We start from the raw sequence: 69,668 nt of genomic DNA on the forward strand, positions 1-69,668 counted from the left end.
GTATATGTGTGTGTGTGTGTGTGTGTGTGTGTGTGTGTGTGTGTTGGTTTGTTTTGTTGTTCTTCTCCTTACAGTATTGTTTTTCTTTAATTTTTTTAAATGTTTATTTATTTTTTGAGAGAGAGAGACAGAACGTGAGTCAGGGAGGGGCAGAGAGAGAGGGAGACACAGAATTCGAAGCAGGCTCCAGGTTCTGAGCTGTCAGCACAGAGCCTGATGTGGGTGGGGCTTGAACTCATGAACCATGAGATCATGACCTGAGCTGAAGTCGGATGCTTAACCAACTAAGCCACCTAGGTGCCCCTTGAGCATTGTTTTTATGTTGTCTTAGCCTCATCTGTCAAGATAATAATCTTATTCTATTGTTACATATCTGGTATGTGTGTTGGTGTGTAGATTGAATATAGGAAATTAGACTAATTGGCTGGCTGAGCAAATACTTTGATTCAATAATTTGAATGGATTCAGATTCTTAGATTACTTACCAAATCCAGTCAGAAAGATGGGTTATAAGAACATACAAGTTTTTTGAGAGTTAGTAAATATAGTGAAAAAAGTGGGGGGATATTCTGGTTCTTAAGATCTCAGGACCAGAAATCCTTCACTCTGATTCCCAATTGCTGCAAGTAGCATAAACTCTCTGAAACTCAGACACGACTTGCGAATACACGAGAGTGAGGGCGAACCCTAATAGGGGTTGTTGGGTGGGGGTGTCAAGACAAAGACAAATTAAATTATGACAAAATACTGACATTTTGTACATCTGAATTTGTGATCATGGATATTATCTGTAGCCCAAGGAAACACATATACAACAGAATTCCTTCAAAATGATGTATGATCTTTCTGAAGCACGAGGGTGGGAGGGAGGGAGGGTCCCTTGTAAAGAACACAGTGTGTTGAGAATTGGACTGGAAAAGGTATTCCTGTTTCGCTCTGGGACACATTCTTCTTGTCGATCAGATACATCCAGCTTCACCAAGTTAGAATCACAGAACAGAAATGTTGACTAGCCCACCCAGCTTGATTCCAGTAAAATTCACATCATTTTTTTCCTCTCTACTTTTTCTCTCCCTATGTCTAATATACTTAAGCCATTTTCCTGCCTTTCCCCAAGTAACCTTATATTATTACGTATTTGCTTTAACTTGTCTGTGATGATCCATATTAAGGGGGAAGAAACCACAGAAATTTCAATTAGAAATTGAAATTAGGACTTTCTGTGAAATTGCCCTTTAGCTTGGAACCTGCCGCATCCTGTCAGAGAAACTTGCATAGTGTATGAAGCCAGAAGGCCAGTCTCAGCAGAACTCTGTAACCAGCAATGCGGTTTAACTCCATAGACTCAGATTTACTTTACAGGAAGTGAATCTATTAAAGTTAGAATGTAAATCTTTTAATGAAATAAATGTAAATACACTAATCTCACACAGCGTATCTTTAGCTTAATGTACTTTGAAAAGAAAATGAAATCAATACAAATCATGTGGGAAGTTAGTAGCAAATACTCAAGTTTATTCTGGCATCATATTGGACCTATTAGCTTTTCCTGGACGTAAACTGCTGGCTTATAATATCCGCGGTGCATATTTACCTCCCGCTATGGTTGCAATGTACTCAGGAGACAAAGAACAATTACAAGACAGATAGATTGCCGTGTTTCTGCCCATGTTTGCATTTTTCAAAGTGGCTTCCAAAGACCCTTCTGTTCTTGAGGTCCCCGTAGAGTAACAACAGTGCTTTCAGGCACTGCCCACAGGTTTGAGCAGCCCCAGGTATCTTTCCGGTCACAGCTGAGGTAGGTAGGTGTGACTGAAGGGTGTGTCCTCTGCTCTCACAGATCATTGAAAAGGAGCCTTGACACCTTGAGAGCTGGAGGCAAAGGCAGAACACCCAGCCTCTCCTACCTTGAGGATTCATGGAAACGACCTCGCCCAAAGAACACTGCACAACCAGTTTATCCTGAAAGGAAGCAGGTTTCTTTTATGGTGGTCATTGTTGTTTTCCAACGTGGTGAAAAACACTCAAGCTGAGACCTACCTTCAAAGGTTTACCTGCACAGTATAGCATTGTTAACTATAAGCACGAGGCTGCGTTTTCATCTTGCACGACTGAAACTCTATCCCCATTAAACAGCAACTCCCCATTTCCTCCCCACCTCCACCAGCCCAGAGCAACCACCACTGGGCTTGGTGATTAGTGGCTTCGAGGAGCTGAGAGAATGGGGAAACGGGACTGGCAGCTTAAAGGGTTTCCTTTCTGGGAACTGAAGGATGAAAGTGTTCTGGAACTCCTTAATGTCGATGGCTGCACCACATTCTGAATGAATGACACTGAACTCTACACTTCAAAATGGTTCAAGTAGGGGCATGACTCTAAAACAAAATCATTGAAATGCCTTAAGTAGGTGAATTTTATGTTATGTGAATCTTACCATAATTAAAAGAAAAAAAAAAAACAATACGGGGAAAACAAAAGTTCTGAGGCTCAAATTAAATGAAATCAAAATAAGCAAACAGAACAGCTAGACCTGCAGGGCACCTGGGTGGCTCAGTGGTTAAGCGTTCCACTCTTGGTTTCCCCTCAAGTCATGATCTCCTGGTTGGTGAGTTCAAGCCCCGCATCAGGCTCTGCACTGACAGTGTGAAGCCTGCTTGGGATTCTCTCCCTCCCTTTCTCTCTGTACCCCTCCCCTGCTCATGCACTCTCTCCCAAAATAAATAAACTTAAAAAAAAAAAAAAAAAGAACAGCTAAACCTACAAACTTAATCTGGATAGTGTTTGCTTAAATCGCTGCCACCATGTTTTCTGTCCACAAGCCAACCCTAATCCTGACTAACACAAGAGTCATAACAAAGCTGTCTAGAGCTGAGATTAACTCTTTTAAATAAATAAATAAATAAAATATTATCAATGTTCGTTGTAGAAGATGAACACAAAATACAAATCAACCGTAATTCCATTGTCTGGAAAGAATCTATTCAGATCTTTTTTTATATAGAAGCATAAACTTTTCCTTAAAAAGAGATTAAATATTTTAGTAAATTCAACAACATGAATTCATTGCCTGTATACCTAACAGTTGCACATCTTTCACTATGTACAGGCAATGCTCTGTTACCACAAATACTCGGTGCCCAGGAGGAGACGAGTGACACGCACACGGGGAATCAGAAAAGACCGTTTCTTCTGCACCGGTGCTGACCCAGCGGAGTCATCTCCAAAGGCTGAGCCCCGAACCTTGGCATCAGCCTCTTTTTATGGCTGGGATTGTAGGGGCTCAAGGGGAAAAAATGAAAAAGGGGAGGGGGCACTTATCAGTGGTGCTACTCGGGCAGTTGGTAGATGCAGGAGTGCAGGAGGTAAGCAAGATTACCAAAATCAAAACCATTCAAGGGGAGCATCTGGTCTCGGACATCTGGTTGATCCCCTTTTTTTATCTGCCCTTGCCAGATTTCCTTCTCACTTTGCCCACTTCCCTTCTCAGTTCTACATGCTATGAATATAGTAACTCACTCAATCGTCCCATTAACCCCTTGAGGTTGGTATTGTTATATTTCTTTTAAAGATGAGAAAACTCGGGGCACCTGGGTGGCTCAGTCGGTTGAGCGACCGACTTCGGCTCAGGTCATGATCTCATGGTTTGTGAGTTCGAGCCCCGCGTTGGGCTCTGTGCTGACAGCTCAGGGCCTGGAGCCTGCTTCTGATTCTGCATCTCCCTCTCTCTCTGCCCCTCCCCCACTAATGCTCTGTCTCTCTCTGTCTCAGAAATATATAAACATAAAACAATTTTTTAAAAAACATGAGAAAACTCAGACTAAGACTGAGACTGCAAAAAGTCTGACTCTAGAGGTATCCATTCTCAACCACTCTGACCATATCAATTCTGCTGGATGCTTGGCATTTACCAAATGTTTGGATATCAGAAACAAAAATTCGGGCACCTGGGTGGCTCAGTGCATTAAGCAACTGACTTTTGGTTTTGACTCAGGGTTTCGTGGGTTCGAGTGCCATGTTGGGCTCTGTGCTGGCAGCATGGAGTCTGCTTGGGATTCTCTGTCTCCCTCTCTCTCTGCCTCTTCCCCGCTCATTCTGTCTCTGTCTCTCTCAAGATAAACAAATAAACTTAAAAAAAAAGAAAAGAAAAGAAACAAAAAATTCAATGAGCATTCTTAAAGACAAATACTTAGACACGAAAATAATAATCACAATAAAAGTTCCTGAAATTGAAATCATGGCTGGAGTTTACACTACAATTTAAAGCTTTTGATACAACCATTTTTAAAATGGTCAGTCTTACCTTTGTGGGAAAGCAGACACATACACGGCTAGGGAAAAGATTTGCTGTGAGGTACACAGCACCATAATCTGGTTGTGAACAAAGCTTGAAGGTCATCTACTCTGTAGGTGACAGAACAAAGATCGGAATATTGCTTGCTTTTTTTTTTTTTTTTTTTTTTTGAACTCATGATGCTTCCCTTTGACTACACAGCTCCAGGTAAGAATGCTATATCAGCATCTTATTTCTGGAACACCCTACAATTACAACCACCTTCCAATACTTCTTTACCCAAGAAAAATCAGCTAGAGAGATACAGATAGATATCATCTGTAAAGCTATGCCCCAAATAGTGCTCTCCCCCCAAATAACTTAATACGTAAATATATGGACAATTTGATAATGACCCATTCCCTAAAACATTATCCCAGTAATGAATACAATGAACACAATGAAGACACTCTTGAGGATCTATTTTCATGCCAGTCTTAAGCACAATTTTACAACGTGATCACCTTGGAATCATCTTATCTCTAAATACGGCAAAGACAAGATTATCAAGTTAACAGTTTCATTACATTCTATATCTGCAACTATTACTTTACACATTCAATTTTTGCTTATTTTAACCTGCCATGTTCCTTTAAAAGCAAAGCAATTCCTTTTAATAACAAACTTAAAAATTCTGTTAAAAATGCTACAAACCAAACCTCACTGCATTTTAGACAGTTAACTGCTTCCTTACAAAAATATGAAAAAACAATCTGTACATTGACATTAAAAATTCAAGAACATTCACTGGAAAAAAATGAAAGTTATTTTTACACTAAACTAGCATAATTTCCCCCTTACATATATATGGAAAGAAGAATGCCTCATGTTAAAAATGTTTACATTAGACATAAGAAGACCCTTATAAGGAAGAAAGAAAAGTACCCTTTTCAAAGTCTAGGTCTGTAAAATCTGTATTTGGGGGGAAATTAGAAAATGGGAAAAGTGGCAACAAATAAAAATTGAGAATCAAATAAAAATTGAGACACACATTTAATTGAAGACATTGTACCTCAGGGCCCAGAGGGCTACATCAGGAAGAATGTATTCCCCATGAATGCCCCATTTGTTCTGCGCAGCCAGTTTGGGCCCGTTCTGTAAATGCCTGAAGACTTGACATGCAGCCGGCTTTTCCCTTGATTGCACACTCCAAATAAGGTGAGGCATGGAAAAAGGGTTGGTGATATTTCACCAAACTTAAATGGGAGCCACCACTGGCCTGAGAAAAGAAGGCAAAGGGGGAGCCTGGCCTAGAGAACTTTAAGTAGCAACTAATGTTGTCTCTACTACCACTCGGTGTCTCTTTATTGGTCTCTCTCCTCGCCCTCGAAGGCCTGGGTTTTCATGTTGCTGACTGTCCAAATACCCCACGTGGACTTGCACTCCCCCTAAGTTCCCTGTGTTCCCAAGTGACCACTGGGTCTTTTTCTTTCCTGTATTCAAAATTTCTATTTCTTCTATTACTTAAAACATCCTTGTAAGAAAGCAAGCTTATAGAAATTAATTCATACTACAGGGTGATTGACAGCCTGGAGTATTCACCACCTAAGTGTTATTGATCGCATTGGGAGAGAGATTAAAGAAAGGGGATGGATGGGAGAGCTGGATTTCTTTTGAATCACACCAACATCAGTTTAAACCAGGGCAGTGAGGGGCCCCTGGTGGCTCAGTCAGTTAAGCGTCCAACTTCGGCTCAGGTGGTGATCTCACGGTTTGTGGGTTTGAGCCCCGTGTCAGGCTCTGTGCTGACAGCTCAGCCTGGAGCCTGCTTCAGATTGTGTGTCTCCCTCTCTCTCTGCTCTTCCCCTGCTCATGCTCTGTCTCTGTCTCAAAAATAAATAAAATATTTAAGAAAAATTTTTTAAACAAAAACAAACAAAACAAAACAAAAAAACAGGGCAGTGAGTGGGGAAGTGGCATTTTACAATTCCCAGGCTTGAATTAGAACACAGCAGATGGTGATGGGTTTGAGGTCTTGAATCTTAGGATGGTCATGCCCCACTCAGTCCCTTCAGTAAGATTTGTGCCCCCCTCCCAGCTCCCTTTATCCTTTAAAATCTGACCAACACAGCAGGGTTTATCGGCTCTAAATTTTACAAACGTTGATTAATAGAAAAGGGAAGGAAAACGGTGATAGAATCTTTTTACCAGAATTAGGTTTTTAAAAGCGTTCAGTATTAGCTCCAAGAAAAGCATTTCATCTCTGGAGCCTTGCTGGTGGGAGTCAGGGAGCCTGAGCTGGAACAGCCATTTGCCAGCTGGCTCCACATTTGTGCACGCAGAAAGAAACTGTGAAGCAAGGCTACTGTTCCACCTAGTTCCCTCTTCCCTTCCCACTGAAATCAGAGAAGTTTAATTAGAAAATTGTTCTTAAGTTTATTTTTGAGAGAGAGAGCGTGAGTGAGCGTGGGAAAGGGACAGAGAGAGAGGCAGATGGAGAATGTGAAGCAGGCTCCACGCTATCAGCCCAGAGCCCGATGCAGGGCTCAAACTCACCAACCACGAGATCATGACCCGAGCTGAAATCAAGAGTTGGACACTTAACCAACTGAGCCACCCAGGCGCCCCTAGCTGTATACAATTTTAAAGAAATTACCCAAATGTACATGAACAATTTCCTAATATGCTTAGTTAATGCAGCACATAAGAACTAAGTATAAGAGGCTCTCTCTTTTTAGAACTTTAGATTCCTATTGTCAGATACATTCGGCTTTATATCATCATCTTCCCTTTTGGTTTTCATTTTATTTTAAATGTTGCATTAACTAATATATATGTGTGTGTGTGTGTGTGTGTGTGTGTGTGTGTGTGTGTGTTTATCCTTATCCAAAAGTAGAGCATTCCTATGAAAACTTTCATAAACCGAAATGGCATAAAGCAAAGAAGCAATTACCATTCATCCACATGGAAAATTTTTTTAGTGTTCCCAGTCCCAAAATTTAACCTCTCTTAGGCTTCTCTGATACCTTAGGACACATCTTACTAAGTGATGTACAAAATAAATGGAGATAAAGCAGAGATGCTCACAGACACAGTTCAAAGCTGAGGCAGCTTGATACTGAGATGCTGAGTGAAGTTCCCCGGGGGAAGGAGCTTGGCGGGCCCCCCTTCTCTGCTCTGGGTACACGCTGCCTCTATAAGGCTCACTGCAAGGTAAACGCTACATGCTATCCTCTCTTTTTGCATATAAGCAAAATTCTTCTTCAGGTACCTTTAGGTTAGCAAAAACAGGTAGTAATGCAAGGTTTTCATGCAAGTGAACTTTTGAAAAGTGGGGGATATCACTCTCTCTCTCTCTCTCCTATCTATCTATGTATCTATCTCTCTACTCTCTCTATATCTTCAGTAGTCCTGAATCTCAGGGAAAAAGATGTTAATACTTAGGATTACAATCTCAACAGAAGGTCTTTGGTGTTTTTTGTTCAAATACTGACAATAACTCTGTATAGTGAACATAGTTCTCTTTCTTGAGAATAAGGAAACTTAGATATATTCCTCATAATAATCCTTCTCCAAACCATAAAGCACACACTCAAAAGCATAAAAACAACACAATTTTTCAGTCTACAATTTCCTGTTGTAGTTTAACATGGTGGCTATGTATTTTTTAAGACCTTATTAGGGTAACCAAGCAGACAGAACTAACTGCCCTTCATGATCTAGTTGCCAACCAGAAGGAAAATGAAATTCTAGTGGTCTTTGGAGCTACTAACTCAGTGGTACAAAATTTTTAAAGAGCTAAAAATTGCAGTACAGTTTACCATAATGTTTGATATAATCCTATTAACTTAAATCTGGAATAAGAACAGAATTTCTAGCCCAGTAGCTGTTCTATATTCAATCAAGTACAGCATAGTTATCACTGGACTGATATTAACTAAACACATTTGTTGGAAAGCTATCTATAAAGAATAGCAGATCCTTTATAGACCTTAAATCCAATGTTACAGCATGATTTTGCTAGCTGTCTATTTATTTTGCAATAAAGAAGGCAAAATACGTTTTAACATTTCAAACTTCTTGGAAAAGATAAGCAACAAATTGCTATAAAACTACAAATTGGTAAATAGTACAATTAAAAATTTAGAAAACTTCATATCTATTTTTCTAATATATATGTTAAAAACACATATCTATATATATTAGAAATTGAAATTCTAATATATATTTAGCTAAATATATACATATATGTATGTATATATATATATATATACATACATATATGTATATATCAGCAATTGAAATTGAACTTTAAATATCCCTTTTGGAAACTTCCAGAATGTCTGGCAAAAACACATCTCATTGTAGCACATTAACATTATCTCTTTGTGCATGTTTCTGCTAATGTAGTAAATTTGGCTCCCAAATTATTTAAAAAGTCAAGGCCATCTTCTTCCTGTTTTTCGCTGCAGCACCCTACAGAACCAGCTGGAGATCCCTTTCCTTCATAGTTATACGTAAGGACATAATCTTGAGATGGCACGTGGTTTTCATTCTGATTACACAGATGCAATTTCTGTAAAATAAACGAACAAAAAAGAAGGATTGTATTGTTGTATTATTTTAAGTATTCTTAAACATATGAACATAAAATTTATTATTTTATTTACCTTTTATGTCTAATTTTTAACCAGTGTGTCCTCTAATGGAGTCCTACATACAAAAAATGCACATGATTGGTCGATATCACAACCATACCATAAAGTCAGTATATCTTACATTTCTAGTAATCCATACAAACAAAAAAAATTATATATATACAAATGTTATATTTATGTATATTTAAATTATCATTAAGTGCTTAACTCTAAACTTTCTATCTGGAGTTCAGGCTAGTCCACAAAACGGTGACGCTATGCGTGGCGGCCTGGAATTTGACGTTGGATATCTGAACAGTCCGGATTTTGAGTCCCAGCTCTGGCTGTACCAGCTACGTATGTGACTTTGAGCAGGTCACTGAACATCTCTCAATCTCACTTCTCACTCTCTTTACATCTAAATGGGGATGTACACAGTGACTATCTCACGATAACGATGATAATAGCGCATGAAAAATACTCTTCCTTCGCCCAGCACATAGTAAATGTTCAAAAAACGTTAACTAAAACCACTACTACATGCAGTTTTAAAGTAGGCAAGAATTATCACATTGGTTTCAGAATGACGTTTTCCGAGATAGCCAAAACATGACAAAATAGCGAGATGTGCAAGGCATTTTAGTGAAATTAAAAATACTCAACATAACCCGGATTGCAAAAACCAGCCCTTTGCACTGGAGAGGCCAGGCATTCAGCCACATCCACCCTCACAGTCTGTTACTGGCCAACTTGTCTAACCCCCCGGCTCCTCCTCCTCACCTGTGTGCCCCCTGCCTCTCTAACCCAGAGCTTATTTCCTTGGCTTATGTTATCAAGTGTCTTTCTTCATGACCGCTTCAGCCTCGTATCCCATTATGTGATGTGCACATTAAAGAACACCCCTAGGAGTGCTTCTTAAGCTTCACTCCTTCCCAACCTGATCTTACATGAATACTGACTGTCTAGAAACAGAAAAGAGATTAACACTTGAATTTGACGGGAAAAAATATGCTATGGACATGCGATAAGCTATAGCCGAGTCACAGAAAGGTGCCTAGTTGCAATCCATTAAAGGATTAAGGGCTTCTGGTCCACTGTTGGTGTTACAATGGTACTGGCACACTCTGATAAAAAGAAAACTTAGTACCAGGAAGAATATTCAATCCAGCGGTTCTCTACCCAGGTGGCACATGTGAATTGCCTGAGGAGTTTTAAAAACAATAATACTAGGGCCGCCTGGGTGGCTTAGTCAGTTAAGTGTCTGACTTGGGCTCAGGTCATGATCTCCCATCTCATGGGTTCCAGTCCCACATTGGACTCTGTGCTGACAGCTCAGAGCCTGCAGCCTGCTTCAGATTCTGTGTCTCCCTCTCTCTCTGCCCCTCCCCCACCCTCAAAAATAAATACAAATTTAAAATAATAATAATAATAATAATAATAAGCCCAACCAATTAAATCCAAATGCTTCAAGGTGAAGCACAGGCATTAATATCTTTTAAAAGCTCCAGGGGGGGGCGCCTGGGTGGCGCAGTCGGTTAAGCGTCCGACTTCAGCCAGGTCACGATCTCGCGGTCCGTGAGTTCGAGCCCCGCGTCAGGCTCTGGGCTGATGGCTCAGAGCCTGGAGCCTGTTTCCGATTCTGTGTCTCCCTCTCTCTCTGCCCCTCCCCCGTTCATGCTCTGTCTCTCTCTGTCCCAAAAATAAATAAACGTTGAAAAAAAAAATAAAAAAAAAAAAAATAAAAAAAAAATAAAAGCTCCAGGGGGATTTTGATGTGGTCCCAGGACTCAAAAATCATGATTTAATCCCTCCTTTGTTTTACATCCTTGCTGTCCCCTGAATAAAAATGTTTTATATATGAATGGTGCTTTTAACATTTAATATAGTTTACACAGCTCATATTATTTAACGTTCATCCTAGAATTGTGTGCAGATGTTTTATTTTCAGAGAGAGATGTAGATTTGATTGGGGGAGTTTTGTGATTGTAGGGAGTAAGATTTTTTTTTCACATTCTTCTATATGAAAATAATTCGTGAGGTAAACTACATCTAGAAGTGGCATGTGGCTTTAGGTTGGATATTAGAAACTTCCAGATCTCAAGAGATTTTAGAAATTAAAAGAAATATGACAGATGGAATAAAATCTCTTTTATATTAAATAATGTAACAAAATCAAAGGGCATGGGGGTGGGGAGGCGTGGAGGAGGGCAGTGCTGGGAAGGACCAGAGAATGAAAGAGAAAAGATACATTGAAAAGATACATAGGGAAAAGCAACTTCTGCAACTGTATGCTAATTTCAATTTCCTCTTGTTCTACACTTGGATATTTAAACGGTAGAATGGAAACGCTGAGGGAAACTCACTTCACCAAGGCGGGGCTGGGTGAAATTATGCCACTCGGAGTAGGTGTGTCTGCAGTTGTCCGTCTCCACGTGTCCTCCCCTGCAGGAATCCAGGGTGTGATGATGCCCCGTCCCCCGGCACGATTCCAGGGTCTGGTGTCCGCCTTTCACCATTTCAATGGTCTCCTGCCCTCCATTCTTCATTCCTGATCCCATGGTACCGCAAAAGCCTTGGCCAGAGTTATTGACTGTCTGGGTCATAAACCCATTGGCAGAACACTGAAATAAAATAAAATAAGACCATTCGTATCAGGAGGAAATGGATCCCAAGTGATAAGAAGGCAAGGGAGAGAGAATGTTTATTCAACATTTTATTGATTCATCTGTATTTTCTAATTGTGTGCCCGGTCTAGGGATACAAAGATGGGCATGATCCCTCACCAGCTCTAAGAAGCTCTTATTCCAGTGAGGCAGAAAAATCAGATGATCACTTTAAGAATGTATATGTAGGTGAATGCAGAATGCTATAGGAACACTGAGGAACACATTAAAATCCACATCCAGAGAGAGAAAGTGGAGAAGTCTGAGAGTAGGGGCTCCGACTGAGAAATGGGAGGAAAAAACCACCACCTGCAGGAAGGTCTACAGGCAAAGGCAACGGGGTGCTTTGGGGGTCTTCAGCTTCAGCCTGTTGAGAGTGGCTGCCACATAGGGTTCAGGGTAAGAGAGGAAGTGGAGAGGTTATAAAAGGCCAGAGAATATAAAGAACCATATGCCATGCTGAAAAATATAGACTATCATGAAGATTACGGAGACTCAAATAAGGGTTTTAATAGACAGGCAAGGCACATATTTTTAAAAAGTCATTCTAGGCAATAATGTAAAAGACAAATAAGGAGACAATAAGTTGAGTGTCACAGATATCAGAGAGATATCACAGATATTACCTGAACCATTCTAGGTGAAACATGATAAGGATCTAAGCCAAAGTAGAAGCAAAGATGACTCAAAGTGGCTGGACCCCATACAAAGTTTACTGGCAGTTAGATGGATGAAGCAGCAAATGGAAGGAATTATTCCTATGTGCTCTGCTTGTGCAACTCCAGATGGCATAATTCCCTGAAGTTGGGATGAAGGATGTGCTTGTGGGTGAGAGGAGGGGGAACAATTCAATTTGGGGCATGGCAAGTTTAAGAAACCCATGGATGTCCACAATGCATATATGAATATGGGGTCTGGAGCTCAGGTAGGGGAGCCAAGCTGACGCTATAATTCCAGAAGTCACCACCATATAGGTGGTAGTTGAAGTCACAGGGATAAATTATAACACCCGGGGAAAATGGTAGACTAAACAAAAAGAAGGCTAATAACAGAACACAAGAACAAATGTTTTAAGGGGTTGGTAAAGAAATTAGAAGACAGAACTGATCTGAAATAGCAACTGAGAGAACGAAGGAATCCAAAAGACAAACTCTGAAGCCATGCAGAGAGGATTATGGTAAGGAGAAAACATCAAAGTTGTTTAAGAACTGGTCCAAGTAAAGTAATCACCTCTCAGATTCAAGTAAAAGAGTGGCCACTGGTGATCTGTGTCAAAAGAATTTCCACGAAGTGCTGAATGAACAGGAACTAATGTCATGGAGAAATCGAGTATTAAATCTCTCAAAGAGTTCAGTTTCAAAGAAAAAATGGAGGGAACTAGAGCAGACAGAGTTGAGGGAATGTTTGAAGATGAAAAAGACTTGATTCAACAGTAACTTAATGCTGGAACCTCAGTTGGAAGTCTGGGCCATGGGTGAGAAGTCGAGTTACCGTGGCAACCTCAGCGTGTCAGTTCTAATTATAAACTGTTACTTTCAGACAAGACCTCCATTAAAATCAGGCTCCATTGTGCCACCTTCTTGCCAATTTGTTTTTCTTATATTGAATATGCAGAGTCTCTAACTAAACTGGAAGATTTTCAAGTTCAGATGATTTGGAGTTTCAGATCTTTCAGAGTCTGAAATGTATCTATAAATGTCATACATAGCATCTCATTGCCTTAGAAAATGATACCAGAAAGGAGAACTAAAAAGTAGCCATTTGGTGGCGCTGCTGCCCTATATTTTTTTGCTTAGGTTGCTGCTACCTTGAAATTCTATTAAAAAAAAAAAATCCTGATTATCAAATCTCCTTGATGGTATAATTTCTGTCATTATAAATACATGTTCAGAGATCACGCAAGCTAATACCGGGAGACTTGAAGATAAACTAAAACCAAAGCTGAGTCCACAGTTCCTTGTTTCACATTCTATTCTCTGTTCCTTCCTGACCATCTCCAGGTGCTCTGCCCAAAGTTTATTCTCACATGGTATCAACAGCTCCTTTTCCACGTCAATGATTTCCAGATTTCACTTCTCCAGTGCTGACTTTTCAACTAGCTCCTAACCCCATCTGAACTGCCTCTGACTTAAACTTAGCTCTAAAAGTAACGTCATCATCTTTACTCATTATACTAAAATGAGCTTACCCATTCACTACAAAGTTTTGTAACATTTAAAAAAAATTTTTTTTTTAATGTTTTATTTATTTTTGAAAGAGACAGAGCGTGAGTGGGGAGGGGCAGAGAGAGAGAGAGGGAGACACAGAATCTGAAGCAGGCTCTGGGCTCTAAGCGGTCAGCACAGAGCCCGACACGGGGCTCGAACTCACAAACTGCGAGATCCTGACCTGAGCTGAAATCAGATGCTTAACTGACTGAGCCACCCAGGCGCCCCTGTTACATTTTGCAAAAATATGCCTAAAATTATGTTCTGGTATAAATTAATAATCCCAAGTCCTTCTGAGAAGTGCTCCTAACAGAGAACAGGTAAATAGGTGTGAGTATGTTATGGTGAAATGGCCAATTAATACCATCAGCTCCAGCATCAAATGGTAAAGAACAAATATGAAGAACATCTCAATCATTCCATTCTCAGATATAAAATAAGATCTTACTTTGAGCCAAGGACTATCAGGGACTAAATGGATTTTCTGAATGGAAAAATAATTACAGGGCTCCACATGGAGGCATGCCAAGCACAGGAGGGCTATGACTTTGCATGATGGTGGGAGGAGGTTAAAGAGAGAAAGTCAGTAAGAAAGGTATCTTTGACATATCAAAGGCTTGATATGAAGTCACTGTCCCTGGCTATGGCCTCTGTCACTTTGGCTTCACTTTTTATTTTGTTACTCTAAAGTTAATAAGCTATCATTTACATATTTGAAATATTGATTATCCTTATTTTAATTTTCCAGTTATCATTAGACTACTAGAGTTATCTCCTGCTTAAACTATAGCAAGATTCTAATCCTTGAACTTCCCCATCCTTAGTGTCTTCCTGTTCTCACTGATCACCCTACTGACTCAGCATCATGCTGTTCCCATTATGCCAATCTATGCAGAAAAACTTTCACTGGCCCTCCTTTCCAAGAAGATAAACCCCAAATCCTTAGTGTGGCATATGATAGCCCTATCTCTTACATCCTCTCCTCCAAAACCCTAAGTTTCAAGCTTCTATTCTAAAACACCATTTCCTCCATCTCAAAACAACTTCTTTACTATTTGTTGAATAATCCCTAAACTTTGTCGTCCCCTTTTTCATTCTTTATTTTTTAATTTCATGTTTATTTATTTCTTTTGAGAGAGAGAGAGAGAGAGTGAGAGGGGAAGGGGTAGAAAGTGGGGGAGACAGAGAATCCCAAGCAGGCTTTGCGCTGCACAGAGCCCAATACGGGGCTCAAACTCATTGACTGCAAGATCATGACCTGAGCTGAAATCAAGACTCAACCAACTGAGGCACCCGGGCGCCCCTCCTGTTCTATTCTTAAGGCTGTTTTCCTCCTCTTTAACTATCCCCACAATCTCTCCACTTTCAACCCCTTCTTCCTCTTTCAGTTACAGAGTGATCTGTACCTCTTTCACGAGGCCCTTCAGGTTGATCCTGGTTGATTCGTGCAACCTCCAGGTTGATCAGGTTGATTCGTGCAGGCAACACGAGTGCACTTATGTAGCACAAGTGTCTTTGAACTAACAGTGCTCTGTCATGGTGCTAATGTTTACTGAAATGTTCCTACTTATTTTTCCCATAGAAGTAGATTCAACTGCTCACAAGTACATTGAAATCTTTTTGAGGGAAAAATATGCCTTGTAAGAACTCTTGAAATATATGCGCCCCCCCCCCCAAAGAAGAAGCCTAGTACTAAGCACCTCAGCAGTCCCAAGAAATACATAAGGAAAGAAAGTGGCAATAATCTTCCAAGTAATCTACCCTCCACCATATAAAAATATATATCTCTTTGGTATTTTCTTAATTTATCATCAGAACTTTTAGTAGGTTTTTCCCCCATTATATATGATCAAAGAGAGAAACAAATGATACCTGGAAATGTACATGGTACAGAGCAACTGAAACACTGTTGTTATAATAAATCCACATCAAAAAGTTTTAAATCATAGCACTAGAGGGTGGAAAAATGATAATTAAAACAACACATGTCTTTTTGTAATTTTTTTTCAATGTTTTATTTATTCTTAAGAGAGAGAGAAACAGAGCATGAATGAATGAGGGGCAGAATGAGAGAGAAACACAGAATCCAAAGCAGGCTCCAGGCTCCGAGCTGTCAGCACAGAGCCCGATGCGGGGCTTGAACTCACAAGCCATGGGATCATGACCTGAACCGAAGTCAGACACAACTGACTGAGCCATCCAGGCGCCCCAAAACAACACATGTTTTAAGAATTCTAATAAATGCCACTACATAAATATCTGAATATCAGCAGGTAAAATACTTATGCCTACAAAATCTGACCAAATAAAAATATAAATTAACCCCTAAATTTCAAAATAGCTTCAGGAGAATCAGTAAAAGAAATTATGGGAGATATTCAGAGATACTCATTTAAAACACTTACCACCTTATCATCTCCAGGTGCTTCTGTGTTTGATATGATTAAGTTTTGCTGTGCTAAATCTTCAGGAAAACCTTTTCTTTTTTTGGCACCAAAAACTCCACATACCAAAGTTAGCAATACAGCTGCATTTAAAAAAAAAAAAAAAAAAAGTTTAACATACATAGAATAAAATACTCATCTTTTATTTTTTATTACCTCAAGTGCACAGGAGGAAAACCACTAACCACGGTCCCATGAATTACCTTGGCCTTTCTAAATTAATAGGCCATGATTAGCTTGGATTTTAAAAATGTGAATTAATTGTATGTGTGTATATATATATATATATGTATATATATATATTTAAGTTTATTTCTTTTGAGAGACACAGAGACAGCACAAGTGGGGAAGGGGTGGAGAGAGGGGGAGAGACAGAGAAGAGAGAGAGAATCCCAAGCAGGCCCCATTGCAGGGCTCAAACTCATGAAACCGTGATATTGTGACCTGAGCCTAAACTCAGAGTCAGACACATAACCGACTGGGCCATCCAGCAGCCCCATTAATTATATGTATTTTGATAATAGTTCTTTTAAGGGTTCGAATTCTATCTATCATGCATGTTAAAGTATTCACAATCGTGGATTAAATAGTAAATTTTCAAAAAATTCAATGACATTAATTTAAGACAGAGACTTTAAGAGATTTACTCATTCCCAAAAAAATGGTTTGCCTGTATGAAAAGCGTGACAAACATACTTTTTTTCTAGAATATCTTATCTCCAAGTATCTTAATGAAAACTACTCCGTATTTTGTCTATTCAAAATTTTCATTCTATGTCCTACCTGTGGGAGGTTGAAATATGTGTCAATAAGATTAGCAGTAATAACAATAACGGTTAATAATCACAGTTCCTTACAATGTTCCACAGGCTCCTCCACCAAGGATGGCCAAACTGCAGCCCCAAACCCCTTCCCATGAATTTTTTGGATGACCACATGTTTTTGAATGGCCCATGAACTATGGTTTTTACATTTTTAAATGTTTTTTTTTAAATCAAAAGAATAGCAGTTCATTACATGTGAAAATTATATGAAAGTCAAAGTTTAGCATCCATTAATAAAGTTCTTTTGGAACGCAGGCATGCCCATCATTTAAATATTTTCTATGGCTGCTTTCCTACTAGCAGGGTAGATTTCCCTGGTTATACGTGAAACCACATGGCCTGCAAAATGTAAAATATATACTATCCAGCCCTTTACAGAAAAAGGGTACCAATCTCTGCCTATTCTATGTGGCCACTTGTTAAACTTTCTGGTTCCATGTCCTACCCCACTCTCTTGATCCACTCCACTCCAGCCACACCAGTGTCCCTGTCATGCCTTGACTTCTCCAGCCACCCTCTCACCTCAGGGCCTTTGTGCTGACCTCTGACTGAAAAACTCTTCCCCCAAGTACTGTACTTAGCTGACTCTTTGACCTTTCACAAAAATCATTGAAGATAACCTTGTCAGACCTGCCAAACCATCCACTGAAAACCGGAGTCACTAGCCCTAATCCTCCCCCAACACCACACACACACACACACACACACACACACACACACACTCCACAGCACTACAGCTCCTAATTATTTCGCTCTATTTTTTCCTCCACAGCATTTCACTTATTTATTAGTTTACTGTCACAAGGCACACTGTTTGCATTTGGTTTTGTCTGTTTTGTTCACTGATGACTCCCAAGCACCTGGACAATTTCTGGAATATAGTAGGTGCTCAATGTATATTTATTTTGTTGAGTTGTTGAAAAATAATGAGCACTGTACTGTTCGAAGTTTTTCACATGAGTTACCCAATTAATGCTCAGTGCTGCCCCATAAAGGAGGCTACAAATACCCCCTTTCACAGATGAGGAAACTGAAGCACAGTTAAGTAACTCGCCTCCGGTCTCATGGCTTGCAAATGATAGAGCTGGGTTACGAACTCAATGGTTTGGTGCCTGGGTCTTGCTCTTAACCACTAGTCCTATCACAGAACAAAGGAACAACAGCTAGTCTAGGCTGGAAGAGTGGATGGAAATAAAAAAAAAAAAAGAGGATAAAATATGGTACCATTGGGAATGACACAACTGACAAGCAAGAGGTTAAAAAAAATCCAAAACTGGCAAGATACACCCAAGAAGAGATATTGCTGTGATCCGAGTAAGTGCCCTAAGTCCGTGGCTGAATGATGACAAGAGATCACAGTGGCTTATAGTGGACTTTCATACGGCAGTAGTCTTAGAGTGTTGATTTTGCCCTAAAAGGGGTAGTACTAGGACCAAGAAATGGAAACTATACGTTGCCAGATTTGGAAAAATCTAAGGAACTTTAAGCAGCCCTGTCCAAATATGAAATTTTGTATCACAAAAAGGATCTTGTTCCTTCTTCCCGAAAATATTCCATCAGAAATATGATAATAACACGAAAGCAATTTGTAATGAGGACTCACCCCGGCTGGACAGTTGGACAGGATTACTTTTTAAAGACCTTTTCCTGCACTCAGACATTTGTGAGATATAGATAGATAGATACATAGAGATATAGATTTTTTTTTAGTTTCTTTTTTAATGTTTATTTTTGAAACAGAAAGACAGAGCACCAGCGGGGGAGGGGCAGAGAGAGAGGGAAACACAGAATCGGAAGCAGGCTCCAGGCTCTGAGCTGTCAGCACAGAGCCTGATGCAGGGCTAGAACTCAGGGACTGCAAGATCATGACCGGAGCCGAAATCAGACGCTCAACCGACTAAGCCACCCAGGCCCCTTTTTGTGATATATTTTAACTTTAAGTAGGCAAAAGGACTTACAAAATAGTAATGCTATGCCCAGCAGTATGGCCAGGATCGCCCATTTTCCGAGTATTACTCCAGCGCTCCTTCGGGTCGGCAGACATTGACTTGGATGAGTACAATCACACAGATTAACTCTCACGGTTTTTGTTGCAGATTGACCTTCTCTATCTTTTACAGTAATAGGAACACTGTATTCCTGAAATTCAGCATTTTTCTGATATGAAAGACGGGCAGCTGTATCTGAAAGAAAATGAAAGAATTATATTTTTAATGGACATTTACTTCTAGCATTTGTTTCATCACACTTGTTTCTAAACATGTTATTCTCAAGGAACCACCTGCCACATGAAAATGAATAAAAATGGACAACTACCTTCTATTATTCTATCTTCTATTCTATTCTTAGTGCTACCTTTATCAGCACTAATATTACCATGTATGTGTTGCCCATCGTAACTTTCTAGAAGAGAGGCTTAGAGAAATAACTTGGCATTGGAGTGACCCAGTAGCATTTCTGCAGTATTTAATATTACTTATCTATATCCTTATTTACAAACCAATGATGCTAGATTGGCTCTTGACACACACTTCAACCATTTTTCTATAGTACCAGTTTATGGTACTTATAAAGAATTAACAATTGTTACACACAAAGCATGTCTGAAGTCAACATTCTCTTATCCATTTATTTTCTGGTATCTGTCCATTATCTTTACGTACAAGGTAACTTTTCAAAGTACAATAGACCCCTGGTTATTATGCCTTCCCTCGAGAAGTAATCTCAATACCACAAAGCTAGTTAATGCCACCCAGGCTGGGTATAAGGCTTACATAAAAACAGATGTATCTGTATCATAACAATATGTTCTTATCAACTATGATGTTTCCCCAATAGTCTTGATACCTACTGTAATGACTTTATTATCAACTGATCAAAAGCTCCATGCATTTTCAATGCCAATCACAACCTTCTGAGCTTTGCAGTAAGTGAAATGAAGAAGTAGCACCATGCACATCCTGGAAGCCATCTGTAATGTCTAAGCCTTTCTTAAACGCACTGTTGCAGCTGTTAAGAACTTCAAAGATTTCTGGCTGCATCTCAAATATAGGACTCCCCAGAGGAGTGTGAATTATTGCTAAGGTTTAGATGGAACCCTCCCATCTCCTATTGTGGCTAAGGTAAAATCCTCCAAATTCCTCTCCTCCCTCAAGACCACAAGCTGTACCATAGTCACCTCTGCTGTCCTTGTCACTCAACTCTGCCCTCTTCAAACTGTCCTGTCACCAATGTCACCTTGTTAAGACAAATCTGGGCACAGCATTCCTTACTGGCACACTCCCAGTGCATTCCTGCTGTCACCGACTGTACAAAAGTCAGTCTCCTCAGCCTACTACATAAGGTGCTTCATCACCAGATTCCATAGTCACCCCCTCTCTGGGCATTCCTGCTAAAACCTAAACTCTAACACTGGTTTATTTATCCCCTTAGCATTTTCCTTCTTTATGCATATTTATTAACCAATTATTTATTAAACAAACACTTATTAAGCAGTTAGTATCTACTAAGCACTGGGCTAGGTGCTGGTGAAACACAAATGAATCACAATTATCCTGAGAAACTCATGTATTGGAAAAGAAAGGTAAACAGGTGATAACACAACACAAAAGGAGCTATAATAAAGATACAAAAGGTCATGGTGCTACTCCTTCTACTTCAAGAAAGACTTCGTAGATGTGAGCATCTGAATTGCCGTCATGTCTGTCTTGTTAATCTCTATGTGTATCACCAGGGTCAGAACGGTGCATAGTAGACGGTAGGGGCTCCATAAGAACCTCATGAATTAATACCAAGCTATGAAATGGGAAGGGTAGTATTCTAGGCAGAAGGGACAGCATACACAAAAATCCAATTGTATGGAAGAGAATGGATAGTAAGAAAACAGCAGTGAATGGTGGCTGAAATATAGAACTACACTCCCCCAGAAATCACTATCACAGGACGCTGTCCTGACGGCTCCCATCCAACATCTCTGTCCATAGCTCACCATGCTTTTTTCCAGAACACCATAGAGTGCTTGCCTCCTATACCCACATTCTCATTTCCAGAGTTTGCTTACACTAAAATTTAAACGCCCCATCTCTGTTCTCTCTTCACCTCCCTGGAGTCACTTTAAAAACACACCGGAAACAATTTGTCTTAATGATAAGTTGCCCAATATTTTCAGCAAAGCTTTTTCGTCTTTGTTGTAAATGTAAATTTTGCCTTCATAAAAAATGATAATTTCTTTCATTTTAAATTTTTTTTTTCAACGTTTATTTATTTTTTTTGGGACAGAGAGACAGAGCATGAACGGGGGAGGGGCAGAGAGGGAGGGAGACACAGAATCGGAAACAGGCTCCAGGCTCCGAGCCATCAGCCCAGAGCCTGACGCGGGGCTCGAACTCACGGACCGCGAGATCGTGACCTGGCTGAAGTCGGACGCTTAACCGACTGTGCCACCCAGGCGCCCCATAATTTCTTTCATTTTATATACAATATAAATATCCCATCATAATATTTGTAAATGGTCGAATTAGGCTTCTAAAATATGTTAATGAGAATATTTTAGCAAACAAGCAAATTCACCCTCAGTTATTTTAGAGCATATAAATCGTTACTGTTTATTAAATACCATTAACTTTGGTGAGGGTCCACATTCTGTTCATTTCTGGAGAAGTGTCTGCCAAGCTGAAATAAAATGGAGGGCCATGGATAGGTTCATCGGGATCGACAGCTGAAATGTCAGTATACCTCATCTTTGGTTTGCAAATTGTTACATAACTTTGAAGTATTTCTGGTGGGTTATCATTCATATCTTCAATGTTAACCGCAAGTGTGCCAGTACACGATCTACCATCTAGGAAGAAAGGTAAAAGATTTAGTATAGTTTTATGCGTTAACATTTTCTTAATAAAATAAACTAACTACCTTCTATATATGACATATGTTTCCTCAAATAAGCTGATATTAGAAAAAATGGTAAATAAGAATGTAGAAGAATAAATGAAACCTGTAGGTCATCTAAAATGAGTACTGCTATTGATAATACCAGTTACAACTGCCAATAAACTTTTTGCCAGGATCACTACCAAACAAGAAAAATCAATGTGTGAACTCTGTATTCGCAGGGGTCCCCTCTGGTACAGATGTTAATGAGCACTAGAAAGGCTACATAAAGTTATTCTAATCTTGGTACACATTTAATCCACTTAGCAAGATTTTGAAAACATATGATGCTTGGGTTCCCCAAATATTCTGATTCATTTCATCTAAGTCAATGCTACAAAATGATTTTTTTAATTTTTTAAATGTTTATTTATTTTTGAGAGACAGAACGTGAGCATGGGAGGGACAGAGAGAGCGGGAGACACAGAATCTGAAGCAGGTTTCAGGCTCTGAGCTGTCAGCACAGAGCCCCATGCAGGGCTTGAACTCACGGTGAGATCATGACCTGAGCCGACGTGGGATACTCAACTGACTGAGCCACCCAGGTGCCCCTACAAAATGATTTTTAAGTGCCCCAAGTTATTGTAATATGATGCCAGGGTTAAGAAACTCTGAGTTGTTTTAAGCAACAGAATTCAAGCAAAGGGTCACTGTGACCTAATAATCAGCTAAGTTACTCAAAGATTCAATTTAAAATGGCATGAAAAGATCTAGAAGATTCTGGTGAGATCATCTCATCCGATCCAAGACTTAAGTTTCCTCTTTGCCCTCCAACAAAGAGATCTATAAGCATGTGAGGTCCCACCATGCTGGGGATATAAAGATAAATAAATGGCTTCTTGTTGCTATGAAGGTTCACCTCGTTAAATGATTAAGGGAAATAGGAACCGTCTTCAAAGTAATTTCTGACAATTCAAAAATACCTATCACAACAATTCTGCACAATAATAATTGCAGCTTATTGTCCAATTCCTCCTAAGATACCATATTAAATAAAATTAACATTTTTTTTTACCTTGGTCTATTGCCAGGACTGTTATATTATATAAGTCATTTCTGGGAGTCATGGCCTCCCGGTCCAGGATTTTGGAAGTTGTGATTGACCCTGAAATCTCATCAATGGTGATCCATCCTTTAGGATCATGCAATTTTTTGTACCTATTAATATAAAATAAAAAGTCTTCAGCAATATAAAACATATTAAAATAAATTACTGTCTCAATTATTACAAATACATTATTAGTATGTGGTTACAGACTTCTTCATACCTTATGCCACTGGCACTTCTAGTTTCAGGGTCATATGCCTTATAACCATTGACCTTTGACCCCACTGCTGAGTGTTCTTGAATCCGTACGTACTGGGCTGCAGGGCTACATTCGGGTCCTTCATCCTGATCCCTCACGTGAACTGTGACCAAGGCTCTGTTCATGGTTGTTCTGAGTGCAAAATCTCGAGTAAATGGAGCTTCATTGCTTACTCCAATTTCCAGGGTCACTTGGTGGTTTTCTTCATAATTCAGCGGCTTTTTAAAAAAGCACATGCATATCAGCATCAGTGTAAAATACCTTCGGAATTTCAAATAACAAGTGAGAATCTGCAAATATGAACAGTGGTGCATAAATTCTATGCTCCCATTCAATCAATATGGACTTTTACCCTTTGCTAAAGAGAGAGGTGATTCTTCACTAAGCCTTTAGCAAGAGTGGTCCAAAAGTTTCTACAGATGGTTTTATGGAGTTGTGGAAAAACAATTCCAGTTATACTCTCATAGTTCATTCTTACTAAGGAAGATTACTCTGAACCTGGAGACAATGCAGAGAGATGACAGTGTTTTTATGACCCTGCTTTAGAGCGTTAACAGACCAGCCGAAGGGGCATCTAACTCCAGGAGAATGCAATTTTGTTTGACTCACTACTTCCTATTGACTATGTCCATTTCCTTAACCACCACACTATAATCCCTCTGCTACACTATGCTGCTTAATTGGTTCACCAGCCTCTAAAAACATTTAAGTGAATCCTTTGATTATAATTGATTTTTAGACAGCGAATCAAGCAAACCCATAATAACATTATTTTACATTGTACTGCAAATTTGAAGTATTTTTTTTTAAATGATTCTCTTTCTGCTTATCAAAACCAACACTGGCTGACCATTGAACAAAATAAAAAATGAGGAGTAACATTTTTATTTTAAACATTTCCCCATACCTAGCTATTTTCAAGCTGAGATACTAATATCATAAGTCCGCTAAGAAGTCAAGAAAATTTCTGAATCTTAGAATCTACAAAATATGGGTGAAACTTTTTTAAAATTTTTTATGAACATTCTAGAAAACAGAGAGGCAAGAAGGGAAAAAGAATTAATATGTTTATCTATTGCTAATGAACACTCTCACAAATTACATGTGTTGATATATGATCATGCAGAGAATGAAAGCATTCATTGGAGATGAGGCATGGATAGAAAGTCAGGAAACAGCTGCTGCTCTGGGGGAGGTACAGTGATTTGATCAGGGCCACTTACTAAAGCCTTAGAATTTCTTTATGTAATTTTTCGAGGTTTGCACTGCATATTGGTTTAGAGGCTTAAAACTCTGCAAGATTGGAAATCTAGTAGGATGAAATCAGCGATTAATGAAAAACCAGGAATTCTCTTCCACCACACGGTAGCTTTAATGTTTCATCAATTTATTTTATATTTTTAATATTTATTTCTTTCAGGGAGAGTGCAAGCGGAGGAAGGGCCGAGAGAAGAGGACAGAGGATCCAAAGTGGGCTCTGCACTGACAGGCTAGCAGCTGTGAGCCCAACGTGGGGCTCGAACTCACAAACCGTGAGATCATGACCTGCAGTAAATAAAGTTGGACACTCAACCGACTGAGCCACCCAGGCACCTGTTTCATCAACTAAAAAAATGTTCAAAAATATTTTATATCTGCACTGAGATGCTAGTATCTTGCTAGAAAATGAAGTGCTGTTTTATGGCGGACTCTCTATGTTGAGAATGGCCAAGTAGAGTATCTTCTTCATCAAGCCCATGTGCAACTGCCGCTGTTCAAATAGAAAGGAAATGCTGAGATGGAAAGATTACCCAGGACTGAGCTGAAGACTGCATCAGCTCAGGGTCTACAGTTCCAGAAAAGTTCTCCAACATGGACAATTATAACACGAGACCCAAGAACATGTAAGGCTTCTAAAAATAGAATAATAATATCCTACAGTTTACCAAGTGTTTTCACTTTCATTATTATAATTGAATAGCTACTAGGGAGGCAGAGAGAAGTATTATTTATATTCTATAGATAATACAGAGGCTAATTTCCAAGATCCCATAGCTACGCAAAGCAATTGAACATGGTGCTTAAGAGCATGTACTTGGAATCAAAGAGACCTTCACTCAAATCCTGTCCTACTGCATCCTAGCTGTGTCACTTTGGGTAAATTTCTTAATCTCTCTGACACTAAGTTTCGTCCTCTGCACAACTGTTGTAAGAATAACATTTATTTAACATTGTAAGCCCACAGAGAGTGCTTTACACTATAGGTTTTAGTAATCTCTCCGGCTGTCACGCAGCTAGTCGAAAGAAAAAGGTGATGTATTTTTTGTTAGCATCCAATATGATGCATAATAGGAGACACAAACTCACAAGACAATGTTTGGAAGCTTTGTTCAGATAAAGAAGTATATTTGAGCAATCTTTGGCTCGAATTACTGATTATTTAATTCTTTTTTGGTATAGAGGAATGAATAAAGTTCATTCCTATCCATTATTAAGTACATAGCCTATGGGAAAGAAAGATGGATTTCAAAATGCCTTGGTTATACAGCGTTTGATTTTAAAATAGAAGATACCTCATCAATGTTACAAAGTACTTAAATATATAACTTAAGTACACGCACACAAATCTTTAGCAAGGTAAAAGATAAGGTACGTTTACATTTTTTAAATATTTGTTTACTTATTTTGAGACAGAGAGAAAGCAAGTGGTGGAGGGGCAGAGAGAGAGGGAGAGAGAGAATCCCAAGCAGACTCCACGCTATCAATGCAGAGCCTGATGCAGGGCTCAATCTCACAGACCAAAAAATCATGACCTGAGCTGAAGAGTCAGACACTTAGCCGACTGAGCCACACAGGCTCCCCAAGGATACAATAACTTTAAAGACAAGTGCAGTTACCAAAGGATCTCTGTAATGAATTCAGATTTTCTAAGGGGTTGCATAAAATATAGAAAGGAAGATATACCACAGAGAATGCAAATTTTATTGCCCAAAATGTTAGAGAATATTATGAATGGCTTAAAGAAAGAAGGAAGGTAAAACTACCGAAGGAGCTAATAATGACAGAGGAAGGAGATAATTTAAAGAGGAAACTCAGGTGGGGCGCCTGGGTGGCTCAGTCGGTTGAGCGTCCAGCTTCGGCTCAGGTCATGATCTCACAATTTGTGGGTTCAAGCCCCACGTCGGGCTCTGTACTGATGGCTCAGAGCCTGGAGCCTGCTTCAAATTCTGTGTCTCCCTCTCTCTCTGATCCTACCCTGCTCATGCTCTGTCTCTCTATCTCCTTCAAAAATAAATAAAAAACATTAAAAAAAAAAAAGAGTAAACTCATAGAAGTAGAAATTTATTGAAGATACAAAAAGAGAAGACCTCCTTGTGCAACTGAAGTCATGATTTTATCAAGCCATGTAACCCAAGTATGGGAAAGAGGAGTGCTAAGGGGAACATGACCCCAAGGGTACCACGCAGGAAGAATAGCACAGTAGCTCTGACGAAGGGTTCTGCGTCAGGAATGTCTCAGTTTGCATCCTGGATCTGTCACCTTCTATCTCTATGAATGGGGGGGGGCAAGTGACTTTACTTCTTTTGACTCAGCCTCTTCATCTGAAAATGGGAAGAATGATAGGAACAACCACTGGGTTGTTATGAAAGTTAAAAATAAATCTTTGGAATCCTGTATATTTTTGGAGGTATTTTTTTTCCTTTACAACTTCAAAACATGGGAAAAGCAGCAAAATAAATTAATTTTATAAAGCATACCTAATATTGATTTAAACAGAAACTGTGCAAATTAAGAAAACTATATTTTTTATTGTAAAATGGGGATAATAATAGTATCGTATCCTAAAGGGGATATGACAACTAGTTAAAACCTACATAAGGTGTTTAGTATCATTCCCTTGACATGAAAGGTGATCAATACTTGGTAACTACTTTTAAAATTCTAAAAGAATTTCCTAGATATAAGAACTAGGATAAGGCGACTGGGTGGCTCAGTTGGTTAAGTGTCCGACTTCAGCTCAGGTCATGATCTCACAGTCTGTGAGTTCGAGCCCCACATCGGGCTCTGGGCTCACAGCTCAGAGCCTGGAGCCTGCTTCAGATTCTGTGTCTTCCTCTCTTTCTGCCCCTCCCCTGCTCATGCTCTGTTTCTCTCTGTCTCAAAAATAAATAAAAACATTTTAAAAATTAAAAAAAAATAACTAAGATATAATTATAAGTGCAACTATCTTATGTTTAAAGATAACGGGATTAAATGCATATAAATTTTATTGCGGAGGGAGGGGTGTGTGGATTTTTCTATATTCTTCATATGTCCAATTAACTTAAACTGAACCAGTGAAAAAAAGTAAAGTATCACCATGTAATTGCTCTCTCTCCTAAAGAATCCTGGGATGGTACCCAGAAGCTGTTCACCAGAAATAAAATATTTCACCAGATGTTTATTAGTCACATGGAGTAAGAGATATTCTAGAATATAGTCTATTATTTCTGAAAATATGTGCAAACATCTTTCTTAACGTCTCTGTGATAAACATTCCTTGAGGAGAAAAAATCCACTCTGAATATTGAAAAAAATCAAATGTGCCAACATACTATGATTTTTTTTAAAGCTTCCTAAAATTCATTTTGTATTGGTCAAAAAACTCATAATAAAAATTTAATTCCTAGCATTACTTGAATTTGGCCTCCCGGACCAAGATAGAATTATTGCGATTTAAAAAATAATAATAACAGGTCTTTAATAATGGCCTTGAATAGAGAGAACTGAGAAGTAGCCTTCTAACCAAGCAGTAGATACAAAACACTCTAAAAGGTCTGAGCATGGGTCTTTGACCTGAGCTACCGCAGCTGGCATAATCTACCCATCTTGGATCTCAAACTATTCCTTTGACTTATTTCTAGAAAGAAGGAAAGGTGGGGTTGAGGGGTATGCAGAGGAAGGTGTACGGGAGAAAACTTTAACAAAACATCTGTTGCCAATCACATCAATTTTGAGGCAACTGCTTGTCCAGCTTTGGAAACTGATGCATAGCAGCCTTTTTCAAAAGAATTACACACCACAGACCCTCAGCCTACCTGACTTAAGCTGCAGCTCTGGTGAACACCTCTACCATTTATACTGCTAGACTCACACCTCAAGTGCACAAAGATTCAGCTCTTCAGATTCAAAGTTTGGTCCAAAGCTAAAGAGCTCTCTCTCAGGCAGGCACAGCCACGCCCAGAAGTGCAGGAGAGCTGAGGTTCCCTGGAAGCAACCTTCAACCAGTGAGGCATGGGTATCAACAATGGGAGTTGATGGACAAATGCCCTGGGTACCACTTTTTGAGGAGATAATTCTGAAGTACATTCTACATGGTTCATTGCATGATTGAACACCAGAGGTGACTAAGTCAATAATGCAGACTTGATTGGCTTTTTGTTCTTTTCTGTCTTAATTTTCCATTTTTACTCTGGCTTTCTAGGATCCACTTCCTAAATAGTTTCCTTCACTGAGGTCCTTGCCTCGTGTTCTGCTTTCTGGAGAGTCCAAAGGAAGACTGACTGAGGTGGGCCAATACAAAGAAAATATGACCACTACCACCTGCTTATTTCCTTTCCTACTACTATCAATTATAAAACTTCATTTTTCTTAAGTGGTTGCTTTTAGTATTCAATTTGAGTGGATCATATTATAGAAAACTGAAATAGAGGGAGGTTTGATGTTGAGAGTCACCTGGAACAAATATATTTGACTATTCACATCTGGATAGAACTTGCCAAAGTTGATTACATAATCTGTGGAAATTTTTAGTGAGGAAATAACTACAAATAGATACTGTTGTATCAAAGTCTACACCATATTGTTGTTGGCAGGAAAGTTTGCTTTATTCAATGGATGACTCCTTTACCTGCCCATAGGACAATTTTCTTTCTTGTTCGGGGCTACAAATATAAAACCAAGGGTCGTTCCCAAATAGGGCCTTCTCTGCCCTCATAACCTGTACCCTAGAATGAAACAGGGCAACCAAAAACACAATATATAGAATAAAGATATATGCTGTCTGATATAACACTGTATTTCACCCTCAAAATCACCTATAAAGGATCAGATACAACCAGGCATATATTCCAGAAAGAGAGTAAGTGAGAAGACTATGGGCTTCTGAATTATATCATGTAAGGAATAGTTAAAGGAATTTGGAATATTTATCCTAGAGAAAGTAAGTTTCAAATGGACATAGCAACCTTTTCAAAAGAATTATACTTCTGTATAGGATTAGAGCCAGACCATTAAAGACAGAACTTAGACATGGGATAGAAGGACAATAATGCGAGCACAGTAGAAGTAAGGACTTCTGAGAATCAGAGCTCTCCAAAAACAGAATAAGCTGCCAATGGAGATCCTCAGAACTGAGAATGTTCAAGCATAAGCTAGGTGACTAATGACTGGCAACAAAATTATGGAAGAAAGACAGCATTCAATGGGAACAGTTGGACTAAACAGACGAAGCTCTATTCCATCTTGTGGATTCTTTGATCTGAAACTATTTGGTTGATTAAACCAATAGTTGAAGAGAACTTGTTAACTTGCCAAGTTGTCAAGTATCCATTATTACTGTACCTTTACAACGTACAAAACACCTTCATTAGTCTCTTTGTCTGTGCTGATTTTGAAATGTCCATTCTCATTCCCCTTCAAAATGGTAAAATTGGCTCTCCAGTTGGCAGTGTTAATTAAATCCTTATCTTCTATAGATATGCGTAAGATCTCCACATTGTATGCATTTTCCTCTACTGATGCTTCATACTGAAACAGAAAGAACTCATTAAAAACTTACTTTATAAAGAGAAGTTTTACAAAGAAAGTAAAGTATTTCTTCCACTCCAAAAGTATTGGTTCTTATAGTTTTTAGCTAGTGTATTTTAAAGCCATGAATCTTTCAAAGGATTATCTTTGAAATGAAAGAAATTCGTTATAAATGAAGACAAATGTTACAAGAGGATAAAATACTACTATGAGTAAATAAAGGAGATTTATATGTCAGCTGTTCAAACTTTAATTTTATTCATAAAATAAACGTACATACTTCAAAGCATGACACGTTATTAATTTATATTAAATAATAAATAACAATTGACAAGTAGACATAGATTTTGATATTATATACTTACAGTATTTTGTTTGAAAGTGGGTGCATTGTCATTTGAATCTTTAACTGTTATGATGCAAGTTGATGTACTCATCAATCCAAATAATTGACCATCCATGTCTTGTACTTTCATTATCAGTGAGTACTTATCTACAGTCTGGAAACAAAGCAAATACTTAATTAGTTTTGAAAACATTTGCTCCAACTTATAAATGAAACTTCAGTTGTGTAGTCTTCCATTTGTGTGAATCCACGCTTTTATTTGATTCCATATTTGCAGACACTTTAAGAATTGGGTAGACAGGGATAAGCTGGAAAGGTAGACAGAGGTTAAATTACAAAGAGCCATACGAAGAATTTAGACATATTTTAATTGGCTCATAGGGAAAAGTTTTATAGGAGTCATAGGGGGAGCACAAAATAAGAACACTGGAGTTTCAGAAAGAATATTCTTAATGTAGATTCAGCATAATTTGAAGTAAACTGAGCTGAAAGTCAAAGAAATCAGTTAGAGGTTCCTAAGTGGCTGAGTCAGTTAAGCATGAGACTCTTGGTTTCAGCTCCGGTTATGATCCCACGGTTGGTGAGACTGAGCCGCATCAGGCTGTGTTGACAGTGCAGATCCTGCTAGGGATTCTCTCTCTCTCCCTCTCGCTCTGTCCCTCCCCTGCTCACTGTCTCTCTCTCTCTCTCAAAGTAAATAAATAAACTTTGAAAAGTTAAAAAAAAAAAAGGAAACCAGTTAAAAAGCTCCTGAAATAGTCTAAGATAGGTGATCCACATCTGAGGCAGTGGCAATGAGGACAGAGAGTAAGGGTGACAGGAAAGCTTCTTGGGAGTTAGCATTTAGTAGGATGTGATGGTAGATTCTATATAAAATTTAAGAGAAGAGAGAGTTGAGAATTATGCTCAGGGGTCCTATTTGGATAAAGCAGAGGGGTATCACCAACCAATGTAGCAAATGCAGAAGGACAGCCTGTGCTCTGAGGAAGTGAGCACTAGCAGGGTGAGCAAAAATGGCCAAAAAGAATGAGTTGTGCCTGGCATATACTGAATTTTATGTGCCTATGGGAAATCTAAGGAGAAATGTTCAGAAGACACTTGGATGTGTGGCCCCCTACTTACAGGAGAGTTCATAGCCAGAAATACCACTCTGGGAGCCATTAGTATGTAGATGGTGGCTGAAATTGTAGCAGGCATCAGATTTATTGAAAAGAGGTTAAAGGATAAGAAGAGCTAAGGATAGAAGTAACAGTGGCATGTCAAGCATGGGGGAAGTAAGAAGACTAAGCGATGGACAATAAAAAGGAAAGATCAGAGAAACAGGAAAAGAACCAGAAATCCAAGAGAAGGGAGAGTTTTAGCAAGTGCCAACAATGGACAGGAGCTTTAGGTAACAGGTGGATTTGGCAACTGGGAGGTCACTGTTGACTTTCTGTGAGCAGAGTTTTGCAAATGGTGGGGTGGTGATGGATGATGAATTGATTACTTTGTGACACAATCCTGTTAACTTTCTCTTCTCTCTTACTATTCTTTAGCTATTCCTTTTGGTTTTGTTTCATTTTGTTTTTTTTTACTTTTCTCCATTTTCTGGAAACCAACATTCTCACCCTGAGATGCTCCTCCTTTGGCTCCACTCTCTGATACCCTGCTTCTTCTTCCTCTAAATGCACTGGTTTTGTTTTTATATCTCCCTTGTTCATTTCTTTATTTCCTGTGTTGTTCCCCACAACACACTTTGTGGCAGTTCCCCCCAAAATCCTGTTGACTTTTTTAAAAAAAATTAAGTTTATTTGTATTTATTTTGAGAGGGAGAAAAAGAGCAAGCAGGGCAAGGACAGAGAGATAGGGAGATAGAATCCCAAGCAGGCTCCACACTATCAGCACAGAGCCCAATGTGGGGCTTGAACTCACAAACCCATGAGATCATGACCTGAGTTGAAATCAAAAGTAGGATGTTCAACCCACTGAGCCACCCAGGCGCCCCTCTGTTGACTTTTTTTGATCAGGAAAGCAGACCTGGGTGTGACCACAAATCTGTATCTTACAGGCTGTGTGCCCTTAAATTATTTAATTTTTCTAAGCCTCACTGTCAATGTGTAAAAACTGAGGGAAAATGCTTGTTTTCACTTGGTCACTACATCAGCTCTACCTCTTCCACATATACAAAAAACACATTCATCTTGCTCCTTCAAACCTTCCCGTTTGTTATTATCATCACGTGCTTTATCACATAAAATGTACTGACCACACCCAAAAATAAAAATAATGACAAATAAAACCTTTGTACTATTTTTGATTCCTTTCCGTGGCTTCTCATCATCCCTTCCTTTTTCTTTGGCAACCAATTCCACTGATGACTTCTGTACATTATCCGCCCAAGTCATATCGATCCTTCTATTTGTGTTATTCAGGGTGCAGTGGGAACCACTGAGTGTTTTAATAGAGCTATTTTGTACACATGAAATTGATTAATCTGCCTCAGTCAGGAATTCAGGTGTGTGAGTTAAACACAGGCTGACAAAATAGAGCAAGAGTAACAAAAATTAGAAGATTGAGTTCAATGATTTGATTCTGGTGAGTCAATCAATCTTTCTGACTGTCACGTTTGTCCTCTATAGATTGGATGTAACAACCTATCTAGTCAAACGAGGAAATTACAAAGATCGAATATAATTATGCATAAAGAATTTGAACATAAAATGCTATATACCTGATAGTGTGCTAGTATTATGATCCAAATAGTGTTACAGATTTCATAATAAGCCATCAACTAATTCCTTCCTAATAAAAAGTACATATCCACAATAACTGGATAGGAATCAGCATGTGATCTAAACCCATGGAGCATGCAAAATTAATTGTCCTACATGAGAATTGAAGGCTTTCCTGAGCTGAAACCAATTAGTCACACATAAGAACAGAATAATATTCAACAGCAGCAACTTTCATAAGAAATGTATTTTGTTCCCACTCCTTCTAAACACCAATTGATCTGTATTTCTATTCCAATGGCTTTCCTTACATAAGGAAACAGAAGTCATATTTTTAAAAAAAGCATATAACATGGCTGGAAATTCTTATTGTCTTACACCTAAATAAAAGAAAATAGAAACTCCTAAGTTCACGGGAGAGCAAACTACAGTAAATGGGGTAGGGATCTAAGCCCCTGGTAAAATTATATTCTAAGGAGTGGAAAGCTACCTCTCTGTCCAAATAATGAGCGACTGTGGTGATGACACCTGTGGTCGGATGCACAGAGAAGATCCCCGGGGACTTCGGGGTCTGCTCCAAAATGCTATACTTCAGGCGTGTGTGCATCGTATCCGGTTCATCTTTGTCTGTGGCACAAACCACTCCCACTGTAGTACCTACATGTTTTACAAAAAAAAAAAAAAAAAAAAAGAAGAAAAGAAAAGAAAAGAAAAGAAAAGAAAAAAAGAAAAGAGTCTTTAATTTGCAGAACTGCAAAACATATTTATGAATATCTACACTTCAAATTTTGACAATGGTAGTGGAAATCTAATTTTAAATGGGTTTCTTATGAGACATGTTCCATCTTTCAATAGCACCAATGAAGAGGGCTTCAAATTTATAATATAAATACTATGAGACTCTATATCAAGGCACACTTCTACTTTGCTCACAGTTAAAAATGTTTGATAAGAAATTACTGAACACTTATTTAAATGGCAATCAAGAATAATTTCAACACATATTCCCACATACTGCAATAACAAACCGAGCTGGAGAGAGAAATCATGTTTCCTAAGTAAATCAGATTTTTTAATTGAATTTCTTATTAATAGATAAATCAAGACTGACTTGGGGTGTAACTGTATAAGTGGTCAACTTGACCTTTCACAGTCTAGTCTCTATTCCAGTATTTTTTCTTTTTTGTGCCAGTCTTTAACGTGTTTCATTATCTTTCACCCGCTTAGCATCCACACCGCACTGCCCTCAGCCCCACTGAATCCTCGGTAAGGGATTTCATACTATTCATCCTTCAGGGAGAATTTAGGTCAATTGTTTCTTCATTTGGAGCTATTAATATTTGTCATCTGTATGGAATGTAAGAATATTGCTCAGGTAAAGGATTATACATATCAAAGAGTACAAACAGGTGGTATTGTCCAGTATAAGGTCAGTGTTCCAATGCCCATGGAAATGTAATACATAGATCCACTTTGCCTATAGCCCAGTAAGGGCTGGCCTGAAGAACAAATACGTAGACATATACAGTCACACACATATTCACACACACACACACACACACACACACGCACACGCACACACACGTTTGCTGAAATACAGTATTTGAAGGAAATAAAAACCAATTAATGCCAGAAATATTAGTTTTAAATATTTTTCACTGTAATATGTCTTTAAAATTTGTATATATGTGTGTGTACATGGACAGATACATACACACACACACAGATAGGCAAACATTATAGAGAATGTCCAGTTACATATTCACAAATAGTGACAAGACTTTTGCAGTGGATCAATATGAAGACATGAAGTCATTATCTTATTATGAGAAAACAAATGCTATTCATCTATGTTTGCATAGAAAAAAAGTTCCTAATCTTTTTAAGGCAGAATATTTTCTTCCTGAGATTTTACTGACAGGACACAAACACTATGTTAATTCTCTGGATTAAAAACTGTTTTACTTATCACAGAAAATCCTCCGAAAATCTTCAAAACCCCTTTTCATGAGCAGTATACTTAAATATTAGTTGAGCACCCCATGTCCCAAATTCTGTGTGTGAATTAAGGCAAACTCAAAGAACACCCAGCAGTTCAGAGTATCGCAGCCCAAACTGGTCTGAACCTTCTTGTGTGGGTTGCTTAAAGTACCTTGGGTTCATCTGGGAATCAAAGTACTTGCCCTTGGTTCTCATCTATCACTATCATAAAGAAGAGAATTCTCAAGAAAGACTTTGAAAGTAATAATCTCTCTTTGAAAAAAAAGTAAATTGTACCAGAGTCACAGTCACTCTGAAGCTGAAAATATTATAGGTCATCTAATGTAATTAACTCCTTTTACAGGTCAGGGAACTCAAAGGGACTTCCACCATTTCCCACAGTGAATTAATCACAGACCCCAAATCAAAAACTAGGTTTTTTAAACCCCAAACCAACAATTTTTATTTTTTTAATTGTACCATATGAGTAATAAGGAGGCTAACATCTATGACATCAAATTATCCAAGTAAAATATAAAGGGGTATAGCAGATATAAAAATATACCGAAGACCTAAGTAACTACTAGAAACTTTAATAGGCAAGTTAGCAAAGTCACCCTTTATGAACGAGTCCACATTCTTTCAACTTTATTGTGAATGGCTACTTTCCATGTTGCAAGTCTCAGAAGACATCAGGGCCAACTAACCTGGACATTTTGGCTTTCCATGTCTGAGCAAGTGTTTAGAATATGTGATGTAAGCTTCTCTAGAGTTATCCCTATATTCATTCTAAATTGGAAGTAGTGGGGCGCCTGGGTGGCGCAGTCGGTTAAGCGTCCGACTTCAGCCAGGTCACGATCTCGCGGTCCGTGAGTTCGAGCCCCGCGTCGGGCTCTGGGCTGATGGCTCAGAGCCTGGAGCCTGTTTCCGATTCTGTGTCTCCCTCTCTCTCTGCCCCTCCCCCGTTCATGCTCTGTCTCTCTCTGTCCCAAAAATAAATAAACGTTGAAAAAAAAAAAATAAATAAATAAATTGCAAGTAGTAAAGTAGCAGTTTTAAGAAAAGAGGTAATATAAATTAGAGCTTTAAAAAATTGTGTTCTCAGTAGATGTCATTTAACACCTCCTTAAATAAAACCTAATATAAATATTGATATTAATTTTAATTTTATTGTAATTCTATCCTATATGTCCTGTCTTAGAAGAGAGAATGATGATAAACCCACAAAATGATCAAGTGTAATAAAGTATATAAATTGAATATGATTCCAAGATTAAATAACTGTTATCCGCTTTTATAATTAATTGGTATCATATAGACCACACCAAACTCGTCTAATATCCTATAGGTTACACTCTGTTTGGATGTGATAGGATTAAATGTATTCTGGAAAGTAGATACTGGTTCAGTCTCATCTCAGGATAATCTGGTCTTGAGTATAAAAAAACCCAATGTCTCAAAAAAATGTGCACAAAGATATTTAGCATAATACATTTTACTTTTAGAAGTTCTCTTGCCATAAAGTCCAAAAGGAATAAGGATTGATTTAACTAAATGCAAGTCCTGAACCTCTGTACCTCAAAAAGTAGACTTAATAAAACTGAAAAGCAGCAATACAATGGGAAAATATTTGCAGTGCAACAATAGGTTAATAACCTTAATATGTAAAGAGCATTTTTAGGTAGATTTAAAAAAAGAAACAGTTAAGAGCAAGATAAACACCAAGGAACATAAGAGCAAAGGAAATGCACATACAGTTCCTAAAAGAAAAAAATACAAATGGCAAAAAAAAAGCCATATGCAAGAAAGTTCAATTTAAAAAAGTTATCTTACCAAGTCTGCTACTTTCTGGAACTTCAAAATTATAAATAGCTTCTGTGAAAATAGGGTGGTTGTCATTTTCATCCTCCACTCTGATGGGCAGTGGAAGAGGCATGTCTGCTGAATACCCATCTGCAGTTGAGGCATAGGCAATCAACTGTAAAACAGGAAAAAACAATATCAATGGTCCATTAATACAAGATTCTAGCAAGAGAGAACACTATGATTTACCTGCTACCTTCTTTGCAAATCTTTTCGATAACAAACCACTAAAAACTTCTACTCAATTCTTTTTTAATCACCCAAGCATCGAATGGAAAAACACTTTAAGTACAGTAAAGAGCATCCAATATTTAGTAGAAAGGGCTACACTTTGAATAAAACCCCATAGTATAGCCAAGTCAGAGATAATTCTGTCCATTAGACTCAGATTATAGTCTTATCCTATCCATAATCCATATTCTATCCATAATCAGAAAGTTATACTGGGGACAACAATTAAACTCACTGCAAACAGAAAAATCCCTACTCTACATCATCTAAATAATACCATGATTTTTCCATTTGTAACTAGCAAAGCCCTTTTATTGTTTTACTTCACAAATCACATATTTATAAGAGTTTTTCAGACAAAATGCATGTACCAGTTTCCACATTGCTAAGTAATCAAAGGGCAATGTAATATCAAATAGAATGTATTTCTATTCAGCATGTGATTATAACACCGAGTTAAAAATTTTCTAACCAAAAGCAAAGAAATGTCATGTGGTGGACATCAGTCACATTTGCTTACCAGCATCTCTTCCTTCTTCTAGGAAGACAATCCCTCTTCCCTATGGAGGAACATTCCCCCCTGCACCACAGGGATAACCACATGACCTCATAGAATTTACCATATTACACTGAAAATTGTCTGAGTTATTCTCCATTGATTGTAAGCTCATCAATATCAGAAGACTGGCTTATTAACCTTGCTTGGATTTGGTCTCCCACTTTTGCTCCCTTATCTAGTTCCCAGACATGGTCAGAGAATCACACAAGTGGAAGGAGGGAAAAAAAAGAAAACTAAAAGAAGAAAAAGAAGAAGAAGAAGAAGAAGAGGAAGAAGGAGGAGGAGGAGGAAGAGGAGGAGGAGGAGGAGGGAGGAGAGAAGAAGACCCTTCTAATCTACTGTGGCCACGTCCTGGAGAGAGGAAAATGTAGCATGACCAGAGAGAGAAAGCACCTCATAAACAAAACCAACTCTTGGAAATATACTGGAATATACATCCAAATACAACTAAACCTCTTTGCTCATTTTAGGCTTACCTACCAGAAGTTAAGATAAAGAGCAAATCAAATATTCCAAAATACTGCACAACTTATTTCTTTTGACTCTAAGAAGAGAATGAAGGAAGACAGAAAAGAGTCCATAGGGGATCAGAAGAAACACAGTTTAATCATTTAAAATCATGCATATCAATAAAACTCCTACGTCAAAAACTTCGTATTCTTCACGATCCACAGGCCGGGTACAATACAGATTTCCAGTGTCTCTTTCTATGAAAAACAAATTTAAAGGTTCTTGGTCAACTCCATGCCCACTTATTGAGTAGAAAATGGTATAGTTCTGTGCTGCATCAGATTGAACCTAAGAGGAAAAAAACACAGATGTAAAAATTTTAAATCAAAATCTGTTAAAATGCTATCTTTTTTATGTAGCTTATGCATTTATATCTTTTTATATTAAATACGCTTTGGGAAAATAATAATCACATTTATCATTTCATCAACGCACAAAACAGTAAGAAGCATTTGGTAAAAGATTTTTTAAACTGCTCAATTTAATGAAAATAATGTTCAACATAAAGAGTAACCAAAGAAAATCTAATTAAAAACAATAAACCATAACCTATACAAGAAAGACTCTTCCTGGCAGAGGAAACATGAATAACAAAGGTGAGGGTTGTGTCTGGAGTGTTCAAGGTGCAGCAAAGAGGCCACTGTGATTGCAGCAGGGAAAGCCAGTAGTCAGCAAGAAGTAGGAGATAAGGCCACATCGTATCAGGGATTTCAATGCTGTTGACTCTTGCCTACAAACAGGTGGAAAGCCATTGGAAACTTTAGACAAGACAATAACTTTACACAGATATTGTGTAAGTTATATTTTAAAAAGATAATACTTGGAGTTTTTTTAGGACTAAATGGGGGTGGGTGGGTAGGTAAGCAAAGAAGCAGGAAGACCACTTGGTTACTGTAAGAATTCATGGGAGTAATGATGGTTTGTTAGACAGCATGTAGCAGTAGAGATGGTGAGAAGTGCTTAGATTCTGTATATAATTTGAAGGTACAGCCAACAGGATTTGTCAATGGGTTGGACGTGTAGCATGAAGATGACACTATGTCAGAGGGTGCTGACATCCCCTAATATCTATTCTGCCCATGTTCCTTTGTATTAGAATTTATAGCTGAGTGCAAGATTTCCCAAAAGAAAGACACTTCCCAGACTCCCTTACAATTAGGTATGGCCACATGAAAAGATCACGTCAGTGAGATATAACCAAAAATTATATATGCAAGATCTAGACTGTGCCTAGAAAGTGAAGGAATGGGTCCCCCCATGTGGACACAGAATGATGCGCTCTCTTGAACCTGCAGAGATGGTCAAACTAAAAAAAAAAAAAAAAAAAAAGTCTAGGTCCCTGGTGATTTTTTTATATTAAATATCTCTACCAGATCATACTTTCACATAAAATAAATAAATCTGTCATGCATAAGCCACTTAGTGACATTTTGGTTCCTGAATTATTTGCTACCCCATCATGGAGGAAACAGCATGTCCCTTGGTTGTGGATTCTGCAGTGTAGCTTGGAGACTCATTCCTGAAAGTTCAACCTAAAGTTTGTTTCTTCAGTCCCCGCCACAATTCTATAAATGGCTTATGTGCTGTAATAAATCACTCTCTGTTAACTACTTAGAGGGACGTATGTTCTCTACAACTAAAACCTTACCAAACCGACTCTGATGCCCTAAAAACTGAAAGAATGAGGTGTCATTAACTGAGACGGTTGGATGTTTTTAGGAGAAAACACAAATTTTTTGTTTTCTGCATATGTTAAGTTTGAAATATCCGTTAAGCTTTCAAGTAGAAATAGCAATTAGGCAGTCTGTCCTAGAAATATGAAGTCTTAAGTCTCCAATAGATAACGGTACTCAAAGCTACGAGACTGGATGAGATTATCAAGGCAGTGAATATAAAGAAACAAGAGACAAGGTTCGTGGGTCGAGCCTGGAGCTCTCCAAAGTTTACAGAAGAGGAAACATGGGAATGAGGAAAAACTAGCAAAACATAGTATGAAAGAGTGGCCAGGGAGGTAAACGGACAACCAGATGAGTGGTGTTCTAGAAGCCAAGTGAATAAAGTATTTGGAGGAAGAGGGAAGGGTCAGCTATGGCAAATGTACACATGTCAAGGAAATGAGGACTGAGGAGTGGTGACAAGATTAGCAATGCAAAGGCTAAAATTAGCTATGATAAGTATAACTTTGGTAATCAGAAATCATGTCTTAATATGCTTCATCAGTGCTTAAAATACAAAATTTGAGGGGTGGCTGGGTGGTTCAATCAGTTAAATGTCTGACTCTTGATTTTGGCTCAGATAATGATCTCATGGTTCGTGGGATTGAGCGCTGCATTGGGCTCTGTGCTGACAGCACAGAGCCTGCCTGGGATTCTCTCTCTCCCTCTGCCCCTCTACCCCTCTTGTGCTCTTTCTCTCTCAAAAATAAATAAATATTAAATATATATATATATTTTTTTTTTTGAAAAGGAAAAATAAGGTCTAGCGATGAACAGAATTTTTGAAAAAGTGCGAAAGACACTGGAAAGACAGTTAAAAACATCAACAAATAGGACACAGGTCCCACCGCTGGAATGAAACATCAGCCACAATAATAGAAAAAAGCAAGCACCAGGCCACAGCCCTACTTCAGCAATGGCTTTCGTTGTATGTGTTCCATGTAGATCTTTATGAAAAGTAAACTTGACCTGGTTAAAAACTTCTCCTTGTTTTTAGGAAAAAGTTGAACTCCCTAACAGGACACACATGGTCCATTATGGTTTAATGTCTACCTGCGTCCTCTGCCTCATCTCCCTGCTCCAGCCCCATCATGAGTAGGAGGACTCCTCCAACGAGCTCGCCTTCTCCACAATTATTTACTTGCACAATGTTTTCATCCTTCAGGTCCACCCTCTGCTGTCTCCTCCTCTAAGTCTTTCCTTGATTTGTACCACATTTCATCTCAGGTGCTGACCCCATGAATTCTCAGATCACCCAAACCATCTCTACCACAGCACCTATCACTCGGTATTGTAACCACCTGCCTACCCTTCTTCCTCACTAGAATAGCCTACAGGAGAGCAAGGGTATGGCTAAATTTATTTCTAGTGTCGTACTTACAGCAGTACCTTCCACGGGACATAGTAGGTGCTCAATAAGTAGCTGCTAAATGGATGAAAAAACTAATAAAGATCTTTTAGGGGCTGCATTCTCTCTCATATTATTCTTAGTTTTTCAGTGATTTTCTCATTTTACTCACTTTTATTATACTTCATGAAAATCTTCAATCAAATCTGCTTATTTAAATGTTTAAAGAGTTGTGAAGCCTGAACAAAACAGGCTCTGCAATCAAAACCTTCCCAGTCAGAAAGAATGTAAAACCTACTTGTTGAAGAAACAAAGGGAACGGGCCCAGTGAATTCTCTTGCATTGAACAGGGAATAGGGGCCCATCTCCTCTTGGAACGCCTGAGAACAGCTTCTTTAGCATGTCTTTTCCTCAGCACCTGAATTTAGAGAAAGGAAATTAGATAAATAAAAGTACCACAGCCAATGATGACGTTGTTACAAATGAGTAGCCGGTCCCTAAACCTAATGCCTCCCTGGAGGCTCAGTCTCAGGAGTTTTTTTAAGTATTTTTTAAGGCTTTTTTGCATTCGGTGGGTAAGAAAGAATGCATTCACATTTTTTTTTTTAATTTTTTTTTTCAACGTTTATTTATTTTTTTGGGGACAGAGAGAGACAGAGCATGAACGGGGGAGGGGCAGAGAGAGAGGGAGACACAGAATCGGAAACAGGCTCCAGGCTCCGAGCCATCAGCCCAGAGCCCGACGCGGGGCTCGAACTCACGGACCACGAGATCGTGACCTGGCTGAAGTCGGACGCTTAACCGACTGCGCCACCCAGGCGCCCCGAATGCATCCACATTTTAAAGGTTTCATAAACTGAAGAATTTCGTTTTGTATATCTTTCTAACACTGACCATACTTTCAAGGTTAGGAAAATCATCAGTGCACTCTTAGTTTTCCTTCTTTCCCAAATATACATAGTGAACACATTCTCTTTATAACAATCTATAGATGGCCCTTACCTGTTCTTTCTGCTAAAACCTCACAGTCTCAGAAGAACCAGAGCAAGAAAATGCATGCTCTTCATTGCCTTATCACTCCCATCTGCACTCTCCAATATGGCAGCTGTAGCCATACGCTGACTACAGCAAGACCTTGGATTGCAAGTAAGTAACTTGTTCCGAGAGGGTTGCAAGACGAGCAAACATTTCTAATAAATTTTAATTCGATAAATGAGCGATGTCTTGCAATACAAGTAGTATGTGACATCGAACGTCACATGATCATAACTGAGCCAATGGTTCTTGAAATTTCCTTTGATATACAAATGCTTCGGATTACAAGCATGTTTCTGGAACGAATTATATTCACAAACCACGGTTTTACTGTATTTAAATTTAAATTGATTATAATCAAATAAAATGTAAAATGCCATCCTTCAGTGGCACTAGCCACATGCCGAGTGCTCAGTAGCCATTAATATTGGGCTACTATATCAGGCCATGCCGATTACGGAACATTTCCATCACTGCAAAAAGTTGGATGGGACTTTTTAGTGATTTCTATTTCATTTCATGGTGTTGCAAGGAAGAAATTTATTTCCTGAGAATTAATACATAAATAATTTTATTAAACATTTATTGATGTGCTAAAGAGTCATTTAAATTAATTTTATCATTAATACACTTAAGATGGATTCATTGTAATCCACTCTAAACCTTTAATCTTTTTTGTGACTGCTTTCACAATGGCGTTTCTCATGATGTCGAATCTAGAACTGCCAATACCATGCCACGTATACTTTTATTCATACCTACACACTTCAGGATTTCCATCCTATTTTAACACCAGAATCACTGTGACACTTGAAATCAGCCTCTTATTCACGGGGAACCTCTGCGCCTAACGTGAATTTAACATACACCTATTGACTCGGGAATTAGGTATTACTGAGACCATAAGCAGAAAAAGGATCAATTTGTGCCCTCAACAACTACAGACAAATTGTTTACACAAATAAAAAATTCCAAATGCTTATAAAAGAGGGGCAACCAAACTGACAGACACGGACACATGAAAGCAATTAGTTGGACGTTAGAAGTGGAAGAAGCCTTCCCAATGGAGATGATGCCATGTAGATTTCACAAGGCCAAACCCAAAGCCAATGTCCAGCCTGTGTTGGTGGGGAAAAGGGGGGAAGAAAGAGAGGGAAGGAGAGAAAGCAAACTGAAGGGAAAGGAGAAGAGGAGGCTTAAAAACCCAATTATCTTTTTGTCCTCTTTGCAATTTTTAATGAAATATTTCAATGAAAAGAAAAGCATGCCTGAAAATATCAACGTGTTTTGAATACCTTCTTCTGATGTTCCAGGAGCACCTTAATCTCTTTCTGTGCCTGTGTCCTGGAGTCAGAAAGCCATATGGTGAATGATCTTTTCTCATCAGACAACACCACGGTGCTAGTTGTGTATACTGATCCATCATCTAGAACTCTGAAATCAGGGTCACCTGACCGGATGAGGTCTGCAGACCTGAGGCACTCTTTCAAATTAACTGCAAGCAAAAGTGTCCAAGTTGTAAAGTAGAAACACATGCAAAAGAAAAAGAAAAAAAAAAGACATGTTAAGATAATGTATACATTTTCTTCAAAATCATGCAGTAGAATGAAATAAATCAATCACTCTGCATTTACCAAATATCTTAACTAGTTTTCTTCACATGTATAAAAAATGATACTTTTCTTTCAGTTCAAAAGGAATTCTTGGGCACCTGGGTGGCTCAGTTGGTTGGGCATCCGACTTCAGCTCAGGTCATGATCTCACAGTTCATGGGTTCAAGCCCTGCAGCAGGCTCTGTGCCGACAGCTTAGAGCCTGGAGCCTGTTTGGATTCTATGTCTCCCCCCTCTCTGCTCCTCCCTCATTCATGCTTTGTCTCTCTCTGTCTCCCAAAAATAATTAAAAGTTATAAAAAAATTTTTAATTAAAAAATAACTCAATTGTATACAGGCATGAAAGTGTTTTTCAACCTTTATGTGCTTCTAAAAGACTTATAAAAATGATCTATTAAAGAGGAGTGTGTGTGGCAATCACGAAGAAGCCGAGATACAATGCCCCCACACACAGCTGAATCAACACACACAGCTGAATAAACAAACAGAAAAGTTTTCCTCAACACCACAGTCTGAGTCTTTTAAGATACACCTGTCTTCAGCCAGAAGTTGTACACATGAACCCAAAGAGTAATAGACAGTATGAATTTAGCAAATAGTCAAGTAAGAAAAGTCTATCTTTGTTTTTTTTTAAGATTTTATTTTTAAGTAACCTCTACACCCAGCATGGAGCTCGAACCCCCACCCCAAGATCAAGAGTCGCATGCTTCACCAACTGAGCCAGCCAGGAGCCCCAGAAAAGTCTCTTTGAATTCTTCCCACTGGCACTTTTTTGTTACATGCCTCCCCCAAGCCATCGGCTCCCCTTCCGCCCTTAGTTCTCTTCGTGTTCCTATTCCGAGTTTTCCAGGGCTCCCCACTGAAACCCCGCATGCAAGTCTCCTCTCCCTGGGAGTTTTCCCAGGTAAAAAAGTAATAAAATATAAATATCAATGTAAGTGGTTTAAAACTTCGGTCAGAAATATCAAATCCATCTCATTCTTCAACTATCCGGTTTAACAACAACCAAACTGATACATCAATGTTCACTTAAGGAATAACTTCTCATAGGATTGCTATGTTACTCATGTAAAGTGTTTTCACTTTAATCCAAATCTGTCACAGATGGAAACACGTAATCAAAAAGAAGTGAACATCTTTAGTAATGATGACATATTTCTCTCTTCACATTTTTGGCAAAGTAACTTCTGGTCTATCCCCTCAAAGGAACACCCCTGACCTCTCTTTTACATCCTTTTTCTTCTTCCTTTTCTTAGGAATGAAAGTGACATTTGCTTAATAAAAATTAAATGAGGCACTTAACCACAAATGAGACACTTTGCTGAAAAAGTAAATTTGGTATCTTTGGGACAAGCTATAGCTCTAAAAAAACCACAAAAACAAAAACAAAAACGAACAAAACAACAACCATGATGCTTTCTTCTAATATTCCTATACCACATGGCAAGCCCACCTGGGCAGAGCTTCCCAGCTGTTGGGAAAGTTTGAGGTTCCCCAAATTCTCCATGTGAAAATGGCTGATGAAGTTCAGTTTTGAAAGGAGTGGCTCATCTTGTGGTGTGCCTCAAGGCAGCTCTAGCATTGATAAAAATACTGCTCTGATTTTCTCAGCTACTTATCAATATTTCTCCAGTGCTTAGAATCCTAGGGTAATGAAAGGGCTACATTCTACATTTAACTCTTCATGTAATCTCTAAACTGTTAAAACATAAATTACTACAAAAACATGGATTAGAACATTTGCACTAGAATCAACCACAGAATTCCATAGAATTATAAAAAACAGAATATATATTTCAAACCATCTTGAATTGTATCTAAATATAAATAGATTAAGGCTAAACCCAAAAGGCAAAGGTTGGATAACATGCTCTTTTCAGCATAAGGAAACTAAATTTCTGTTTTAAAACCACTTGTTTTGAAATGTCTCACCTCTGCCAACTATTTTGTCTGCCTCTAGTTTGGAAGGTATATTAAATGTCACATTTTTGCAGGCTTCACAGGCAAAACTGAAGACCTAGAATTAAAAAAAAAAAAAAGTCACATTAATACAGTATAGAATAAAGAATAAGGTTTCAAATAAACAAGAAAAATAAGTCCTAGAGATCCACTGTTAACTGTAACTCTATCATAGTTAACTGTATCATATTATGTACTTAAAATTTTTGCTAAAAGAATAGGTTTTATGTTCAGAGCTCTGTCATAAAAAAATAATAGAAATAAAGAGGGTAAGAGGAAACTTTTAGAAATGATGGATATATTTATGTCAAAGGCTGTGGTGATGATTTGACAGATGTATACTTATCTCCAGACTCATCAAATTGTATATGTAAATCTGTACAGCTTTTTGTATGTCAATCTTAACTCAATAAAGTTGTTTACAAAAAAAGAATAAAAGCACATGATTACCTCAATAGATGCAAGCAACTGACAAAACCCAACTTCTATTTACCATTAAGAGTCCTCAACAAACTAGGACTAAAAAGAAATTTGCTCAGCATGATAAAGGCATCTATGGAAAACTTAGAACCAACATCATACTTAATAGAGAAAGACTGGATGCTTTCCTTTGACATCAAGAAAAAGACAATGATGTCCTTTCTCACCACTGCTATTCAACATTATATGCAAACTTCTGGACAGGGTAATTGCACATGTGCACATGCACACACAAATTAAAGACATCTCGATTGGGAAGGAAGAAGAAAAATAGTCTCTATTTGCAGATGATGTGATCTTGTACATAGAAAATCCCAAAGAATCCACTAAAAAAAACTATCAAAAATCATAAATGAGTTCAGTAAGATTGCAAGATACAAGATCAACATACAGAAGTCAATTACATTCCTATACACTAGCAATATAAAACTCTGGAAACAGAAGTAAGCAACCACTTCCTTTCACAACAGGTGTTCCATCTTCATGGATCAGAAGATATATTTCCACAATTCACCAAACAGATTCAATGCAATCCTTATTAAAATCTCAAAAGTATTTTTCCAAAAATTAAAAATTAATCCCTGTAGAAATGCAAGGGACCCAAAGACCCAAATAAATTTGAAAACAACAAAGTTGTAGGACTCACATTTCCCATTTTCAAAGTTTACTACAAAGATACAATCATCAAGACAGAGTGGTACTGGCATAAAGGTAAGTGTAGAGACAAACAGGACAGAACTGAAATCCCATAACTTAGCCTGTACCTTTGTGGTTAGCCAATTTTTGGCAAAGGTTTCAGTAAGTTCAAGGGAAAGAAGCAGTCTTTTCAACAAATGGTGTCGAGATCATTAAATATCCTCATTAAAAAAATGAATTTGTGGGGCGCCTGGGTGGCGCAGTTGGTTAAGCGTCCGACTTCAGCCAGGTCACGATCTCGTGGTCCGTGAGTTCGAGCCCCGCGTCGGGCTCTGGGCTGATGGCTCAGAGCCTGGAGCCTGTTTCCGATTCTGTGTCTCCCTCTCTCTCTGCCCCTCCCCCGTTCATGCTCTGTCTCTCTCTGTCCCAAAAATAAATAAACGTTGAAAAAAAAAATTTATAAAAAAAAAAAAAATGAATTTGAACCCCTACCTCATACCATGTGTAAAATTAATTCAAAGTGGATCACAGACCTAAAGAACTAAAACTGTTGAAGAAAACTAAAAAACAAATCTTAATGATCTTAGGTTAGGCAATGATGTCTTATAACACCAAAAGCACAAATGATAAAAGAGCAATTAATAGGACTTAATCAAATTTAAAACTTTTGCTTCTCAAAAGATACCATATAGAAAGTGAAATTACAACCTAGAGAATGGGAGAAAATATTTTCTAATCACATAGCAATAAAGGACTTATATCAAAAAATATAAAAAAAAACTTTTACAACTCAATACTAAAAAGACAAACAACACGAAAAATGGGCAAAGGATTTGAACAGATTTTATCCAAAGATGTATAAACAGCCAGTGAGCGAATGAAAAGATGCCCAACACCCTTAGGCACTACAGTCATGCAAACCACAGTGAGATACCCATGAGGATGGCTAAAATAAACAAGACAGAAAATTACAAGTGTTGCCAAGGATGTAGACAAACCGGAACCCTCATGCATTGCTGGTGGAAACATAAATGGTGTGGCAAATTTGGAACACAGTTTGGCAGTTTCTTAAAAAGTTAATCATATACAACATATAATCCAGCAATTTCACTCCTACCCTTAAGAAATAAAAACCTATGCCCATGGAAAAACTTGTACATGAATATTCACAGCAACATTACTTACAATAACAAAAAAAAGTGGAAACAACCCACATGTCCATGAGGTTATGAATGAATAGACAAAATGTGATACATTCAAATGGAATACCATTCAGCCATAAAAAGAGACAAGGAGCTGGTGTAATGCTACGATACCAATATGGATAAACCTAAAAAAACATTATGCTCAGTGAAAGAAATGACACAAAGGAGCACATACTGTATGATTTCACTTATAAAAATGTCCAAAAGAGGCAAATATACAGAAACAGACTAGATTAGTTGCCTAGGACTGGGGGTAGGATTGGGGAGTGGCTATAAATGAGTATGAGACTTCTTTTTAAGATGATAGAAATATTCTAAAATTAGATTGTGGTAATGATTGTGCATTCTCTAAGTTTGCTATATTGTACTGAGCTGCACACAGCATAGGTGAGCTTTATGGAATATACATTATTATCTTGAAAAAGCAATTTTAAAAAATGATATAAAAACCATAAAAATCACTCTTTCCACGCCCACCTCTATAAATCGGCAGTGAGCAGTATCCCAAATTTACAAATTCATGTAAGTAGCTTCAGCAAAACAAAACTGGATAATAACCACAAAAATGTATTTCATTTCTGATATAATCAAATATAAAACAAGTTCCTTCATAAAATTAAAAGATTTTAAAACACAGTGGTAACAAACTGTATACACATACACATATATGCATAATCAAATCTTATGCTAATATGTGCTCTAAATATTACTGCAGTGTAAGATCTATCAATAATAGATCTATCTACATTTATCTACTTGAGGAAAACAACTCAAAAATAGAGTCAATATGTAATAGTATTGTTTATTTTAAATACAGTAATCAAAAAAGTCATTTTCAGCAAGTCATAATCATATTGCTGTTACAATAAAGTAATAAGTTATTTGTTCTTAAAAACAATTCAACCGTATTATATATGCTCAACTGAATTGTCTCTAAGAATATAGTTGTCGCCATGGGTGATAAATGGTTTTATTTAATAATGCACCCATTGGTCCAAGTAAGTTTTAGCTCTATAGTTGGTATTTCTGAATATCAATAGAAAGCCATGTTCAATACATTTTAATCACAACTGTTTAAGAAAAATATTTGAATTTAAATATGAAATGTTTAAATCAAATAGAACATACTAAAATAAATATGCATGTACATTTTCAGATTTTTAAATTAATATTTTGCAATTTTTGCTTCATTTTTTATAAGTTTATTTATTTTGTTTTAATAACCTCTACACCCAACATGGGCTTAAACTCACAATCCAAGATCAAGAGTCTCATGTTCTTCTAACTGAGCTAGCCAGGCCCTCCTTCATTTCATTTTTTTACTTAAAATGTACAGATGTGGCTATGCTCTATTCCATTTCCTTCCTCTTTTTCAAGGAATAGTTTCTTCTAAGTTGGCATTTATACTTCCCTTGTAGGCTTTTGTACTTTTATTATATACGCATGTGCCTATAAAGTATAAGCTGATACTGTGCACAGCTTGTGTCTTCATGCATCCTTTTACAACTTGTATTTTTCACTCAACAATACATTTAAGATTTTTCTGTGAATATACCACAGTTTACTTTTCTCATTCTCCTATGATGGTCATTTAGACTATATTCTTGTTTCCTACTTTCTCTATTACAAATGACACTACAGTAAACAGCCTTACGGGTGCAAGATATTAAGATGCATACCTGCGATAGAGACATATGAGGATCTCCAATTCCAATAATTACTGCCAACTTGTTGTCCAGCGTGAACATAAATTTATTTCATGTCCCCCAGAGTATTAGATACCTCTATTTCTCATATCCTCTACCCCAATTCATTATACTTGACTTTTCTAACTGTTGCCAATCTTACAGCTGATGCTTTAATGTGCATTTTCTTAATTTCTAGCGAGATTGAACATCACTTCTTGTGTCAATTTGTCATTTACCTCTTGTAAATCGTCCGTTGCTCTCATTTAGTCATTTTTGTATTGCTTGTCTTTTTTAAATCATATTTTACTTGTAGGCTTAGGTGGTTTGCTTGTTTAACATTTTAGTGGTATCTTTTGATAATCAGTGCTTCACTTTGAAAGTAGTCAAATTTATTAAGTATTTCCTTTAGTTTTTTTAAAGTAGTTTCATTAAAACTTTCCTCCAGTTTATACTTTTGTATATTAATATCTCCCCTCTGCCCTGTCATAAACACACTATCTGATACTTCTTTACAAAAATTTTAAAGTTACTTCCAACTTTTAAATCTTTTACTCATCTGGAATTATTTTGTGTGTGATGCACTGTAGATATCTAATCTTGTCCTTTGCCATATGGATAGCCAACTATCTAGAACCATCATTGAGTAGTTCTTCCCTTCTTAACTAATAATGATACTGCTGCATATGTCATATGCATGGACCCCAATTATAGAATCTATTTCAGGACTCTGCATTATTTCATCAGAGTTTATCTCTACACCAACACTATATAGTTTTAATTAACATAGCTTTATTATAGATTGCAGTATTTGTTTTGGTGACCCAATCCTTATTATCTTCCTTTAAATTATGTTTGTTGTTTGTTTGTTTTTTTTAGCCTTCTACTCTTTCAAAAAATTCTTATGACCAGCTGACCAAGTCCATGAAAACCCTTCCTAGGGTTTGCTTGCTTGCTTTTACTAGTCCTTGCTTACTTTTACTACTTCTCAGTAGTTTGTTGAAGAAGTGTAGGATTTCACATGTAGCTAATCCTATAGCTGGCAAAATGGCAGATTTCTTTTCCTTAAATCCTTAACCTCTTTTCCTATTGCTGTTACATATTTTATCTCATGTATGTCCTCGTTAGGACCTCCCGTAGCTGCTGAATAGGGACAGCTATAGTGACCATTGTGGATTTGTTTCTAACTTTAAAGATAACACATTTACCATTTCACCATTCATTATGAGTTTCCTTCCTTCCTGCCTTCCTTCCTGCCTTCCTCCCTCCCTCCTCCTTCCTCCTTTCCTGTCCTTTCCTTTCCTTTCCTATCCTGTCCTCTTTTCCATTTTTTCTTTCTTCCTTTCTCTTTTTTTCAATCATTAAGTATTGTTAGGTATGCTTCAGTATGTTAAAAAAATAAAGTACATTCCCCTACACTCCTAGTCTACTAAGAATATTTTATAGCAATAAAAATAATTTCTTACTTAGTTTGAAACATAATAATTTTTTCTCTCTGAATATATTACTATGTTAAAATACAATAATAGATTTTCTAATGTGAAACCATTTTTCCATTCCTGAGACAAATCTTGCACGGACATGCTAACTTTTTAAATATGTTATTGGTTTGGCTTGTTGGTATCTATTTTAGTACTTCAAATATATGTTCACAAGTGAGATCAGGCTACTATTTTTCAATATCATAAATCCTTACTAAATGCATTAAAGACAGTTCCACTTTTTTCTGTCCTTTGAAACAATTTACATAAGATAGAGATTATCCATTCCATATAATTATGGAAGAATTCACCTACCACAAGCCTGGACTTGATGAATATATGAAGGTGTCTGTGTGTGAAGACATTTAGCTTTTAATTCAATATCTTTAAGGGTTTTAAGTCTATTTAAGTTTTGTATACCTCTTTGAGCCAATGTTGGTAATTTGTATTTTGTAGGAAATTGCTCATTTTGTCTGTATTTTCAAATTAATTGAAATAATACATTAATATTACTGTTTGTCTAAAATATCTGTCTTCTCCATGACTGTACCTCCTTTTATTCCTAATATTGCTTTATCTGTGTCTTCTCTATTGTTTACTTGCCCAATCATAGTAGCATTTGTGTTTACTTTCAAAGAATAGCTTTTGGTTTTGTTGATTTCTATTGCTGGTTTCTTTTTTAAAGTTCTTGGTAAGACAGAGTATACATACAAAAGACTATATATATATATATATATATACACACACACACACACACACACACACACACACACACACATACTTACATACACATATAGCGTACATGTGTGTTTTAAGAAACAATAAGATGAACACTAGGGCACTCACCTTCAAAGTTAAGAAATAAAATATTACTATTATTTTCAATGTTTCTATATATCGCTCCTCAGTAGCATTTTCTTCCCTCCCACACCCCCTAAAACTCAGGTCATCACTAATGGATGATTTTTGTGTTAATCATTTACTTTCCTGCCTCTGCTTAATTTTATACCATGTATATGTGTCTTTTTTTTTTTTTTAACGTTTATTTATTTTTGAGACAGAAAGAGACAGAGCATGAACGGGAGAGGGTCAGAGAGAGGGAGACACAGAATCTGAAGCAGGCCCCGGGCTCCGAGCTGTCAGCACAGAGCCGGGCGGGGCTTCGAACTCACAAACCGCCAGATCATGACCTGAGCCGAAGTCGACCGCTCAACCGACTGAGCCACCCAGGTGCCCCTATGTATATGTGTCTTTAAAGAAGATACAGTTTTATTTTGCCAATTTTTAGCTTTTACGTATATGCAGCCATATGCTAATTATATGCTACTTGATTTCATTGCTCAAATTATGTTTGTGAAATTTATCCATGCTGAACATACAGAGAGGTTCATTCATTTTCATTGCTATATAGGACATCATTAGAAATAATGCACAATTAATTCATTAATATAATTTTTGAAAAGGATAATATTCATATATAAATTTAAGTTATGTCATGCTTCTTAAAACTATAAAATAATTTGATACTATATCTGTGGAGATTGGACATATTATTGAATGTAAAATTAAAAATGTAAAGGCACCATTAGATTTTCAATGATGAATTAATGACCTTTAAAGTTAATTTAAAAATAAATTTTGTATGGAAGAATGCCCAATTACAAAATGCAACATCCAAAAATAATTTTAAGATTAATGAGTTATTGGGGTGCTTGGGTGGCTCAGTCAGTTAAGTGTCGGACACTTGAATTGGCTCAGGTCATGATCTCACGGTTTTGTGAGTTCCAGCCCTGCTTTGGGCTCCACGCACTGACCTCGCAGAGGGATTCTCTCTTTCCTCTCTCTCTGTCCCTCTCCCCTCACACTCTGTCAGTCTCTCTCAAAATAAATAGCTTTAAAAAAAAGATTAACGAATTATGGATTGACTATTTGAGTTCAAAAAAATCTCTTTTAATGGAAAATCCTCCAGGTCAACTTTAAATATCTCATTTATAAAGCTGAGAGCTGCACAACTTTAAATTAAAATGTAGCAAATGGAGTTTTAAAAAAGATAATATAAAGTATCCTCCATGTAGTCTGGGAAAAATAATTACGTTGTTTCATTTTACAGTATCATCCAAATTTTATTAATTGTATGATAGAAAGCTATCATACTAATAATAAATCTTGATAAGAAAATTAACGCCAAAAGGAGAGTGAAAGTGAGAGGGGTTATCTGAGATTGTTTTACTTTTCCTGTGGACAGTTTTACAGTGAATTCACAGGGAGGCTTTCTAAAATGACATCCTTTTTCAACAGAGGAAAAAGAAGCCAAAGAATGGAAATTTATGGAAAGTCCAAAAAGTAAATGGGATCTTCTTAGTTGAGCATAATAGTTATGAAATTTTAAATCTGTTATTTCTCCTCTAGGCATTTACCTTCTGCAAAATGGAAATACTACTTTCAAATTCTCACCAGCTCAAAGGTAAATCGTTAAGACTGACCTCTCTGTAACTCTCGGTACTTAGGTCATGCCATTAAATTTCTTTCTGACCAAACTCTTTGTAAGACAAGAGTTCTAGTTAAATGAAAAGCATGATGAACCACAGGTAACCACAGGCTCCATATATGGAATGGAAACTGCCAAGGGGATTACAATAGGACCAAAAAATGTGCATAGGCTTACGTGTATTTAGTGATTCAGCAGGTGTTTCAGAATCTAGCTGTATCTCAATATGAACATCAACAATCTACTTTCAAAAAGGTAGCTGAGGGGTGCCTGGGTGGCCCACCTGGTGAAGTGACGGACTCCTGCTCAGGTCATGATCTCACTCATGGTCTTGAGATTGAGCCCCGTGTAGGGCTCCCGCTCTGGGCTCTGGGCCTGGAGTCTGCTTAGTATTCTCACTCTCCCTCTCTCTGCCCCTCCCCTGCTTGCTCTCTTTCTCTAAGAAAAAAAAAAAAAAAAAAAGATACCTGATAATGCACCCACTAAATATATACCAAAACTTGACTTTCTTAGGATTATGATTTTAAAATAGACTAGTTCTCATTTACTTCCTTTATTTGCCTAAGGCTTTTTGTCACTAATGCAAAAGCTAATAGAAATTATTGTACTCTTATTTTTAAAAGATTACTACATCAAATGTTATCAACAAGAAGAACAACAAAAAGTCTGCTAAAGCAGTCACGTTATTCTTGTTAATTAACGCTATAAAATCGGAAAAGCTAGGATGCCCATTTGTCAGCATAGATTACAGGCAGAATTCATATATTCCAAGGGGAAAAAGTATTCTATGCTAGAACAAAAAAAACTATTTTAATTCCTTTTGAAGGAAAATGATAGATTAACTGTGCCCAAGTCCATACTATTTAAAATATATAATAGTAACGATTCCCCAAGTGGATTTGATGCAATGAACAATATTAAACGCATATTTGAAAGGATCCCGTTATTTGTAATGGGACAGAAGGAGAGCTGAGCTCATGCAAATTCGTTTTCAATTTTTGTTACAGTCAGAGGAGAAACATTTTAAGAGACATTCGGTACTACACATTCAACAGTCCAGTGATGGTCTGATATATTTATTTTCTAGTCCCCAATCCCCACCCCTGATCCTTTTTTCTTTTTCTTTTTTTCTTTTTCTTTGTGTCTGGGGGAGGGAGTGGCGGTGGCCATTAGGAGTTGTATTTTGTGGCAGTTCACAGAGCACTGAGGACAGAGGGCTGTGAAAGATGGAGAAGGGTGCAAATGGGAAGATTCCTCAGCCTATGGGCCAGCTCAGTGGAAAGGCTAACCTGTTAAAAGTCTCAGTTTTGTGTTAAAGACTTGCTTTGAAGCGCTCTTCCTTCAAACAAGGAATTGTTTTTGAGATCCGTTAAGGTATCTATAAAAAGGAAAGTGTTGTGATTTTAATATTATACTGAAAAGTTGACGGTCCGATGAATCAAAAGGAAATACAACAGAAGATGGTCAGTAGAGACCTTAATTTACCCATCAGGGAAGAAATCCAAGGTATCTGTATACTGGGGATTTCGGATGAAATAAATTATTCTATATACACTCTCCAGTATTCAAGTCTCCTCATTTAGTCTAAACTTTAGGAAATTCTTCTTTAAAGCAATCCTAAACGAATATGTCATATACTAGAGCTGATGCTATCTCCATTTAGAGTAACGCACAGTAGTTTGCCTTGCCACACCCCAACACCCGCACACCCCCCACCTCGCCCCCTTTCTGGGCACCGCAACAGTTCCTTGAATTCCACACCCTCCCCTGGGGGAAGACACGGGAAATCTTGGCAACACAGCACCTTTGCAGTTTCCTCTCCCCATTCTCTAATCCCTTTCGCAGAAAAATCACACAACACTAAACCCATGCTTTTAAACATCAAAACTGGGAAACTCAAATTTATTACAAAAGATCACACTTTGAGACCAGTTCCTATTTGTAAAGAGTCATTTCATCAGCTCATTTTGTTGGAACAGCTGTCTTGCAGGGCGACGCGCTCATTTGTACAAGTCATTGTCCATAAATTAACTTAGATCTTAAATACCAACCCAATATTCATAGCTCGCTGATTCAAAGAGAAGACAAAGCTTTGATCCACTGGCCCCAAAGGCACAGAAGCAGCAAGAATCCGTGTAGCCACAGCCAACCTACTCCCCAGCTAGGTAGGTTCTCTCCGAATCCGACCCCAGGCCCATCCTTGGATTCGGGTTTGCGGGGTCGCGCGCGGCTCCTTTCCACAGCACATCCTGAGCGCGACCCTGGTCTAGTCTGAATCTCCGCACGTAATCGCGCCGAGAGTTCCGGCTTCTTCGCCGTGTGTCTCCTGAATTCTCAGAGAATTGTCCCTAACTTCCTATCCTTCCTGGATAGGAAACCTGGGTGGCAGGTTTCCGGGGCACATACGACCCGAAGGTGGACTCTGGGTTTGCGCAGTCCTTCCCGGAGCTGGACACTGGACCACCCAAGCCCACGCCTATCCCCCCACTCCACCCACCCGGACTCTACGCTCTCTGCCCACCCCGACAGTCCCCCCTCCCCCGCATCACCAACCGCGACCCCAACCGCAGCCAGGATCCAGCCTTCCCACGCCCCCCGTGCCTCAGGCACACTTCGCCTCGAGCCAGGAGACTCCGGGGTGAGCTCCGAATAACATTTAGCGGAGGCAGAATCTGGAAGCCGGTTTTCAGAGTTCACTCCACGCCGGGACCCAGAGGCACCGTTCCAGCCCCTCCAGTCACTAACGTCCCCATCCCAGGTAAGCTTGGGTGGGGCAGCCTCCCGAACCCCATCTCACACCTGTGTTTCGCTCACTCAGGGATCCTGAAACACCTGCCCAAGTACAGTTCGTCGCTCTCCACACAGACGTGCCACCCCCCCCCCCCCCCCACCTTCGTCCCTAGCCTGGGGAGCCAGGGGAGGGCGTGAGACCCAGGCACCGTCGACCGCCCGGGAGAGCGCAGACACGCCGGGGCGCGACCGTGATGTCCCAAACACAAAACCCCGTCCCGAGTCGTCCCTCCAAGACTCGTTTTCTGCCCTCACCCGTCCAGGCCCAAACTTGGCTGGTCCTGCCCCGCAGGACTGAGCGGAGGCGCGGCGGTCCGCTCTCGGTCCGCTTGGCCCGGGCTCCGCTCTCCCCGCGGGACAGGGCGGGTCCAGCCCTTCCCGATCCCGGCTCCCACTCACCACGAGGGTCAGCAGCAGCCCGGAGAGGGCTCCGCGCAGGGGGATCGGACGCTCGGCGGCGGCCATCGGGGGGCGGGAAAGGGGCCGCGAGGCAGGAGGGGCCGCGGGCGCCGGGCGGGAGGCCAGAGACCGGAGCGGGCGGAGGTGCAGCGGCGCGCGCGGTGCGGGCGTGCCTCGCTGCCGCTCCTCTCCAAGTCCCCTGGGATCTGTCAGGCTTGCCTGCCCGGGAGCGTGTTCGCTCCTGAGACGGGATTGGACGCGGCAGACGCCGGGCCGCCCCTCCTGGTTATTTCTCAAGTCGAATCACGCGGGCAGCGGGGGAGCTGCCCGAGCCTGCCCTTCCGCTCCCCCGGGGCCGCGCCGGGCGCTGGCTCTCGCGGGAAAGCTGTCCCAGGCCCACCCTCTGCCGCCTTTCCCACGCCCCACGCCCCTCGTCCGCCCCGCCTTCCCTCCGCGCGGCCCGGGCCGCCCAGACCTTCCCGGAGCGAACCCCCCTGGCCGACGCCGCCTGCGCGCTCCCGCTGCAGGACCCAAATCCGCCTGCAGGGATCCCTGTCCCAACACGGGCGCTCCGGGGTGCCAGGAACACCTCCGTCATTGCATCAGCGCATCCTCCCTTCATTCCGCTCCTGATCGAATGCCGGCCAATGTCTCCCGGGTAATAAACCATTTATGTATTCTTTACAAATTTGACTAACATGGTAAGATAAACGACGGAGGGAAGATTATCCCAAGTGGCTTGAATAAACTGGCATTCGGTATACCAGAAATTAAAACCAAGTAGAAGAAACTCCGATATCTGACCATTTGAAGTGTCCAAAATAGGAGTGATTACATGAAGAGTCTTCTTTACCGCCAATTTTGTGACCTTATATGAACCTTCTAAGAAAGAATTTGTTCTTCTATGTGAAGTATTGATTTAGTAATTACATGGTAAGTGTGCTAAGGTGCCATTTTTCAGTCTGTGGTAAAAGGAAAGTAAATCTACCACCCAAAAGCTTCTACTCTAAAATGAAGCTTGCAAATTCAATATTACTCAATAAATGTCACCCAGGTCATCAAGGCATTGTGCAAGGGGCTGGAGGAAAGAGAATGTACAAAACCCAGTTGCAGCCCAAAGCAACCCAAAGTCTAGGAGGGCATAAAGGCATCTTAGCCCAGCAGGGTAAATGTTTTAATGGAGAGGTAGCTAACAACACCTGGACACATTCCTTTATTTCCCTCTCGATGGAATTTTGTATCCCCAAAGCCCCCACTTGTCAGATTCAGGAGGAACTCCTTCTTAGGTGCGTTGCTGTTCCTCAAAGTCTACGTACAAGTTCCAATGTCAGAACCCTCAGATAGTCTAGATTAATCAGGGAAGGTGCTATGGCCTTCATTCATCCCACCCTGCCCATCCAGTAGGCTTGTAAACTGAAGTCTGGGGCTTCCCTGAAACTCATAGGCTCTGAGGATTCAGACACTAAATTCATTTCCAGTCCCAGCTCTGAGGCACCCATCAGAAATCCTGTCTCACCTCTGGAGGCCTCTGAATGAAAGAAGCCTTCCAGTCTCAGAGAAAGTTCTCCAAACTTTTCTCCGCCCCAATCATTTTCATGTTACGCAAGACCTCAGGAAAAGGCTCTCAAAGATTCCTCTGGCCCTAGACAGCCTTTAGAAACACAAGTGAATCATGGCTTTCCTGTAACATAGGTGATACCATAGACTGAACTGTGTCCCCTCAAAATTCATATGGTGAAGACCTAACCTGCCTATGACTGCATTTGGAGATAGGGCCGATGAGGAAGGAATTGACATTAATGACATTATGATGGTGGGGCCCTGATCTGATGGCATTAGTGTCCTTATGAGAAGAGACACCAGAGAGAGCTCCCCTCCTCTGTCTTTCTGTGTCTCTGTCTGTCTCTCCCTGCTCCGTGTGTGGACACAGTGAGAAGGTGGGTGTTTACAAACCAGAAAGAGAGTCCTCATCAGAGGTCAAATAGGCCAGCACCTTAATTTTGAACCCTCAACCCTCAGAAATGAGAACAAATGCTTGATATAAGAACCAACAGAGAAAAGGAGAGGGCAGGACCATGTTCCAGACAAAGGCAACAATACTGGTGTAGCACTGAAGAGCCTGGTAACACCTTCCTACATCAGGAATACAGGAAGGGAGATTCTTCAGAACCACTGGAGTTCAGACGAAGTCCAATGACTGGGAATTAGGTTAGAAAGCTAGGCTTGTAAGAACCCAGGTTGAGGAGCTGAATTTCATCCTGGAAAAGATGGAAGAATCATCTACTCAATCTGTAAAAACAGTTGCTAACTACAGTTACAGAATTATCACTTTGGGTGAGTTAATGAAGTCATTACCTTCCTTCATAGCCTGTTTATGTCTTCATATAGCTTTCCTAGGGAATAAAAGGCTTGAAATGTTTTCCTTTATTCTAAGTAGTCTTACTTTTCAGTGATTTCGGTTTTATCTACTAGAGCGAGTCTGACCTATTTATTACTGTCATCCAAATGACTAAAACTATAAGATAGCTATTATCTGCTTGTTTCAGCTCTACTGGGTAATTGAGGCAATTGTTAAGCCTACTGACTATGTAACAGTTACTCTGAGCTTCCATTTTTAGCTCCTACAAAATAAAAGTTATAGGAATCTATTCCAGAAATATGATAAAAAAGCATATTGGGGATATTTTCGATTTAAATTGCAAATTCCGAATAACAGACGTACTTTTAATTACCGTGTTGACATTTCCTGTTTTGCTATAGCATGTACTTGCCCATCATGAGTAGATTGGTCTACGCTCTAATGAAAATGCATTTTTATAGCTTAGAAGAATCTTCCTACGCAGTTATAATTATAAATGTGACTTGAGGATAAATTAAAATTACTTTTATTTTTCCTGTGTAAATTATAATATAAAATGAGTTTGTTAAAAATCTATTTACAATATGAACCTCAGTTTGAGCATTGTGAGAACTGGATCCTTCTGTAATCAAGTCAACTTTAAATCACCATGAGACGTCATAAAGCGTAAAGAGTTATTCTGAAATGTCTTTATTTTAATACTCATTTCCCAAGCTGCCAAATCAGTTGGAAGTCACTCCTAAAAGGATAATGTACAAAAATGGGAAAGAAGCATTATTTCCCCTTGTTACTCTCTTAGTCTGAGTAGCTATAATAAAGGTAAGGGCAGCAATAATAAAGGATCAATATGGGAAATGATTTTAGGCTGAAGTACAAAACTTCAGGAATCCAGGTGAATTCAAAAATGTTCAGTAGAAAGCAAACCTAAGATTATTAAGAGTTCTCTGTACTTAGGAGGGATCTCTGGCCACAGAAAGAGTGGAAGAGAGGTGGAAGCTAACCCCCGGCCCACTGACAAGGCTGCCTTGCACAACTCAACGCCAACAGGCTCTGGTCTCACACACCTACTCGCCTCTGTGGCTTGCATGGGCGATGACATGGCAAGTGTGGGTCTCCTCAAACCACGCCTATAAAATACAACCAGGGCAACTGTATGATTTTTGGAACAAACTTGCTAGTAAGGAAAGAAGTGTATGAAAAGAAGCTTGAATTAAAATCAAGTTAAAGATTGGTTTGAATAGTCCTTCTGAAGATGTAACATGAGTTCTGCCATGAACTCAAGTTCATGTAGCTCTTTTAGAATAGTAGCTCAGAAGCACTTTTAGAATACTGCTTAGGATAAATGGTCACAGTAATAAACAGTAATTGAGCAAATTACTTGTTGAATCAACAGTGAGGAATACCGTACAAATGTGTCCTCACATGCTGGGAGCCCTTGCAGACTTTATTTTTGGAGGTTAGCTCTCCTTAATATACCCACTTGCTCTTTCGGAGAGACTCCTTCCTCATACTTGGGAACCAAGTGGTCATTTTCCTTCAAGAGTAACCACCTCCTGCTATTGCTACTCAGATTCCAGGAGAGGACACTGCTTTTCCTGTATCACCTTTCCAAAGTGTGTCTAGAGGCTCTCCACTAATTTCCCAGAACACCACTAAGAACAGCCTTGACTTTTTGGTCATTTAAAAAGACTGCTGGAGACTTGGGGATACTAGACGATTGAAGTCAAGAATAACATAAAAAAAAACAAAAACAAAACAAAAACAAAAACAAAAAACTATGATACTGCATTGCTGCCCAGAAAAAGAGCCATCCCAGAATCGCTGTCTGCCTCCTTCTTCTCCTGTCTTTCCATGGCAAGTACATTTCCCCCATGGAAATTCTCCAAGCAGCTAAGAGAACCTCAAGTCTAGACCAGAATGACCCTGGCCCACCAGGCAGAGAAGTTTCCCCTTCACCTTTTCCATGCTGGGTCTGTCAGTGTCAGGTCACTCTAGAATTCATTTCTACCCAGAGTGATTGGCAGAGAGACTACACATGCCCTTGAGGAGAAAACTTACTCCCATCCACAGGGGTGTAGCTTTTCACTATATCCTTGGCAGCGATCGTACAAAAATTGGACCTTTGTACATTTCCCAAATTCAGAATTGTCCAATATAAGTAACACCATGACGATCATCCAATCCAGACAGAATGTGCCAGGCTCAGAGACGCTCCTTTTAGGAGCGCCTGGGTGGCTCAGGCAGTTGAGTGACCGACTCTAGGTTTGGGCCCAGGTCGAATCTCACGGTTCCAGGGTGTGAGCCCTTCATCAACCTCCGCCATGCTGATAGGGTGGGGTCTGCTTGGGATTCTCTCCCCCCCTCACCCTCTTTCTCTGCCCCTCCCCCACTCGCACTGTCTCTCAAAATAAATAAGTAAACATTAAAAAAATTTAAAGAAAGAAAGTGTCCTTTCAGTCTCTCCTTATTAATTAAAGATTCAAGAACTATTATAAGAGTTTCAGCAAATCTCCCACTAAAATCTTGAGACACCCTTACAAACATCTTCTGCGCATGGGCCTTTTTAAGGCAGGGAAGTGGTCTTCCAGTGACTTCTCACTGGGCTGGAAGGAATGGTGATTTCCCCTGAGGAAACAAAACTCCATTGTATGGGTAATAACTCCCTCCAGGAACCGGATAAAAGCAATGTAACAAAGCTCTGGTACAAGGTGAAATTTTAGTCCCTCTCATCCATCATGGAATCATCCCATGATTCTTCACTTCCCTTTACTTCAGAGTGGAACTCTCCTCCCAGCGGGTGAGGCTGTCGTCTCTCCTGGACATTCTCATGTTCCTAAGAGCTCATTGTGCGCATCTGTCTGTTCAAAGGACGTTGCTCAAGCATGAAGGTTTACAGGTGTGAGTGGGCTGACATCCAGATCTCCTGTGTCATTTATCTCCACGTCATCCTCTGATTCACTGCCCCATCAGCCTTCTTTTCTCCCACACGTTTGAGAGGACGGTTCCTCAACCACAGCTCGGGGAAGCAGCATATCCCCCAGCTCAAGTGCCTATCATCTAGCTCACAACTAGAAAACTGCTTTTCCCACCAGTTCCCTATATGGGCAGTAAATTATTTCTTCAACATGTATTGATTTATTGTTATTAATTCATTTTACTGATCATCAATGATCCATTCGTTATTTTTATTTGCTCAAGATTTATTATTCTTGATTTGTCTCTTCTTTTCAGCCTGCCCGGTTTCTCAAGCCCTCTGTCACTAGATGAGGTTTTCCACCAATGAGCTATTCAGTGTTTGCTAAATTGTTCAGCCAGTGCCCCCATTCTTTCTTTGCATTCCTTTCAAGGGTCCTATTTGTTTGCCTTTCAATGTTATAAGCTGCACAATTTCCTAAACGGTAAGCCGTAGTTTTTGTTTCTTTGTTTTTTTAAGTTGGCTCCACACTCAGCGTGAAGCCCAACACGGGGCCTCAAACTCATGACCCTGAGATCAAGACCTGAGCTGAGATCAAGCATCGGACCCTTAGCCAGCTGAGCCACCCAGGCGCCCCTGGTAAGCTGTAGTCTTAACGTGCATGTATCTATGTAAGATTATACCAGAATCTTACTCCTCTAAACAACCCTAATGCAATGGTCCTTCCTGAATATTTACAAAGATGTAAACAAAAAGACCGAAGAGCTAGGAATATTTCTAGTAGGTATGTGAGCGTGTATCAGGAAAGCTATTTTGTTGTCACTTTCCACTAACTTTGTTTTTTAAGTTTGTTTGTTTGTTTGTTTATACAATCTCTACATCCAATGTGGGGCTCATGCTCATGACTCTAAGATCAAGAGTCGCAGGCTTTTCCAACTAATCCATCCAGGCACCCCCTACTTTCGACTAACTTTGCCAGTGTTCCTTATTTTTTAATATTTTTATTTATTTAAAATTTTCTTAATGCTTTCTATTTATTTTTGAGAGAGAGGGAGAGATAAAGAGTAAGAGGAGGAGGGATAGAGAGAGATGGAGATACAGAATCCGAAGCAGGCTCCAGGCTCTGAGCTGTCAGCACACTGAGCCACCCAGGTGCCCCTGCAGTATTCTTTACATGTTCAAGAAAACTGGCTGTCTCTCCCAGATTACAAGTTCTATTCATATGGTGGTCGGAGAAAGGTCTAATCTGAACTATAATATGTCCCTTTTAAACAAGAATCTTTGGCCAAAATCTCCCTGCTAGGCCCTCAAAGTAATAAGTATTTTTTTACAAGTCTCAGAATAAATGATTCCAAACTCAGAGGCATCCATAAGAACTTTATTTCCTATTCAAGAGAACATTTAGGTAGCAATCAGATATTATCTGGAACAGCTTTTTAACATCTAATGACGAGTTATCTGACCTCAGCTGCTGTCCTGTTCCGAAGTCTGGGCAGAGCCTGGAGACCGCTGTCTCCCACACTCCTCTCATCCAGAAAGGGGAGACAAAAAGAAATTGGGGAGGAACAAGCACTATGGATATGGCTTGGACATCTTTTGTCCTTTACGATGACCTGCCTTTCTGTAATATTTCTAAGATAATTGACACCAGTGTCACCCAATCTCACGTGTTCTTTTCTCATTTGGTACAATGAGATTCAGGTTTTCTCTCTCCAGAGATACTGGTAATTGATAAGCACACACAAGTTCTTATGACAAAACGAAAGACAAAGGATATATTGTTTTCTGCCATGTTCCCATATTGTAACATATAGATGATTCCCTGAGAATAAGGTGGCCTGAGCCTTGCTGCACCAGGCTCTCCCGTGACAGTCTTCAAAATTCATCTGTTTATAGAAGGAAGTACTGTGTTGTGGCAGTTGGCCAGGAATATGCCAGGTCCCCCTCCCCCCAAGTTTGTTCAAAGGCCTCGAGTTTTTTCCTCCCCTTCATTCCCTCTTTTAATTTTGAACAAATGGGAACAGTGGTCTTTAGGTCACAGTAGATCTTTGTACTTGGCTATTGTTGAGGCAAAATGAAAGAGACTGTTTTGACAACAGCATTATATTAATAAAATGAAGAAGAACACTTCAAAAATAACAAGAATTCAAGGGGTGACTGGTTCTTTCAGTCAGTAGAACATGTGACTTTTGATCTCAAGGCCATAAGGTCAAGTCCCATGTTGGGTATAGAGATGACTTTAAAAAATAAATAAATAAAAAGGAAACAAAAGACGAAAATTTAAGTCAGCATGACCTGGGTATTCTAGCTCCATTTGTTTAGAGATTCTAAGTAAAGTTATAAATTGTTTGTTTTCAACATAATTGTCCTGGGGTAAGCCTATTTGGTTTTAGAATCTCTGGCTTTTCCATCTTGTGAAAACATACAATTCTACGAAAGTTTTTTCCTTCCCATTTGATCCAACTACGTGATTGATCTATATACCTGAGTAGGTCCCAATTTACCTCACCCAAATGGTCAAACATGATGCTTCTGGAACCTTTTATTTTTCTTTATTGGGGTACAATTTACATAGAGTACAATTCATAGACCTCAAATGGACACTTCAATAAGTCTTGACAAATGTATATATATACTGGTGTTACCATCATTCAAATCAAGATATAAAACATTTTTTTGGGGGGCGCCTGGGTGTCTGTCAGTCGGGTGTCCACCTCTTTGTTTCAGCTCAGGTCATGATCTCATGGTTCCTGGGTTAGAGCCCCACATCAGGTTCTGCACTGCCTGCCTGGGATTCTCTCTCTCCCTCTCTCTCTGTCTCTGTCCTTCTCTCTCTGCTCCTCTTGCATGCTCTCTCTCTCTCTCAAAATTAAAAACAACAATAAAAAAAATTAAAAAGAAAAAGAAAAAGAAAAATGTTTTGACCCAATTCAATACCTATCCCCATGCTGAGGCAACCGCGTTCTGCTTTCCATCATTAAGTAATTTTGACTTCCTTGTACTGTCACATAAATGGAATGACATGCTGCATTACCATCACACACGGTTATCTATTACTGCATCACTTTTTATCTATTGGACATCACTTTTGCAATATTCCACAATTTAGTGGCTTAAAACAAGAACTCATGATCTCACAGTTTCTACAGAATGCAGGTGTGGCTTAGCTAGCTGTCTCTGGCTCAGGGACTCGCAAAAAGGTGTTTAGCTGACATTGCCATCATCTCAAGGCTCCACAGGATCTGTTTCTTAGTTCACTTATGTGACTTTTGACAAGCTTCCTTTGAGACATCAGTTCCTTGCCACATGGTCCTCTCTAGGGAGAGGCTTCCTTCAGAGCAAGCAAGAAGGATCAGGTAACCAAAGTGGATGTCACACACAGTCTGTTTGTAATCTAGTGTCGGAAGTGATCTTCTTTTAGCTCTGCCTAATTATGTTGGCTAGAAGTAAGTCACCAGAGATACTCTAAAGTCAACAGAAGATGATTACATAAGGGCATGAATACTGGGAGGCAGAGATCTTTGGATGCCATCTTCTAGATTTTTGTGTCTAGGCTTTTGTGTCCTTGTTCATCCTACTAATAATTAGAATAATGATTTGTTTTACTTAAAATATAAAAACTTTCACGGACAGGTGTTAGAATGTTAATGTTGTCTTCTCTCTTTGATGGTTTATACTATCAGAATAAAAGAGTTGATAGGCATTTTGTTTATTTAACTCAAGTTTATATCCTACCCGCTTTTAAAAAGGCTTATCAAATTAAATTATATAAAGCAGATAAAAATAATCAGGTATCAATAAAGCAATTGAGGTGGGTTATTTACTATCATCGAGTCCTGGATTTTGCTTATTAACTTCCTGGATATTCAGGCAAAGTATGATACTTTTAATTTTGGAGTTACATGGCTCTCATTATGCAATAAAAGAGAATACAAAAGTTCATCCATAGTGTTACACTTTATCTTAACTTTGTATTAGAATGTTAAGAGGACCATTAGGTGAAAGCAATGAATCTAGTTTTCAAATATGCTTTTTCAAAAACGTAAAGCGTTATTTGAACGTGATATCCTAATATGGAACATATTCAAATGCAAACGGAATTTATATGTAATCTGTCCTATCTCAAATGGGATGACTTTTGAATGTAGGGCCATCCTTCTCTACAATATTACCCATTAGCACAGGGAGCCCTGGATCATATCAAGACATCTGCTGGGAAGCCATTCAGTTCATCCTTTCTTTAGAGGGTCAACTTTACAAGGCTTAATAAGACTTCCTTTAAAGGAAAAATGGTAAAATGACTAAAAAAACAAATGATGGAATGTTGCCATCTTAAATTTCCTATACAAATGCTGAGATTCAGGGAGGAACTTTGTCTAAGTTACAAGAGACTAGAAATCGCCAAAAATATTATTGACAACTTTACTAAAGAAACTCGTATTGAAAAATCAAAAGGGAACTTTCTTAGGAATTCAGTTTCAGGTGAAGGCAAATGATACAAATCCAAGCATCAGAAGAGTCCCAGGATTAAGACAGAGACCTATGCATTTGTCAGCTAAAGACATGTTATCAGGACCACTTACCAGATTCATGGAGGTGTGGAGCTAAAACCAAACTAACCCAATTACTACATTCCAAGTTAGTAAGTATTCCCAAGTTAGTAAGTCAGTTTTAAATATTACTAATACTGAATTACCATTTCACTCATATTTAATTCATATAAAACCCTAGAAAATTATACCTAAAAGTGGCTATATATTTAATCTAGTACAATTTCTCATTTTATTGAAGAAACATATACCCAAAGAGGGAGTTAGGTGACTTACCTTAAGATGAGAAGGCTTAGATAACACTCCAGAATTTTAGACCCCTATTCCTTTCCCTTAAAAAACCTTATGGAGATAAATGAATCAGCTAATCAAAACCAAAATGGTTGAAAGCAATAGTGTTGTTTTCTTTCTCTCCTGCTTAAACCTAAAATGTTTTGGCAAGGCTTAAATTATTATCATTCTTGGAAGAAATAGTACGCCCAGTTATAACTGTGGAAAACAAAACTGAATCTGCAAGTTAAGTCCTGTTCTGATTTCTAGGAAACTATCCAAATTCTTTTATTGTCCTATAACTTATTTTCTGAAGCCTTATGTGCAATGAACTATATGGAGCTTTAAGAAATATTTTTATTATGTAGAAAGTTTTAAAAATGATCTTTATATGCTTTCTATATGTGTTATGCAAACAAAAAAGGGAATTTAAATTAACTGATGTCTGGGACGCCTGGGTGGTTCAGTTGGTCAAGCATCCAACTTTGGCTTAGGTCATGATCTCACAGTTCGTGAGTTCAAGCCCCGTGTCGGGCTCTGTGCTGACAACTCAGAGCCTGGAGCCTGCTTCAGATTCTGTGTCTCCCTCTCTCTCTGCCCCTCTCCCACTCATGTTCTGTCTGTCTCTCTCTGTCTTAAAAATAAATAAAACATTAAAAAAATAAAAATAAATTGACTGATGTTTATTTTAAAAACTTTGTAAAAGGGAACATTAAAATATAATAATGTTAGATGCTGAATTTTTTTCTTGCTCCAATTCAGTCATTTACTGTGAATATAATATGTTCATTGTAGGCTTGACATAGTAAGGCTGAGATTTAAGGCTTTTCCTCATGGTCAGCAAATCTTCAAAAATCCTAAAGCCTATCAGTTTTGTTTGTTTTTTTTTTTGTAAGTTTATTTATTTATTTTTGAGAGAGAGCATGAGCAGGGGAGGGACAGAGAGAGGGGGAGAGAGAGAGAATCCCAAGCAGGCTCCTTACTGTCAGTAGAGCTAAATACGGGCCTCAGGCTTAGAAACAGTGAGATCATGACCTGAGCCGAAACCATGAGACGCTTAACTGATTGAGCCACCCAGACGCCCCTATGAGCTTATTTTTCCTCTATATTTCATTCTATTAATTTCTCCCATTTGTAAATAGTAATGTTCATTATAAAATGGAAACATGGAAACATATAATAAAGAAATATTCCCACCACCCAGGGATTACCACTCAATATTTTAGTGTATTCCATATAATCATATATTTATATGAATTTGGGATTATACTGATTTAGCAAATTATTCTACTTTTTCATTAACACTGTATTTTATGCCTGTCCTTATTTAATTAGTCTTCAAAATAAAATGATTGCATTATATTCCCTTATCATCATTGTCACAAAAATGACAGTAGCTACCATTTATTGATATATTCAGGAACCAAGCACTAAGATAGGATCTTTATGTATTTATTCCTATTTTGTCCCCATTTTGTATGTAAGGCATCTGAGGCTTGTGTGACTTTCCAAGGTTACTCAGTTAGTGTGAACAAAGCTACAGCTCGAATTCAGTCTTCCTGACTACAAAGTCGTGTCCATGATCATTATATCCATTATCCTCAATTGTGGTACATTGTATTATGGTAATATATTATAAATTATTTACTTTTTTGTTATGGAGCAATTAGTTTATTTCCAATTATCCACGTATTTAATGTCACTGAGATAAACATCCTTACATGTGTATGGGATCTTTGTGCCATCATCTTACTTCTTTAGGATAAATTCCTTTTATCTGATTTGACTGGTAATTTTGCATTGAAGCTTGTATGTTGACCCCCCCACCACCACCTTCCATCTCTGGCTTTCTGAACTCATCATTCCGTATGAGATCCCCTCATGTTTTTGGTTCCTAGAAATTTTCCAGTTGGCCTCCTTCCCATGGAAACATTCCTTAGACTGAAAACTCTTGACTTTCCCCTTATGCCCCTCTCTTGTTTCATAGCCCCTCTGAACGTCCTGGCCATAATGATCACCCAGTGAACATCACCTGTCACCCTGACAAGGCTCCCACACAATGGCATAGTGCTGCCAAATAGCTACCATGGACAGAGTCACCAGATGCATCTGCTGTTGACCTCTCTGGTACTATTGGTCTCTGGAGATTTGACAATTATTTTTGGAAAATGTACAATATAATTTGGACGCATCTTATTGGCTAGCCACATTTATGTAGCAAAATTAGTTCATTTTTATTGAGCATTTACTAAATGTCCTGGTCCCGTGGTCCTATCCTAAGATTATGCCACCGGTTCACTCCAAGTGGTGAGTAGGAATCATGGAGTAGAGTACATTCTAAAACGGTTCATTTGCTGAAAGTGTGGAAGTTTACTAATCAGTGTGTTTCAACTCTTTGGTATAATTCCAGCATCTTGTTTAATGCATCTTATATGAAGAAAGAAGCTGAAAATGCTTAAGTTTCATAAACCTCCAAACCATACATAGACCCAG

The 69,668-nt window shown here is 38.8% G+C and overlaps 1 protein-coding gene across 2 annotated transcripts; it reads right to left on the bottom strand.

The window, feature by feature from the left end:
• Positions 1–7,776: 7,776 nt before the first annotated feature.
• Positions 7,777–57,421, bottom strand: DSC3 (desmocollin 3). 2 transcript variants are annotated; one of them, XM_045457595.1, is made up of 17 exons: positions 57,083–57,421; positions 45,892–45,976; positions 43,643–43,842; positions 41,611–41,730; positions 38,382–38,537; positions 36,920–37,064; positions 33,597–33,763; positions 30,415–30,549; positions 29,864–30,049; positions 23,243–23,499; positions 22,990–23,132; positions 21,661–21,885; positions 19,004–19,228; positions 16,183–16,304; positions 11,271–11,528; positions 8,941–8,983; positions 8,729–8,846 (listed from the first exon to the last, which is right to left on the bottom strand). In XM_045457595.1, exons 1-16 carry the CDS (start codon positions 57,146–57,148, stop codon positions 8,957–8,959), a joined length of 2,517 nt encoding a protein of 838 aa, XP_045313551.1. In that variant the 5' UTR covers positions 57,149–57,421; the 3' UTR covers positions 8,729–8,846; positions 8,941–8,956. The 2 variants fall into 2 exon arrangements, with proteins under 2 accessions (XP_045313550.1, XP_045313551.1); XM_045457594.1 differs by lacking the exon at positions 8,941–8,983 and having other exon boundaries at positions 7,777–8,846.
• Between the last annotated feature and the right edge of the window lie 12,247 nt (positions 57,422–69,668).

The sequence above is a fragment of the Leopardus geoffroyi genome, chromosome D3, assembly GCF_018350155.1.
Source record: "Leopardus geoffroyi isolate Oge1 chromosome D3, O.geoffroyi_Oge1_pat1.0, whole genome shotgun sequence".
Classification (NCBI taxonomy): domain Eukaryota; kingdom Metazoa; phylum Chordata; class Mammalia; order Carnivora; family Felidae; genus Leopardus; species Leopardus geoffroyi.

What these genes read in the sequence shown, in the direction of transcription:
- DSC3 (XM_045457594.1), bottom strand. Translation starts at nt 57,148, where the DNA reads ATGGCCGCCGCCGAGCGTCCGATCCCCCTGCGCGGAGCCCTCTCCGGG. An exon ending in GTGTTTTGTACGTTGTAAAG is followed by an intron (nt 23,500 to 29,863) that starts GTACAGTAATAA and finishes TTTTTTAAAAAG; the next exon opens with CCGCTGAATTATGAAGAAAA. An exon ending in AGAAGTGCCAGTGGCATAAG is followed by an intron (nt 23,133 to 23,242) that starts GTATGAAGAAGT and finishes TTATATTAATAG; the next exon opens with GTACAAAAAATTGCATGATC.